The sequence below is a fragment of the Pezoporus wallicus genome, unplaced genomic scaffold (genome assembly GCF_028554395.1).
Source record: "Pezoporus wallicus isolate ANWC-B61680 ecotype Strahan unplaced genomic scaffold, APGP_CSIRO_Pwel_v1 contig_14547, whole genome shotgun sequence".
Classification (NCBI taxonomy): Eukaryota; Metazoa; Chordata; class Aves; order Psittaciformes; family Psittacidae; genus Pezoporus; species Pezoporus wallicus.
This window is the reverse complement of record NW_026639781.1, coordinates 144,810-215,037: the sequence shown is the minus strand read 5'-3', so window position 1 is coordinate 215,037 and position 70,228 is coordinate 144,810. Positions and strand designations below refer to the sequence as shown.

The following is a 70,228-nucleotide window of genomic DNA, read 5'->3' as shown; positions in this document are numbered from 1 at the left end:
GAGAGATCAGTGTGAATGGATATCAAGCTGGGTAACACGAGGAGGGGGGAGAAAAATAAGGTGCAGACATCAGAAACAGGCACTGTCACACTGTCTGCTTGTTTGATGCAGAAGGCTTGGAGCTGCTCCATAGCAGCTTCGGAATGCTCCACGCTGGGCTGCTGTTTGGGTTTTTATTCAGCATGATTTAGTGTAAGGGTCACTTGCAGGGAGGAAGCAGCATCGCTGCGTGAGGATGAGGGTCTCCTGCCAAACATGAGTGCTCCAGCAAGGTGATGAGCTGCTGGGGAGCAATAGTCCTTGTATTCACCCAGTCTGGCCAGGAAGGGTGAACTTCAGGGCTGGCTGAACAGGGGAAATGGAGCTAAACAGGGACCATTTGCATTGGAAGTGAGAGGTGGAAAGGGCTTGGGGTGTTGGTGCCTCATGAGATGGAGCATCCCCCACTTGCAGCCCCACAGCTTGGGTCTGAGTGGGTTTATTTGCATGTCCTTTATGCTTTGAGGTTGACCATCAAGGTTTTACCTCTCTAACCCCCAGCAAGCAACCAGGGCAGGTGCATTTGTGATCTGAGTAGCATCTTTGGCTGTTGGCTATGGAGGCAGCTGGAGGTGGGCAGACCACCTATAGTGGGGGGGGGACACAGATGGCATTGTGGGGGTTCTTAAGTTGAGAAACCCAAACCCTCAATAAGAAATACTCCAATTCCCTTTGGGTTGAACAGTGATCATTCTTTAGCTGCCACTGGTGGCTTAAGCAAGGGAAGGATAAAAACCCCTTCATTTCCTTCTTGCTGTTCCTGCTTTTGGTGTTCTGCTTCGCTCCGTTCCTGCTCAGTGCTCCCCTTCATGGGCTCTGGGCAGATGGAGCATGTCTAAACCTGTGTAAGCACCAACTGCAGGGTCCGGGGAGCAGCTGCCTCCTCCTGTCAGCAGAATCACCTCCTGAACAGCTCCAGCAAGCAGAGCAAATCCATCGCGTGTCTACCAAGTGGACTGAAATCCTGTTAAGAGGCAGGATACAGGCTGAAGGGAAGGTGGTGCCAGGGATGCTATGGTACCACCTCCTCTAACCACCACCCTGGGGGTGATGAGGTGTAGGGAGGAAGATGTTCTGAACTAAGAAGGCGAGCTTTGGAGAAGGGGGGAGTGAGCAGAGGGCTGGTTTTGTGGCTCTGAGTCTCCTGAAGTGCAAGGCTTGGCATCTTTTATGAAGCTGTTCTACAATCAATTACCCCTAAACTGGAGTCTAGCCCAAAGGATTGTCATCAGTCTTGTACATGCAGCACGGAGCAGCCTCTGCTGGCACAGGAGGGAAGGTTTATGTCCTGCCCTGAGGAGCTGAGTCTCAGTTTGATGGAGCCAGAGGTTTGAACAGCCTTGAGGCGCTGCAGTGAGAGCATCAAACATTGGCTCAAAGCATCTTGGATAGGAAACCAGCTGGAGCTGGGCTGGGGCAGGCAAACTGTGGTATCCAAAGGTCACACCTGTGGCTCTCTTCCACCCTCTGGTCTGCTGCTGGACCACAAAAGCCTCCAAGAAGTTTGCCCCTTGTTAGCCCATTGAACAAGCAGGCATTGAGCCCATTGAGCCCACTGGCTCGTGTTGTGCCGCCGCTGGCTAAGGGCTGTGGGAGACAAACATCCATCATACGAAGTGATTTCTGTTCCAGTCCCGGAGGTAGCTGTGATCAACTCCAAGTCATGGCCAGGGATGCTTGGCAAGCACTGAAATCATAGAACCTCAGAATGGTTTGTGTTGGAAGGGACCTTAAAGCTCATCCGGCTCCAACCCCCTGCTATAGGCAGGGACACCTTAACCATCGTGGTTAAGCATTGTGGGTGTTGTGTTGCCACTTGAAACGCTATTGATTCCCCTGGACTCGACAGCAAAAGCTGTCAACAAGGGTCTCTCTGTATTTCACACCCATGAGCACTAATGGCACAAAGAGCAGAAGCAGTAACCTCATTCATATCTGGTCTGCAGGTGCTCCGTTGAAATAAGCTGATTTCTCTGTTAGAAGTTGTTATATATGTAAATAAGAATAACCTGAGTCATTGTCTGGCTCTCATTTCTTCAAGCCGTACTTCAGTAACTAAGTACATGTGCTTAGCTCTAAGTAAGCAGCACTATTTGTGGGCTTAGTGAAGTATTTGCAGGATTGGGGCAGAAAAACCTGTGTTAACACTGCTGCAGTGTGTGACAGCACTGATTTGGGCTCAGGCGCTGCATCACTTGTTAAAGAAAAACACAACACCAACACCCAAAGTCTGTGGTGTGGGCATTTATCATACAGAATCCCAGCCTGGTTTGGGTTGGAAGGGACCCTAAAGCCCATCCAGCTCCAACCCCTGCCACGGGCAGGGACCCCTTCCACTGGAGCAGCTTGCTCCAAGCCCCTGTGTCCAACCTGGCCTTGAACACTGCCAGGGATGGGGCAGCCACAGCTTCTCTGGGCACCCTCATAGGGAAGGGTTTATATTTATATCCAGGTAGTCTTATGAATGCCCCAGGACCTGCTCTTTGCATGAGCACTTGTTGCTGTGTGAGTGCTTCAGCAGTCAGTTTCTGAAGGTCCTGTGTTGCTTCTTGTCCTATGGGACAGACTTGTATGGGCCAGTTGGTGATAAAAGCTTCGTGCCAGGGACTGGGTTATAGATCGTGCATGTCATGAGGGGATGCCATGTGATGATGAGGAATGGCTCCATAGGGAAAGGTTGTCCCCCCGCTCATTACTCAAGGCTATAAGAAGTTGCCCTGACCCAGGTTTTGTTTTGTGTGTAGCCTCTGGTGTGGTGTCTGGCTTGGCTAAATGGAGCTTGCATATACACCAGGGTAAGGAAGAGGAGTAATTAATGATCTGAAGATATATATAATGACTTTGCTCTTCATCTCCTCTCCCTGCAGCCATGCATGTGACCCAACCTCTGCACTGGATAGACTTGTTATTGTAGTGCCTTGGTCACGGTGGATGCTGCTGACACATGATAGAAAGATGTCAGGGACACCATCAAAGCTGGCTTTTCACAGGGAGCCCTTGTCTGCACGGAGGCCTTTGGACTGACATGAAATGAGTTTGGGTCAGCAGGGGGGACGCCTTAAACGGGGAAGATAAATTAGAAAGCTTCTGGTCATTGGATTAAATAGCATAGTATTAAAACCCCCATGAACACAGGGGCCTTTGGGTTGTTAGACTGACACGTGCATAGGGATGCACATGATGGGGCAGAGAGGGATAACAGAGGCTGTGTCTGGCAGGTGCTTGGGGCATGGGCAGAAGGGGTGAAGCTCCCCTCCCTGCCTGTGTGGTTTTAAGCAAATCCCTCTCCTTGAAGAGAAAACACTGTTTGTGGACAGCTGTGTTAAACCCCTGTGATGCCAGCATGTCTCTGTGTGGTTTTGTGGCTCCAGGAAACCTCATTTTGTGATTTATGATTCCACATGGGTGCTGGAATCTCTGCTTTTTCCTCCTGCTCTCGGCTCCTTTCCTCAGCCCAGCACCAGTCACTGAAGTCCATCTCGGGTCCACCTAAATAAGCAGAAAGAATTATTTCTATATAGAATCATAGAATGGTTTGGGTTGGAAAGGACTTTGAGATCATCCAGTTCCACCCCCCCCTACTTCTCAGCACATTAGAGCTTTCTATCCTATTTCTGACTCCTATTTCTATCCTATTTCTGACCCCAGGTCACTTTGTGCGTTGCTTAAGGTTCATGTCCAGGCAATAAGATAACTTTTGCTGTAAAAAGGGCAAAAAACCAGAGAAAGATGTCTCTATTCCTTCAGTTCAGTTGGAGACCATGAGATGCCCCTGCCCCCTGGGTACCTGTGTGAGGGTCTTGCTCAGAGCACGCTGCTGTATGTACAGCTGGAGATCAGTGGCTGCAGGGAGGAGGAGCTGAGGCTGTAAATCATGGCTGTGCTTGAAGCAGTACACTCATATGTGAACTGGAGCCAGGCAGGTTTACGCCATGGGCTGAGGGTGCCAGATCTTCCTGGTTTTGCTCCTGTGCCACCACCACATGCCTGGAGAACTGCTCTTCAACAGCTCCCTGGCCTTTACATTGCCGTGTGCTGCCACCCTTGCTTGAGTTGTGCTTTCACTTGGTTAGTGGTAAATGGCAAGGGAAGAAGCTGCCAACTGTGTTTATGGGCAGGAGCTTTGTCCTTCCTAATGGTGCACAACGATAGAGGGTACAGTCATCCTTGTACCTTTCCTTTGGTTAAGAGCAGAGCTGCATTGCTTTATAGGGAAAAGGGTGGGCAAAAGCTCATGCAGGTTAACCCTGACCTTTAAATCAGTGCTTTGCTGCTGTAGCTCCCTTGTGGGTACCTCTGCTTGGAGGAAGACATCAGTAAAGAAAGTGGAAGTCAAACAGGGACACTGATGGATCACTTGGGAAGAACTAGCTGGATAAGATGTGCTCCAAGCGAGTTCTTCCTTGCAGGCAGGAATTGTGAGGCAATGCAGCTGCTGGTTTCCATATGGATGCAACTCCTCTTTTGGAATATGTAGCTTAGTTACTAGAATACTGCCTGCATCACTTTCCCAGCTTCTAACGGGCTTTTTCATCTCTTCAAACAATGTCACATTAAAGGCACACCAGGAGGCAAGCGTCCTCTCTGGGGGAGGATGTGACGTGCTCAGAGCTATCTCAGATGCCAGTGTTAGAAGCCTATAAATAGATGTTTTGGATCATCCTAAAGTACATCCTATATATAAGCAGTGCTGGGCCGTATCTGATTGTATTCTCCAGATGGGTCCTGTCACCGCTGGGGGCTTGCAGTTGATGCTACAGGAGAAGCTGCTCACCTCAAGACTTCATGGATGTCGACTTGGGTCTCAATAATCCTCAGGAAGAGAAGCTTCCCTCTTAAAAGCTTTGGGTTGGTAATAAAGGTAGATGTTGGCTTAAGACCTACTGTGGAGTAGAAGGGTTTAGAGGTCTGGGAGACTAGATCTGCACTGGAGTTGCTCACACAATGGTTTGGAGCCTGGTAGCCAAGGGTAGGTGGGACACTACAGAGGACTATTGGAACAGGATGAGGTGACTCTCTCAAGGTACCCAGTCTGTTGAGCTCAGGAACAGCACAACAGTTGTGTGACCACGTACCCCTGAATGATCTTCTGACCTAGGGGAGGGGATTTCTTTGCTTTCAAAAGCATTGGCTTGGTTCCTAAAGCCTGTGTTCAGGCACCTTGGTGCAAATGTATCCCTACCCCACTTTGTGCCATCCTGCTTGAGCTCTTGTGTCACAGCAAGTCAGGATGAAGGCAGAAGCTGCAATGATTGTCTCCATTGCTCTCTTCCCCATCTGTGTGCCCTTGTCTTGAAGGAAACCTGAGCTGACCTAAGCTTCCTCCCTAGGCTTGATTTAAAACCACTTCATTGCAGTGGTGAGAAGAGCTGTTGCCTTCAGGGTTTCTCTTGGAATCAGGAGTGAAGTCTTGCATAGACACCTATAAGAGCATCTCTTCTCTCTTTAGGCTACAGTCACTTTCCTCCTGTCTTGCTGGAGCAGAACAAGATGCTCTTTCCACCACTGCATCCTAGCTGGGGTCAACGTGTCTACCTGGCCTTGGCTAGGGCAATCTTGTCTCGAGCAGCTTATCCGAGCTCTCTTTTCCAGGCTTTCCTGGAGAGCCTTTTGCTTCTGTTCCCACAGTGACCTCTTCTTCACTGGGAAACCACAGAGGAACGTCACAAAACACCAGGTACTTGCCCTGACCTGCTGCTGGGCCGGAGGCTTGATTGCCACTGGAGATTCCCATCAAGCCAGGAAAGAGCTGCCAATGTGAGCATGGCTTTCAAGATGACTGATTCCTTTAGTTGGGTCAGTTCCTAGCCCTGGGAAGTAGGAAGGATGTGGGCAGAGATGGCCTTTAGAAACTTCCAGACAAGATTGGCTGAAGCTTTCCCCCCCCCTTGCCTTCCCCAGCATCCTATTGTGTGATTTCCCCCTTGTCCCGACTATCCCAGGCGATACCATCTCTCCTTTCATGTTGCACAGAGATGGCCTTTGATTCTCCTCTATCTGACTGCACCTCATCAATTTGCTAAGCTGCGTTTTTCTCCAAGCTTCTCATTCCTTGTGTGTATTTTGGTGCTTGTTTTCCTTCTAGAGAATATCTATGGTGAAATCCAGGTTCCCCCCCCCATAAAACAGCTGTGGAAGATGGGTATAAGGGGTTAACTGCTTAAAAATGAAAATAGGGAGAAAAAAATTAGCAGTGAGATATATCACACCAAGGAGGAGGAGTATTCCTGCATGCTCACTTAGCAGCAGCAAGTGTTATCTTGTTCCTAACCATGGGTTTGAGTGGGTTGATAGGAAGAATACGCCACTGAGTAAGCACTGAGCCTTGTCAAACAGTGATTTGATTTTTCAGCACGGGCTACATGATGGCAGACTGAGGCAAGTTATTGCCTGTGATATTATTAGGATTATTAGGATGCTGTGAAGGCTTCTTGCTGGCAACTTCTGGCTTGAACGGGGCTCTTGAGAGGGTTGAAATCACAACACACCATGCATGGGTCCTCTAAATCAGCCTTACCCTTCTAGAGCCAGGGGTCAGACCATAAATTGGTCAAAATCCACTGAAATCATAGGTTGGGGTTGTTTTTTAGGGCTTTCCTCTGCCCTTTCCTTTGTATCTGGGGTCAATAGCATTAAGAAATGGGGGTCCTCTATTGTAGAGTGGAAGAGGGAATAAGGGTCTTGGCGTGACCAAGGCTTTGGGAGCTGTGATGGGCACACAAATGACTGTGTGGCTTGCATGATTTTTGGCAATGCAGTTTTATGGCCCAAGCTGAGCCTCAGGGGTGTCCTTCTGTAGCTCCAAGGTTTTCCTGCAGAAACACGTGATCCTTTGCTGCAGCAGTGATAAACCTCAGGAAAACACCGACTGTGGCAGGAGTGAAAGAAGAAAAGCTCTGAAGGGTCCAAGCTGCAAGTAAAGTAAGAGAAAATCAGAGCATCAGACTGGTTTGGGTTGAAGGAACCTTAAAGCTCATCCAGCTCCAACCCCTGCCACGGGCAGGGACCCCTTCCACTAGAGCAGCTTGCTCCAAGCCCCTGTGTCCAACCTGGCCTTGAACACTGCCAGGGATGGGGCAGCCACAGCTTCTTTGGGTAGCCCTTCAAAACATCACACCCTTGGGAAGATGCCAGGATTTCTTAGACTCACCAGCAGACACAGACTGAGTCAGGAGAGTCCTTGGCACTTCAGGGTTACATTTCCTTATCACATAGTCGGGTTGTTCATATAATATGCATGCAGAAGTAATTTGGTGACTAAAATACAGATGAAGAGCAAAACTGATGTCGTGAATCCTCTGCTTGAAGGTGGAAATAGTGGATGGGGAGGGGAGCAAACCATTCCACTTTGCACTCAAGCGAGGAGCCACTAGATGGCAAGAACACCCTGCCGGCAGCTGGGCTGCAGCGTGAAGATGCTCAGAATGGTGAATTTCGGGGACATGCTGAGCTACGTTTGATGCCTGGATGTTCTCTCCCCTCCAGCACTGCCATTGAATGCATCCAGCACATGGCTGCGATGCTCAGTTTATGGCTGTTGCAATTTAGCATCTTTAACGTGTGCGTGGAAGGGCTGGGGCAAAGCAGTGTTGGAACTTCTCCACTCCATCAAATACTTACCTGGGCAGGGAGAAATCTTCACCTGATGCTGCACTTTGCCACCGTTAGTGATAGAAAAGCCACTTGGAAGAAGATGCTGAGATCAGCTCTCACTGATGCAGCGGGAAACATGGTCCATGACTTAGTGGTCCTGGCAAACCTTAAAACCAAACCTCTTTTCATGCTTGTCCTTGGGCTGCCTGATTATTTCTCCTTTCCTCCTCTCCCTGTTTTGAATGTCTTGGGGAAGATCCTCTTATTAATCCCGAATAATGCAAATGAAGCTGGCCCTGAAAAGGTCTTTGGAAGCATCTGGGGCAAGATGCAGGTGATGAGGGTCCCCCTGCTCTGCTGCAGGGTCCCGGCCATCTGCAGGACACCTCCTGACTGAGGTGGGCTGGCTTCATCTAGTTATACACCCTCTTTATAAAGCCTAGTTCCCCTGAGGGAGGAAAAGAGCATCATTCCATGTCTTCCAGCCTTGTCTCTGAAATCTCCATGGCCGAGTGGTACAAAACCACCTGGAGCTTGGTTAAAAGATCCCTTGACCGTGGTAGCTTATCTAGGAGCTGTGTTCTGTGGGGACAGGATCTTGGGCACTTCTGCCTGCAGTGAACCGATGCTGATACCTGTTTTCTCCCTGGAAGGGGTACTTGTGGCTTCATTCTTCCCGATGTGCCCTGCAGGATGGCACTCTGAGGGCACTCCCCAGGCTGTGTTGTTCTGCACCACCCCATATCCCTGCGGAAACACAGGGATATGCTCAGTTCGCTCTCGGATTTTCAGGCATCTCCTCTTCCAGAGCACCCTGAAGGCTTTGTTGGGCTTTGCATGAGCCCATAAGGGCCCCTGCTGCCTTCCAGACTGTCCAGCAAGCTTTGGTGGGCTTTCACAAGCACATAAAGCACATTAATTTTTCACCAAGGAGAAGCACTGATGTGTGGAAGGGGATGGAAGGGGTTTATGTGTTTATAAACTGCTGAAGACATCTCCGATCAGTGCTTTGTGCTTTTTATGGGCCATAAATCCTCACTACTGCAACACTTTATTGCAACTTAAGCAGAGTGGTGGTTGTCCCTCTTATAACCCTCAAAACGCTGTTTCCCACCAGCTTTTTGTCTTTGTCGTTTTATGCACATCCAAGGAATAGAAAGGTTTTGCCATCCTTCATATCAGCTGTGGGAGAGAGAGATGAGGGCATTGCAAGGGCATTGATGGGGAAAGAGGGCTGGGAGGAGGGAAGCAAAGCAACTGTGTTATAGAGGGCTCTAGGGTTGAGAAGGGGGTCGTGGTACCCATGGGGAGCAACCTGGAGGTTTGGGCTTCCCTGTGCTATGTGCAAGAGGTCTGCCCTCAATTGACACTTGCCTGTAAGTGCTCTCCATGTGGCTGCTGAGCATCCAGCTGATGCTCCATTATCTCTGGAAGCAGCAGTTCACTGGTGAGTGCAGCGAGGCTGCAGGTATGGATTTAGACTTCTTCTGCCACTGATCTCTGAAGTCCGGTACTTGCTTTTAATGATTCCTCGAGCAGAAGCTGTTAGAGCTGTCGCTTGAGTGCTGTGCTCAGGAGTTCATTATCTCACTGAGGGTGATGACTGCGGGGAGGGAGTCACTGATAGGGGGTCTTGAGAGCTGGAAACTGCCTGTTAATGTCTACATCCTTGTAGCATCCTTCTGCTTCATGCTGTCGAGGCCACAGTCCCCCTTAAACTGATGCTCTTCCAGGAGTATGCAGCATCTGAGGGTGGTTTCTGCAGGACGTGGTCCAGGGCTGTTATCAGTGGATGCTGTTCTATTTATCCTCATATTATTGCTTTGGGAAGGGGAGTTAGGAAACCAGTTGAACATCTCACCTGTTCCATGGTCTTTCCAATGTCTTTTGGTGGGCAAAAGGCTCTTCAGCTACCCCTGGGATGCGGCAGCAGGTTAGGAGCATCGAGGCTGGGCAGTGCGTGTGTGCTTTGGCCCGAAGGCAGCCCCCGGATGCCTTTAGGATAGTAGGGAAGCAGGTTGGGATTCATTCTCCGGTTTCTAGTAGCGGTAAGGAAGGAGAGGCGGCTGCTTGTGCAGGCTGCAGCCCAGGAGGGGTCAGCACAGCCCAAGGATTGCGAGGGGAGCAGGCAGGGGAATGCCCGGGCAAGGAACCGGCAGAAGGGAGGACCACAGAGCACTCTGCTCCACACCACCATCACTCAGAGCATCGCCTGTACCAACCACCGTAGCAGTGGCCTTGGGGACCACATCGGTCCTTGTTAGGATGGTGAAGACTACCAGCTACCCCTGTGGATCTTCCACATCCCTTCTGCCCTGCAAGGAAACCATTCAGTGATGGGTGAAGATGTCCATTACTAGCAGAGGTGATGTGGGGTAGATTGGTAACAGGGGTGCTCGGCTTCTGGCTGATATTCTGCCAAATTACTCAGTGTATAGCTTTCAAAATGCCACTGCCTTCCAGTGTTGACACTGGTGCTGTTAATTACCAGCACTAGAGGAACCCTCAGCTGCCCAGGAAGGATCCTGTTCTCATGGTGCTGCCTGCCCCAGCCAGTGCCGCTTCCTCTGCCAAGCTCCAGTAAAGCTTCCAAAGCTTGAGGATGCAAATCTCCATCGCTGAAGCATCCTGCAGCTGGAGAGGTGAAGGGCCGGGAGGGAGACATCTCCCATCTGTCCGCAGCCTGTCTGTCCTCCTGCGGCACGGAGGGGTTTGAGCACAAAGGTGGCTCCTCCTCCCCTGCAGCGATGGGAGGTGGTGGTGCGGAGTTCACGGCCCGAACAGATGGCTTGGACCACGCCAGACCTTCGCACCAGCGCTGTCTGGCGAGGGCAGGGAAGTGACACAAACCAGTTGCTCATTAGTCATTAATCAGTGAAGTGTGCTGAGAGCAGGAGGCTGCAGCAGATGACGGGGATGGGGGGGGTAGGCGAACGGATGGTGCCCCCGGGGAAGGTGCAGATCAGGTGTTTGCAGCCTCTGCTGATGAACCAGAGCTGGGATTTGCTGCTCCACATCTTCCTCCTGTCCCTGCTGGGTGTTTGGCCAAGCTCAGTCCGGGCCCTTCACATGGGGCTGGAGGCTGATTTGGGGCAAGCATCCTCCTGCTATGGCATCCGTCCTTCCTCTGGGGACATGTGTGAGCACTGTCAGCAGCACAGAAGGAGTTTTCCTTCTTTTTGCCAAAGCAAAACCCTGAAGGTCACATCTGAGAACAAGAAATGAGTAATTATCTCCAGACCTGACCAGTCAGAGGCAGGGCCATTCCACAGTGCATTGGTGGTGGAAGAAACAGCCAGAGGCAGCTTTGCCCAGGTCCAGTTTCTGCTGTAGAGCTCTTCCAGCGCTTGGTAGATCCCCATGTTAGGTGTCAGGATGGAGATGGAAGTTTCGACCTTCTTCACGTTCAGGTGTAATGCTTTCGGATACATCTCACTCATTCATTTTACCTCTGTGATTCCAGTGTCTTATTTGCAAAGAAGGCTAATGACCCTTCAAGGCTGCAAGCCCATAGCTTGGCTACTTAGGGATGGAGACAGAAATGCACGAAAAGGGTCACCCAAAGGGATGCAGCAGTAACTGAGTACCCCGATACCCCTCTGAGCATCCATCCTGACCCTTTATCCTGAGCAATGGGGCTACAAAGCCGCATCCTTCCCCTGCAAAACTCTTCAGGTTAACCTGGAGCCAGCTCAGCTTTTCTTCCGCTCCTTGGGTTTCGGTTCTGCTGATGCTCCCCGAGAGGCAACTTTGCGCCTTCCATGCAGCAGAGCAAGGAAAAACAACGCGGAAGGGTTGGTGCCGAGAAAGCAAAATGGCAAAGAGGCTGTAAAGCAGAAGTGACTGGAATGCTGAGGTGGCTCTGAGTGTGCCTTGCTGCCATGTAAGGGGCAAAGTGCCTAATGCGTTCAGACAGGGCTGGTGATGCTTGTGCCACTGGTGACTGTGGGGGCCCCTTCCTACAGCTCTGCCCCAGCCAACATGAACGTCTCTTGGTCCAGCAGGAGCTTTGGGAATGGTGTGTCTGCATCTTCTGCCTCAGGAAAATGAAGCCCTGCAGATACAAGCACCAGCCCTGAGCAAGCAGCCCGTCTGTTGTGACCAGTTTTGGTACCTAGAGGTAGGAGGATGCAGCTTTCCCAGCACAGGAGCATCACTGGTACCCAGCTCATCATCCTGCTTATCCATTACTACTATCCTCACCCATGCAGGATGCAATCCCACTGCTCCCTGCAGGAAAAGGGAGATTGATCTGAGTGGGATCAACCACCCAGGGAGCACAGGCAGCTCCTGGTATTGATGTCTTTTGGAAGTCATAGCAGCTCCCCCAACCCAGCAGGCAAGGGGGCAGGGAGCAGTCCATGAGCCCCCAAGGGATGAGATGAGATTTCCAGGTCCTATTTACTTGCACCAAGTCAAACTCTCCATCTTTTGGGGCTCCTGAAGTGCCCCAACCCATCACCCTCCTGCATCTCAGAGGCTGTTTCTGGCTCACCCTGAATCATCCCCTATCTCCTCTCCCTGCATATGCTTCCCCCAAACCTTGGCCCAGACCTTGTGTTTATTGAAGCTGCTGCAGGTTTCTCCCTGCCCATCCTGGCTGGGAATTGCCCATCTGCTGCTATTCTTTACCCATCCAAATGACCTGTGCAAGCAGCTGGGTGCTGCAGTGTGCCATGTTGGGCTCACTGACCCTTTTTCCACGATGGATGCTCTGGGAAAAAAGGTGGGGAAAGGGGAAAACTTCCCCTGCTCCATAGGGAACCAAATGCCTGGTAGCTCAAAGGACTTGGGATGGTCGCACACACATTGGATTGCAGGGAATTGGGTTGTTAAGGAGCCATTCCCACATTATTCCTGTTTATTATCTTTAAACCCAATGCTCCAGAGAGCTGCGTTTCTTGCCTGATGCGGATTAAGGTATTTGTAGTGCTTGGTGATGATGATAGACTGGCTTAAACAGCCTGGTGCCCTTGTGCTGCTGATGGAAACATCAAGGCAGACAGGCCCTTGCTAATGAGGCACCCTGCCCTAATGAGCTCTTGTTTACAGGCTGGGGAACGGGAAAGAAACCCAACAAAGAAGAAAGTCAGAAAGTACAACCCTGCAGCAGCAAGACCTGATTCTCTTTTATTAAGGGCTGGGTTTATTATAGGAGCTATTCCCAGCCATTCCAACCTGCTACTTCAGCCCTCGTCTATCATCCCAAACAAGGAAGGGAGGAGGGGGGAAAGAAAACAATTAGGAAACTAAATACTTGTGATGGCTGCATTTTAATTACAAATAAAAAGCTCTCCAATAGGCCTATCATGCAGAAATAAAGAATTCGGATGCTTGGCTTGGTGCAGATGCTTTTCTTTGTGCAAATGGTTGATGTGGCTTCATCTCTGTTTATCTGTTTGCAAAGGAAAGGGGGGAGAGCAGCTGCGTAGCAACCCAGGAGATCTCTTCGCAGCACATCTGGTGTCAGCACGGCCGTGTCCTCGCCCCAGCTGGATGTCAGGCTGGGAGCCCCAGGCTGGGCATGCAAACTGAGGGGGTTAAAGCTGATGTGGGGAGTGGGAGTTGGGTATCCAACCACCCAGATCAATCTCCCTTGCTCCTGCAGGGAAGCAGTGGGATTGCATCCTGCATGGGTGAGGAGGGTAGTAATGGATAAGCAAGGGTGATGGTCTGGGTACCAGTGATGTTGCCAGTGCTAGGAAAGCTGCATCTTCCTGGACACAACAGGCAGGATGCTTGCCCAGGGCTGGTGATTGTGTCTATAGGGCATCATTTCCAGAGGCAAAGGATGCAGATGCACCGTTCCTAATCCAAGCAAGCCCAGGTTTTGAAGCCCACAGAAGATTATTACAACCTGCAGCAGCTTGGAGTCAATCCCCTTTAAATTTAACTCTTACTTGTAGGGATCCAGTTTCTAGATGAAGCTGGCAGCACTGGTTTGGCTCTTTGGGTGTCTGTGAATCCATGTGTGCTTCTCTCCCATGTCTGTGGAATTACTTTTAATGAAGAAGTGCCAGTTAGTGGGTTTGTGGTGCAGATGTGACATTTCCAGGCTGGAAGGGAGCAAAGGGTGAGCCAGATCGCTGATGGGGATGCCTGAGTCTTGCATCCACATCAATGTGAAGCAGTGCAAGGAGTAGGGATACAGGGTACCACAATAGCAGGGATGGAGGGGGTTGTGTTGGCATTGGTCACTCAAAGTGTCCTCCATCCTGGTGAGATGTCTGGAGGGAAATCCATGTGCAATAAATCCTCTAGGATGCTCCCCGTGAAGATGATGTTTTGGTGAAGTTTCTTCAGTTTTGGAGAGGCAAAAGAAAGGAAAGAGGATTTATTGTCACCAAACCAATGTCACCAAGCTGTTCTCAGCCTCAGGTTTGTAATGCTCCCTGTGAATATTTTGCCTGTTTCTCTGCTGCATCCTGTTAAAAACCCTTTTGCTGGTATTTCATCCTGCTTTTAGGGAGGGAGGCATAAACCTGGATGCCTCCCACTGGAACCGAAGGGGTGGCAGTGGTATGAAACTGATGTAAACCTTTTTATGGCAGGTTTAAACATCAAGCAACCCCCAAAGCAGCGGAGTTGGGAAGCTTCAGCTGGGAGCGAAATGATGGATGGAGTTTGCGTGTCGCTGAGATTTAGTGAACTATTGTGTTGATTTTTATTAAGGATCTGCAGCCATCAGAGAAATGCAACATAATTACTGCCCTGTTTATCGACCTCAGGCACTGCAAATCCATCACAGCAGCAAATTAACCCCCTTGCTGCTACAATGCAGCTGAGCTGAAGCCCTCCTGCCTGCACCTCCAATGGCTAAAAGCTCTCAAGCTGCCTGGGATGTTGTTCTGGGCAGCATCCAGTTACTCGGCTCCTTCCCAATGTGGAAGCATTTCCACTGATTCCTTACTGTATTATTTTTCTCTCTTATTGGCTTTCCAGCTGCTTTCTTGGTAGTTGTTGTGCATCAGTGAGTACCGTGATAAATGCAATCCTCCCGCCCCCTACTCTTCCTCTCTTGGGAAGGTACTGGAAGAGGTCCCTGTTGGGGAAGGGAAATACAGGACCTGGCTGAGCTGCTGCAGGCTTGGGTTTTCCATAGGGTGGCTGGGATGGAGCTGGTGTCCCTCCTCCCAAACCCTTTCTGGAGCCTCGCTGGCTCTTGGCATCAACCCTAAGCCCTTTATCGGCTGTGGCCAGTCTGGGCGCCTTCAAGCTTGGCAAAAAGGCAATTTCTGGGAGGTGTGAAGTGAACAAATGATGTTGACTTGAAGCAACTTGAGCATCAGCCCGAATCCTCCCCTTTGGAAAGCAGTGATGAGCTAAAGGGTTATTTACCCCGGTGGGAATGTAGGTAACTTTAGGGCAGCGACCCCACATGGAATCCGTTGTCCACAAACCGCATGCTCAATGCTTCTCCATGCCCAGAGCATGTTGTAGGAGAGTGATGAACCAAACTAGCTGATATAATAATAGATGTGGTTTTATCTGCTAGATGGTAGCTTCTTGGGAGAGAACATCTCCTCAGCTTGTCTTAGGGTGCAGGTTTTCACCCCAGGGTTGAAACCTCTAAAGACCATGGGGTTGTTTTTAGTAAGGTCTATGAAAGGCATCTGAGAAGAGCCCAACTGCTGCTTTTCACCTTGAAATGATTGCCCAGTGCCTTGTGGGTGAAACCCAAGTGAAACCCATAAACACCCCTGTCCCCTTCCTACTGCTTGAGGAGTTTTTCCTTCTCCCCTCTTTGGCTCTTCTGTAAATAAAAATGAGCTTTATTGATTTTATTCCAGTAACAGAGAAGTGCCTTTGGCCTGCGCTCTCAGGATGCTAAACTCCAGCCAGGTTTGGCTTTTTTCCCCTCCTTCTATAGCGTTTCTGATCTGTGTTTACGACACATCCTAAACTACAGCGTGGCTATAACCCGCCGGGGTTGAAATAGTGGCTGGCAAACGTTCCCTCCTCGCTGGAGCTTGTGAATCAAAACCCCATCAACAGTTGAAGCAAAAGCTTGTGCCGGGGAGGGAGAACTTCTGCTGGAGTCGATGCATATTTTATCACCGCGCTTATTCACACGCAGCCCTTCTCCCTTTGAACGCCGCCCGCATTTTAATTAAAGAGTTGCTGGCGAGGCTGTTGTTCTGTCTTGGAAGGCCTCCAAATGGCCGTGTTTTCTCCCCAAAATGATCACAAGGGGATGTGCTCCCTCCCTCCCTGTCCCCGCCAAGGTTTGTCTTCTGCAAATACCGCTAATTACGTTTGTCTGGCCACACGCCGGCTCTGCGATAGCATCTTTCATTAGCGCTGACCTCTCCGCGCTCGCAAGGAGCTGGCGGACATTCCCAGAGTGGTGCCTTGTGGATGCTGCCAGGAAATGTCCCTTTGGCACCGGGCAAGCACGGCTGGGGCTTAGAAGTGGTGGGGTTGTGTTGAGCTCCGGTTCATTAACATCTGCTTGTAGGTTCTGCAGCTTGGGTGCAGCTCCCTGTTTACACAAGTGGGTTGCTCCCCGGTGTGTACCAGAGCAGAGAGGATCTGCTCTGCTGAAGGGCTGCTGGTGGTCAGCTTGGTTGGGATTGGTGCCTCCAGGTGGTCCGTGCTGGTGGTCAGCTGGGATTAGGTGCAGGAGGGGTGAAGAAACGCATGGGAGAGGACAAGACACCTCTCCTTGGTTTTAAAACTCTCACGGAGGCTTTCCTAATGGCACCACAACCCATAGCAGTGCTCATAGTGCTGTAGGCAGCACTCCAGAGAGTCTAGGGGAAACCATGGCCAGGGGCTGAGCGATGCTACCTCCCTTCCTGGCACCTAGAGATGCTCTGATGGGTCTTTCCCTTCCCCCTGGCTTGAAATTCCTCCTTGGCTCCTCAACCACTGCCACGAGTTTGCTCCTGTTTGTCAGGAACAAGAGACTTAATTTGTCAGTTCACTACGTTTAATATTTCTTTCATGTATCACGTTGGCTTTAAATGCAAAACATGTCTGGAGAAGCTCGCTTTTTCTGGTTGAGGTTTTTTTCCTTTCCCACCCTGCTGTAGCCGACACATTGGAGGAAACCGTGTTGAACTAATAAAGAAAGAGTTTAAAATGCTGCTTTTGCACTTCTTTAATTGACTTCCAATTTCCATTCGCAGCCAGCATGGCACGTTGCAAAGGGGAAAAAGAGCACTGAGCAAATAAGAACTGCGTCACTCCCTGGTTTCTCCTCATCATCAGAAATGTCAAAATGAAGAATCAGAATCAATGTACATTAAACTATGTAATTGCCTAAATATACATGGGAGGGGAGATAATGGGTCTTCCTGATTAGAAGAAGTTAGTGTAAAGGTTCTATGTGGCTGCAAAGCAGCACTGTTTAGTGCTTGCACCCTTATCTGGGGGATGCACCAGAGTGGGGGCTCAGAGGGCAGCAATGGGTCCAGGTGCTGGTGATGAAGGAGCTCGGTGCTGGAGAGAGTATCCTTGAGGGAGTTATAGGGATGGAAGAATTGCTGGTGGATGGTGGAAATGGGTTTTCCCGGCTCTCGTGAGCCTGGTGGTCGTTGTGTTCTCTTTCAGCATCTAATCCTGATGGTTCCTGCCCCAGTGAGGGGCCTGGCTTTCAGTGACTGGTCTTGCAGCAAGGAAAGAAGCTGCCAAGAGCAGGAGCTCAACCCCCAGCCTGGCTGAGCTTATTGTGACCTCTAAGTACTCATTAATTGAGCTTGCTCGGGGTGGTTTGCAGCTCCATGGGGCAGGCAGTGAAGCTTTATTAGGATGCACCACGTGCTTCCCAAGCCTTTTCCCTGTAATTCCTGGCAGCTTCACCAGCCCAATCAGTGTAAATAAATAATATCCCGAAGATCACAAGCTGCACTGAAGCTGCTCAATGGTCATATGGCTCTCCTGAGAGCTGCGAGCCTGTGGTTTAAAGCTGCTGCTCATCAGAAACACAGAGCTGGGGGTCTGGCAGAACTGGAAATCAGTGGCCAGCATCTGGCATGGTGGCAGGAGCTGGTATTTGGTGACACTATGCTGGTATTTGGGGGCAAACCCCAGTCATCCAGGCCTGAGTATCTGTTTGCATTTGTCCTTTGCCCTTTGCTTTCACTCACCTGCAGCCAAAAGCCATTTTACCACCAGTCACGGGATCCCTGCATGCTGTTGCTCCAAACCTGCTTGTCCTTCCCTGCAGAGCAAGCAGTGCCCCAGCACAGGATGTCCCCAGTGCTTTTAATCTGTTAAATGCCTCCCCAGGAGAATCAGGGTAATACTGGATAGTGCAGGAGCAGGGGGAGAGCTGCCCATGGCCTGTTATTGCTCATTGCTCACTGTCACACTGGGGAAGGAGGAAAAGCTGCTGGGTTTTGAGGTTGCAGCCTGGCAGCAAGGAGTTAAAGGAGAGGTGAAATATTAAGCGGAAGCTAAGGGGCATGGTGAGAGGGGCAGGATCCCAGGAAGGCTTTTCTGGGGATGGAAACAAAAGCTGTCACCTGGAAGGGCTCCAACTGCCCCGCTCCCATCCAGCCAACATGTCCTCTGTCCCCCAGCACGCAGCCTACTGTGGCAGGGATGATGAAGGGCATGGAGCTGGGATGCTGATGGGGACAAGAGTTTTTTGCAGGTTGCAAAGGGGCTGGGGTGCTCTGGCGAAGCAGCCATGACTTGGGTTTTGCTGGGGGAGCAGAAATGTGTTGGGGTATGTCTGAACCCATCTTGTTGAGCTTGCTGCTCTTGATTGCTGGCTGTGGAGGTAGCTAAATAACAGGGAGGTAATAGTGAAGAGGTTTTTGACTCACAAGGTTTACCAGCCCAAACATCCCAGCATATAGAGATGCTGAGATACAGGAGTCCCTGGGACATCTTAGATGGGTGTAGGAAGAGGTGGGTGAAAGAGGCTGGACCACGGCAGTTTGAAGCACAGGGAGAGGCTGCATCGCCCACATGCTGCAGCTACTGAGCAAACCTCAGAGGCTGGGTTCATTAACCAGCCCCCCAAGCTTTCCTGATATGGGTGGATGCCACTGACCTCCATAGGAAGCCCTGAAGGCAGAAACGTGGGGCCTCCACACAGTGATGCGAGAAGTAATATTTTGGGGAGCACTATACAAGAACATTAACCTAACCTCTCCTAAATCACTGTGGGCAGCAGGGTGTAAATGGTGATACCATGGGCTGCTCCAGCACCATCTCTTATCTCCAGGTGCTTCAAGCGCATCCATGACTTCATGCTCCTGAAACACTGCCACCAAGGAAGCAGGTTCAGGAGGGTTTTATCCATCTGGGAGCTGGTTTATACCTGTCTGGGGCTGAAAGACGATGGATGACAAACCTTCTGAGGGGAAGAAAATGCAATTACCTGAAGTAGGCTTTAGGCAGGACATGGAGACAGCAGAGCGACATTGGTGAAACCCAGGGAAAAGGGGATAAAAGACCAGCTGCTCACATCCAGGGCCTTGGTTTGCTTTTGGTTGCCTCCTCAGAGATGTTGTTCGTGCAGTAATTAGCGATGTAAAACATGCGTCAGCCTCTTTGTTCCCATTAGACTTGGCTACGGTTTGAAACGATGCACAACAGTAGCCGTGGTTAATTTTACCCAATGTTCCCTTTAATTTCATTTAAGACCAGCTGTCTATAAATCTATAGTGCCTATTTACATCACGTACAAATAAATATATATAGAATTCTGCGCTGAGAAGATAAATCTGTGCCTGGAGAAGAGAAGCTGCATGCATCAGAGCAGGTTCCAGTGTCTGAAGGGGGCTGCAAGGATGCTGGAGAGGGGCTCTTCATCAGGGACTGGAGTGATAGGACAAGGGGTGATGGGTTCAGACTGAAACAGGGGAAGTTCAGGTTGGAGATAAGGCAGAAGCTCTTCCCTGTGAGGGTGCTGAGGCGCTGGCACAGGGTGCCCAGAGAAGCTGTGGCTGCCCCATCCCTGGCAGTGTTCAAGGCCAGGTTGGACACAGGGGCTTGGAGCAAGCTGCTCTATGGAAGGTGTCCCTGCCCGTGGCAGGGGCTGGAGCTGGATGAGCTTTGAGGTCCCTTCCAACCCAAACCAGGCTGGGATTCTACATAACAGGTAACAAGGCATTGATAGGAGCAGGGCACCCCAGCCGCCAGCCTTGGGGTGATGTGTACAGTCAAGCCTAAAGGCTCAGTGGTGGCTCGGTGCTAATGGTGTGATACCTCCTTAGCGATCAAACCTCCCTCTACGTTCCTCCACCCTAAAATCCCCTGTGTGTTGTGTGTCCAGGTCAATATTAACCCCGCAGGCAGTGCAGAGTTGTGAGCCTGCAGCAAGCCATGTCTTATTTGCATCCAAGCAAGCACACCTATGTTTAAATACCTCTAAGCAAACAAGTCCACCCAGCTCCGGCTTTGTTCTTCTTTGTGTCTTCAAGGCTGGGTTTACTGGCAGTATCCAAGGGCAGTTTGTCTGCTTGCTTACAGGGCCTGGAAGGATGCCTGCTTGGTGGTATGTGTGGGTGATGTTGCCCTGGTAGTGTTGGTCCCATGCTACATGGTCCAGTGTGGGCTGGTGGCTTCTACCATCTTTCACCATCACAACATGCCTAAGCCACCACCGCTGCTGCATGGATCCCTCAAACCTGCGTTTGTGGCATCCCTCCTTCTGGCAGCATCAGGACGGCTGGGAGGAGGCTGCCGTGGGGCGATGGGAAGGGCTGCAGCTCCTTGGTCCCAAAGCGTGGAGAGATATGGTCGGCTAAGAAGCGTATATGGAAGTGCCGGCCAACACAGTGGACCAAGCTGCCCACTACAGCGCACTGGAAGCCACCGGGGTTGGCCATGGTGTAGGTGGCACATTCATACCATAGCTTGGCCTTGGCGCTGCAGCGGTAGACACCAATGCCTGTGCCACGGTGGAGGTCGAAGCGGTAGATGAAGCCGTTGGTGCTCACCATCTCGGCTGTCCTGTTCTTGCCACCGCTGGCCGGGCTGACCCTCCAGCTGTCCGAGCGGGCCGTGTATCGCAGCAGCACGTAGCGCAAGGTGCCTCCTGTCACATAGATCTCCCCGTCACACACTGTGGCCGTGTGGGCCACAGCAAAGGTATCATGGGGAAGGGGTGCGGCGAAGGTCCAGCGGTCCTGCCGGGGGTCATAACGCTCTACTGTGTAGAGACATTCACCACCGATGGCATAGAGGTGGCCATCCAAGGCCACGAGCTTGCAGTGCGGCCGTGCTTGGTTCAAGGGGCAGATCTCCCTCCAGATGTTGGTCAGGGGGTCATAGCAGAAGACACGGTTGGAAGGTCTCTGCCTCCGGCCCGTGCCCTTGCAGCCGGCCACCACGAAGAGGTAGTTGAACATGCTGCACATAGCACACCCCTGGGAGACCACCTCTGGTGGCACGTGGCAGAGGTGATGCCAGCAGTCCCCTCCTTCATCATAGCAGCAGAGACGGCTGGTGTGGAGGCCGGGCTCCTGCAGGCTGACGTCTGCCACGACCACGCGCATCTTGCCCTTCATCCTCCGCCGCAGGATGAGGTCCCGCTCGCCGGCGTTGAGACGGCCGTAGATGGATGGTGTCCTCAACACCTGCAGGTAGTTGTCGCTCATCACCTTGTAGGCAGCCTCCTGGAGGTGGTGGAGCTTCTGCACCTTGGCTGTGCACAGAACCTCGTAGCAGTTCCCCAGGTCCAGGTGGGTGGATGGCGGCATTTGGTCAGCACTGGCCACCAGCCCCGGGCAGGGGCTTGCAGACCGTGTGTCAACTGGTGCTGTGACCGCAAACCCCTCCATGGGCAGCTGGAGGTGGGGGCTCTCTGCTATGTGGAGGATGCTGTTCTTGCGGCCAGGAGACGGGGGCTCAGGATGGGGCTCCAAGCTCCCCGTAGATGCTGGAACTATGGAAGAGGTGGTAGGATCCCGCATTGCCAAAGTTGGGTCTGGCTGCTGTATCTCTTCCTTGACTCGCTCTGAGCTGTGGCACTGGGATGTTCCCAGGGGGATATAGGGGGGAGACCTCCTCTTTGACACCGACTGGGAGATGGACTGGGCGTAGTAGTCATAGACTTTGCCTTTTAGGCCAGGGACTGGCTGCCCGGCCCCGTCCTTCGCCCGCTGCTCGGTGATGAACCCCTCCTCTACCTGGATCTTCGCAACCGAGGAGAAAGAATAGGAGGTGTCTGACCCTATGCTGCTCGTCGTCATCGTTAGCGCCAGGTCTGAGGTGACACTGAGGGTCTGGATCATCCCCCCGTGCTCCTCAACCTCCTGGCTCACGCCTCTGCCGGCCAAATCCTGCTCCATGCTTTGGGCAAGGCTGTCATCATCATCAGCAGTCCTGGGGGAGAGCCCTGCGCTGGGAGCAAGCGCGTCCTTCTCCCCAGAGCTGCTCAGGGTTTCAGCTGCATCCCCAGACTCATAACAACTCAGCTCACTTCCCAGCTCACTTCCTGACTCACTTCCTGGCTCTTTTCCCACCTCACTTCCCAGCTTGCTTCCCACCTCACTTCCCAGTTTGTTTCCTGCCTCACTTCCTCGTTTTCTTGCCAGCTCCATTCCGAGATCACTTCCAGGCTCAGTTCCTGCCTCACCTCCCAGCTCACTTGCCCTCCTGCCCATCCCCACTTTCTTGCCAGCCAGCCCCAGTTCAGAAACCACCTCCTCTTCCTCCTCACCCTTCGGCAGACCCCAGTCCCACTGGGAGGGGGTGCTCAGTGTCCCAGTGCCACTCACTTGTGCATCCCCACCACCCCTCCTCGCCTCCTCCCCAAACACCCTCCTCCTCCGCAGCCCCACCGCATCATCCCCATCCCCATCCCCATCGCGGGCAGCATTTTCCCTGTGCTCCTCACTGGCCCGTGGGATGTTACCCCCAGCAATCAAACGGGACTTATAGAACCTGTACGCCAGCGTCAGGAGGAGCAGAGCGGAGAGGACCAGCTTGCCGGCCAGCGGCATGTCGAAATGCCAGGACGGGGCTACCCGCTGGGGCATTTTTCCATGCCGGGAATGCGGAGGAGCCGATTAATGATTGTCGAGCGAGCCCGGAGCGTGGAGCTGAAGGTTTGGGGCAAGGTGACTTTGAGCGGACAGAGCTGGCAGGAGGCTTCTGGACAAGCTTTGCATGTTTGGGATGGGCTGGGCTCCGGGGAGAAGGTGCAGCCCGGAGCTGGTGGCACAGAGCCGGCTTTATTAGGCACGTAAACAGAGAGGCTCAGACGGAAGCAAAGGGAGGAAACGTATCTCCTGTGAGCAGCCCGGTGGTGCTGCCTGCTCGGTTCTTTGGCTGTTCAGAAGCAAACATGCAATGAAAGGAGAAAATAAGCCGTTTTGTCTGGGAAAGGTCCCTCATCCCTGAGTGCAGGTGTGGGAAAGGGAGGGAGAAGCAGCCCGGTGCTGGGTAGACCTTTGCTCTGACACCCAGCAGCTGCGGGTGACTAATTCAGTAGCCTTTGTTTGCGGCATGTTAGCTAATGAAGGGTGACAGGAAATAGCCTGAAAGCTTCTGGGGTCTCTCCGAGGCCAGCGTGGAAGTGGCAGGAGAATTAAGAGCTGGTGAAAAAGGACCTGGGGGTTTTGGGAGGGGGGGATCCATCACTGGAGAAGAAATCAAAGCAGGAGTTAAACTGCAGCTGGTAGCTGCCACATTTAAAGACCTGCATCTGTGTGCATGGGGAGAGGGATGAACTAAGGAAAGTAAATGAAAGCTTTGGGACCAGGAAGAAATCTGGGATGGGAGGGATGGGAGTTGTCATTTTGAAGTGATGTGTTGCTGCATGAGGGGTGTCCGTAGGGATTGGAGTCACTGTGGGGAAACTGAGGCACAGAGAGTGCCAGACGGTGCCACATCGGCTTCTCTCTCCCCCTGGAAGGATGTCAGTGATGTGTCTGGTCCTGTTCTGATTTCCAAGACGCAGGGGAATTATTGTCCCCATCGTCCCTGGGGCAGCCAGGTCCCAATGCTTGGTTTGCAGCGGGGGAAGGAGAGAGGAGGGAGCCTTGGGAATGGCATCCTGCTGTAACTGCTGCCAAGTGAGCTGAATTCGAAGGGATAGAATGAATTTCCTTTTCCCTGAGGGCAATGTCTTACATGCTGAGAGATGCAGGAAGCAATGAGGCCCTGCGAGGCCCAAATGTAGCTGAGGGTGGGCAGCTGCTCCTGTTTGTATGCAGGGACTCACTAGCTTGGCCTTAATCCAGTGGGATTTGCCAGAGAAATGAATCCAGGTGATGCTAAAACAGCTCATTGTACGTGGTGTAGGTGTGGTGGGTCCCTGCTGCATGGGTCATGGGTATATGTGGTAGGAGGTCTTGCCATGGGTCTTTAATAGGGGGTCTTTAGGGTTTTTATGCATGATCTTTAATGGGCTCATGAGCTCATACCTGGTGTCCACAGCCTCCCAGACCACCTCCCGGGCAGCAGCTCATCTCCATCAGCCACTGCATGAGGTCAGGCACTGCCTTTTGCGATGGGGGGAGCATCTGAACCTCCTTGGGGCACATTTCCCACCATCACCAGCACCTGCAAGGGCTGAGATGCTGAATTTCACCTCATGGCTTTGCACAGGGTGCCCAAGGGATGGGAGTGGTTGTATACCTGCTGCTAGACTTGTTGAGGTGGAGGACCATGTGCTATCCATGTCATATCTCTCTCTATGTATTTATATATGTATATAGAAAGGATGGAAAGGGAGCAGAGGGGTACCTCCTCATGCTGACCCCCTGTGCTCATCCCTGCTGTGAATGGGGGGAGCCCACCAGTGGCTTTTAGGGGGACGTTGGGGAAGTTTCCACCTTGTATGGGTGCAGTGTGGGGAAACGCAGCATTGGAGATGTTGGGGGAATGAAGATATTTAGATTAAGAACTGGACTTTGGAGCAGGGTATGCACTGGTGGGATGCATCCTTTGCATGAGCTTGCTCCAGGGGCCAAAGCAGCACCAGCCAAAACCCACTCGCCTGCTTCCCTCCATTGACTTTGGGATGGGGACCCAAAATCTATCTCTGGCACGGCCAAAACCTCATGGAAAGTGGTATCCTGTCATCCTGCAAAACCAGAGGAGCCTGAAGCCGGGCTGAAGCTGAGGTAACCGGCATGTGCATCAAGGCTGGGCATGTGTTTGGGGCTCAGTGAATTGGTGAAGGGTCTGGGCACCCGAGTGGGGCTGTGACCCCCGGGTGTCTTCATCTCACTGCTGCAGGTGCCTGCTTTAACCTGCAGGTAGATCTGCAAAGATCCCTGCATTCCTAAGCTGGGAGGGGTGAATTTTGCATGTACTGGGTGGTCCTATGAACATGGCCATAGCAGTAACTGTGCCCAGTAATGAGGCAGGGGAGGCAGGGAATGCACTGCTGCTCCCATCAGTATTCCCAGCCCCACTGAGTGGGAGCATCCCTGATTTTGTGTCCCCCACATCCCAAAGGCTTGGGGACTTGGATGAGCCTTGAGAGAAGCAGGGCTGGGTTACCAAAACCCCGAGTCTGGTGCATGCCAGGCTTATCAATGTCATCTTATGGACCTTGGGAGGATGACACATGGAGCACAGGGAGGGATGAGGGTGTATCCAGCAGGCAGCTTGCTATGGTTGCTGTTGCCTTCACATATGGCAGGAGGGGGGGACCAAAGCCTGTCTGCTGAGCTTGAGCTGTGGGAGTTGATGTCAGGAAGGAGGATCCCCATGTCTGACGTATAAACGTGTGCCTTGAGGTGAGGAGCATGAGCAGCCACGTAGGGAGCAGGGGCTGCATCTCAGAGCAGCAGTGATGCCTCGTCACTTGTGACTCTAATTGAATGTAATTGCCTCTTCCAAATCTTGCTAAACCCTGTTCAAAGTCCCCTGAAATGAGGGACCATCGACAACGCTGCTCCTTGGGGCTTTCCACTGGCGTCATCCCCAAGAAGCACCATTAATATTTCACAAGCTAATCATATCTCATAGGCAGGTTGTCAGCCGTGGATCTGTCATCTCTCATCAATAATGAACCAACCTGAGCAGCTCTTTCCCCCTCCAGCCTCCTGCATTATTCACTGCCAGGTTCCCAAACAACGGGGTGTGTGGTAGGGGGGAGCCAGGGATTTAACTGATGTCTTCCATAATTACCTGTAGGAAGGCGGATGGGGATGGAGAGTGAGGTGGTGGGTGAAGGTTGAGAGAGGGCAGGAGGTGAAGGCAGGGTCCAGCACAGTGTGCATGGTTTTCTTTGGATCACTGCTGGATGGGACGGCATCTCTTTGTGTCCATCGCCCTGGGGGGACTCTAGGAAAGCAAATAGCCTCACTGCCCAAAATGAGAGGCTCCCATGTCCCCTCCCTCATTGCTTTAGCTGTGCTGGTGCTGAGAAGGTCCCAGACTATAGCTTGATCCATCACCGTGCCAGCATCCCTGGGGAAAGAGCTAAGCATCCTGCATGCCCATGGAGGGGTGGATTTCGGATGCAGGACCACAGTGCCCACTGATCTCCTCCCAGCTGCTGGATGTGAAGGTCATGTTGTTCCCAAGATATCACCAAGTATAGCTGGATGATGGTGGTACTGCCACTGTAATGCTCCTCATTTCCACGGTTCCAGGCTAAAGCCACCACATTTGCATTTAAATGGAGGTCTGGGTGTCTGTAAATCCTCATTTTTCGAAGCGAGAGGGACTAATGGTTGTTTAATCATGTTGGGATGAAGCTCACGGAGTATCTCCAATGCAGTGAAGAGGGCGAGAAGCATCCGTGCTGTGGTGGGGCTCTCCTGTCTGCTCGGTAGTGCTGGGGGGAACAGCATCATGCAGATTTCCCTAAAGAATGCAGATTTCCCTAAAGAATGAAGGTTCCCCAAAAAAATGAAGGTTTCCTTCTCACCCAGGGAGGTGCAATGGATTGGAGCAATGAAAGCAGTCAGAGGGGGAGCAGGCTTTTGGGCAGCTGGTCCAAAGGGATGCGGATGCTGGGATGCTGTTGCTTTGGGACGAAAGCAGAGCCGCTGAACCTCCTACACCCCAGCCAGCTCCAATCTGTCCCTGCATTGTTTCCAACCCAAACTGTAAACCCGTGTGCTTTTATGTATGGGAAGAAACGTGTCTGTTCTGCTCCTTTGAGGCTGGGAAATCGCTCGCAGCGAGGTTGGCAACAGAGCATGGTGGGGACTGAATCTGCTTAATAATAATTAATCATAATAGTAATAATAATGCTTAGCACTTGTACGGGGCTTTGCAAAGATGAAGCGCCACATGGCTGCTGACTAATCCTATAGGATTAAGAGTTCCCAGTAGAAAAGACAAGGGAGCACCCTCTCCTCAGGTTCCTCCCAATCACCATCCACTCCCCAGGGATCCTGGCCTGGGACTGGATGCTCTCGAAGCATCATGGGGATGGAAAGCAGCCAGGAAAACTGGGCAGGATTAGGGCAAAGCCACCTGGTTTTTGCAAAGAGCCATCCCAAAGCAGGATGAATGTTGTACTGGGATGTGCCTGGTGATACAGGGCACCATGAGAATGGCCAGGATCTGGCCGTACTGGACTGTTACGTGTTTCCATGGTGACAATTAGCCAAGAGGGATGGAGAGGGTGGAACAGACCAAACGTGGGTGCTTTAAATTCAGCTGGTGCCTGTGCTGCCCAATGGGGCCCATGCTGCCCACTCATGTGTGAGTGCTGACATTTTGGGCTGGGAGCTGCCTGTCACTAGAGATTGACTGTCCAGGCCGGGACAAGTGATGTGCGTGATGCCTGTCTTCCAGCAAAGCTGATTTGACCTGAACAAGGCCTGGATTAAGCCAGTGATCCAAGCTTTTGAGCTCCCAGCACCACCGTCTGTGTGCATGAGGGCTGAGTGGGGCTCATCTCCAACACAGAATCATAGAATAGTTTGGGTTGAAGGCACCTTCAAAGCTCACCCAGTTCCAAATCCCTGCAATGAGCAGGGACATCATCTAGGTCAGGTTGTCCAGAACCACATCCAGCCTGGCCTGGAATGTCTCCAGGGATGGGGCATCCACCACCTCCCTGGGCAACCTGTGTCAGTGCTTCACCACCCTCAGTGTAAAGGATTTCTTCCTCACATCCAGCCTGAATCTCCCTCCTTTAGTTTAAATCCATCACCTCTTGTCATGTCACAACAAGCCCTGCTAAAAACCTCTCTCCATCTTTCTTATAGGCTCCTTTTAAGAACTGAAAGGCCTCAACAAGGTCTCCTGAAGTCTTCTCCAGGCTGAACAACCCAATTCCCTCAGCCTTTCCTCACAGGAAAGGTGCTCCATCCCCCTGATCATTTCTGTGGCAGTGCAGTGGGAATGGTAAAAATGGCTTTTCTACGGGAAATCTGGTCCTTGTCTCACAGAGGACACCCCTTGCAAAGCCTCTGGGTACCCCAAGAAGGTGCTGGATACCCCAGCACAAGGCAAAACATGAAGCACAGCCTTCTACCAGGGGGAAGATTTCTCTTTTTCCTTTTAATTAAATTGTCTGAGGAAGCCAAGACACAGACAGAAAGAGACCGAGACTGTAAAGAGTATAGAAAACCAAAAAGAGAGCATAGAACCGATTGATGGAGGTGTCAATGCTGGGTGGAGCCGTACGGAGGAAGAGGAGGAGGAGGAAGAGGCAGGCAAAGCTTCACGTTAGCTCCAGGATCACTGTTAGGGTGAGCGCCAAAACTAGTCTGAAGCCGCAGTGGCTGGTAAGTGAACCTAGGCAGGAGGAGAAAAGGGATGGGAGATTAGGGAGCCACATCTCAGTGCTTGGGTTTGAAGCAGGATGGGGTGACCACGTTTTCTGGGTGGGGGGGATCACCCTCCTAAACCTGCTTTGGAGCTTGTGTGGGGTGTGCAGCAGGTCAGGGATGCTGCAGGGAGCATCTGTGGGACCCTTTTTGGTGCTAGGACATCCCTGCTGCCAAAGGCAAGGGCTTGGGTGATGCAAAGAGGGATGGCCAAGGGCTTGGGGCCATGCAAGGACAGATGCTCTGCACGGTCCTTCACTCCCCGGGGTGTTTTGGGTCAAAATACCAATGTCCCCGCCACTCACCATTGGAGTCCTCTGTTCCTCTGGGAATATTTGGGTTTTCTAATGGAAAAGAAATAGCGGAGAGACAAGTTTATTGTGTGTGTGAGGGGAAATGAGTGAGGATTCGGGGGGGGGGGGGGGGGGGTGACCCCGTTTGCTGCCCTACCAAAAACGATGAGCCGGGTGTGGGTGTCGGTGGAGCCCAGGGGGTTCTGGGCAGTGCAGCGGTACATGGAGCCATTGAGCTCAGCTGGGACCCGCTCCAACACCAGCTCCTTGCCATCGTGCTCGGTGCTGCCATCGAGGAGCCGGCTTCCCACCCGTGTCCAGGTGAAGAGGGGCTCAGGGAAGACTTCATTCTGCAGGGAAATGGGTGTAAGGAGTGAGCAAACCCCGTCGTGTGCCTGGAGCAAGGATGGGGTCCTGCTGAAATGCAGCCCAAGACCACCAAGCCGACCCCATAAAGTGCTGGTGTGGATGCAAAGCTGTTCATTGGCATGGCATTGTCCCCATGGCAATGGGGATGGATGTATGGATGTGTGGATGGAGATGCTGACCTGGAAGCCCTGCACCAAGATCCTCACGGTGTCTCCGACACGGGCTCTCGTTGGGGTCATGGTGATCTTTGGGCCCTTCGGAGCAACTGCAAGGGAAGGGGACAAGAAGGGATGTCAGCTGAGCACAGCATTCCCCATGCTGGTGGGTGCTCTTGGCTGGGGTTAACGATGGTTTGATGAATGACTGTGGTGAGGGGTGGCATGGCCTATGCCAGCCCAGGGCGGGCTGGTGGCTTGGTGATTGATGGACAGGCTGGTGGATGTCCAAATGACTGATAGACAGGTAGTCAAGGACTCTGCAGGAGGATGAATGGGAAGACTGAGATTGATAGATGACTGTAAGGGGACACATTGATGGTGAAGGACACATTTCCTAACCGTGCCTTTCTCTTCTCAGAAACAGGAGTTAAGAGGGGTCAGGTTGGGTTGAAGCCATGGAGATGGACACCTCAGGAAAGCATCCTCAAGACAAGGTGGCCTTGGTGAGTCCTGAACGAGTGCTGTTAGCATGGGAGATGGCCACAAAGCCTTGCTGGCACCAAACGCCAAGCACAGCCCTGCACAAAGGAGGGGATCCCACCTGTGTCAGGGTGGGATGGGGCAGCACCAGGAGCTGCCTGGTCTTTGAATGGAAGGAGCCTTTTGGAGGCTCAAAGGGGAAAAAGGGCAGGAAGGAGTCTGTGGTTTGCTAACAGTGCGTATCTCATCCTTTGTATCTTCAAGCACTGCTGTGGATGGGACAGGCTGAGCCTGAGCATCACCCCAGCAGCACACAAAGGGACAAACAGCCACCAGAAAACACATCAGTCTGTGGTGGTGGACTTTGTTCTCTTGGAAAGGGCATCCATGGCCCAGAATGCCCTGCATGGACACACACCAGGGACCATGGTTGTGCACCTGGGCTGCAACACCCATGCAAATCCATTCTTCCAGTGTTGGAGCAGGGCGGATGGCCTGCAGGTGCTGCACCATGCTATGGTTTGCACCAAAAGATAGCTTTCTGTACCAAAGCGAGTGGCTTGTCTTGGTTTCAATGTGGCTTTTATTGAGAATACATATAGTGTTTATATACTATTTATATAGAGGGGTTTAATGGGAGATCTGCTGGGACGTTGCCCAAAGTCTGGGTGTAGATGGTGGCAGTGGGGTGCCCAGTAAGTCGTCCAGGCTGCAGGCATCGTAGGGCATGAGGAGGGCTGTGGATCTTGGGGGGCAGTTTGGGGTGAACTTTGCTATTACAGGTATTTGAGCTACTGGGGAAGAAGTAGCAAGCCATCAAGGTCTTGGTGTCATGGGGAGCCCCCGAGAGTGGACACCTAAGCCTGATGAGCAGAAGAAGGTGTGAAAATGCAGGACTTGGGCTGGTTTTTGGCCGGTTGTATGCTGGGAGATAGCTTTAAAGCTCTGTGGGGAGGAACAGATAATGCAAGGCCCTCTATTACCAAGGGAGCTGCTGCTCCTCCCTGCTGACTGCCAGCGTCTTGCTGACCTCCTCATTGGCACCAAGCTCACACTAATTGTGGTGGTTGATGAGCTGAAGAGACAGAGCACCAGAACGGAGAGGCTTGTGCACACTGAAGCCTGTGCCAAGGATGGGTGGGGAGCCAACAGGGTGAAGCTCTCCAGGAGATGGTGCATCACTGCTCACGCAGTGAGCCAAGTGCCCCACTTGGCCAGGACAAAGCCCAGTCTTCCTCACCCAGCTCAAGGGGAGGAAGGCTGGAGCAGCCTGTTTGGGAGGGTACCCTGGAGTGTGGCAACCCCACTGGAGAGCACTCCCAACAGGGAGGTCCTGGCATCAACCCCACTGCCCTATCACAGATGGGGCCTCACCAGCCCCACAGGCTCCCTACATGCAGGGGCCAAGCCTGGCTCATCCCCAGCAATCCCCATGGGATGAGTTTGGTGGTGATGGCCAATAAGGGTCATGGCATGTCCTCAGGTCTCTTGGGACTGGGTATTGGTGGATGGAGGTGACATCACTATGGGATAAAGGTGCTCCCCCCACAACATGACCCCAGTCCGGAGGAGCTCCTCCATCCCATCCCCTCCCATAGGAGGTAACACTAAGGAGCTCCCACCTCCCCACATCCCCTGCAGGCACCCAAGGCAATGACCCACCAAACACCAGGGACCCCCAGCACAGCCCCCAGGTCTAACACCCCCCTCCCTGCTCATCCCTACACCCAGCAGAGCCCTGGCTCCCCTCAAAACCAGCCCCTCCTGGTCCCCCCCCTGCCCTGGTCCTATGCCTCCCCTTTACATGCAAACACCCATTCCCTTCTCACCAAGGGGGCTTCATGCATCACAGACCACCCCCGTCCAAAACCTAGGGCTGTGCCCACATTACCCCTTGCTGTTGACACCACTGCCTTGCTCTGATACCCCAGGAAATTCTATTCCCCACTACCAGCCCCACACATCCCCCCAGACCCCCACTACCTGCATCTAGAGCCCCTTCCCCAGCCCTATGTCAACACAGCAAACCCACCCTATAGAATCCAGGCCTTGCTCCTTTGTATGGGGCACCCTGAGGCTATGAGGACTTGGGGAGGCAGCATCCACACAGCCTCTTTCTTTCCCTCCCCATTCACAAGGGTCTCTGCACCCCATAGACCCCAGGCCACCCCCTTACTCATCCGTAACAGGAAGGGGGACGAGCCCTTCTCATGCCTGACGGACCCACACTCCTACTCTGACACCCTGGCATCACCACCTTCGACCATCATGCAGCCCTATGTAGCACCTTGTTTTGGCCTGCGGGTGCACGAAGACGCCCAAAAGAAAACAGAAAGAGCAATAAAAAGAGGAGGAAAAAGTACAAAAAAGGTTCAAAAAGTGCAAAAACCCCAAGAAACAACCCCACGAAGCCACCACGGGCTGCATGGACCTTACCAAGCGTCACCTCGGACTGCATGGGCATGGAGAGCGCTGGGTGCTTCACCTCGCAGCTGAAGAGCGCCTCATTGTCGATTTGGGGGTTGAGGGTCCAGGTGAGGGTGGCCCGCGCCTCCACCGTCCCATCGCTGACGGGTGCATGCGTGTGGCGGAAGTAGTAGATGGGCTCTGCCACGTGCACCCACCGAGGGAATTCCCGGCTCACCACCGTCTCGGGAATGGTTTCGGTGACGGGATCCCGCTCGGCCGCCAGCCCCCTTGGGGGGTCCAATGTGGCCGGGGCTTGCCCAGCTCCCACCTCGCCTTCATCCGTCAGGGATTTTGGCACCTTGGTGTCATCCAAGTCGCGGTGAAGGAGGTTACGCGGTGCCCAGTTCCCGGTGCCGACCGGCGGCTCCGGCAGCGGCGTGGCCTCGATGGGCTCCCCGTCCCTCTTGAAGTACACCTGCGAGGGGACAAAAGGGGCAGTGAGACCAGTGGGGACGGTCACCACCCCGGACATCCCCACATCCCACCCCTTGGGTGGCTTTTCTTGGAGCTGCTTCCCAAGGTCCCCATGGAAAGATGCTGAGGGGTGAGATTGGGGTAGCAGGCAGCTATTTGACTTATTTTGCCTTCAAAATCAGCACACAGATGTGATATATTTTTAGCATATATATGTATATATTTGTGTTTGCTTCACAGATACGTATGGAAGATAAACCCCTGGGGGCTCACCAGCGGGGCGGGTTTGCCACCAGACACCACACACACCAGGGTGAAGTTCTGCGCCTGGTAGCGGCTGAAGGGTGCTGGTGTGTCAGCGGCGAGCACCGAGATGGACGTTGGAGGAGCTGCCAGGGAGCAGAGCAGGGGCATTAGTGTGATGTCCTCAACACCCACCCATCTCCATCCTCATCCCCGTCCTAGTCCTTATCTCCATCGAATCATGGAATGGTTTGGATTGGAAGGGACCTTAAAGCTCATCCAGCTCCAACCCCTGCCACAGGCAGGGACCCCTTCCACTAGAGCAGCTTGCTCCAAGCCCCTGTGTCCAACCTGGCCTTGAACACTGCCAGGGATGGGGCAGCCACAGCTTCTCTGGGCACCCTGTGCCAGCGCCTCAGCACCCTCACAGGGAAGAGCTTCTGCCTTATCTCCAACCTGAACTTCCCCTGTTTCAGTTTGAACCCATCACCCCTTGTCCTGTCTCTACAGTCCCTGATGAGGAGTCCCTCTCCTGCGTCCTTGCAGCCCCCTTCAGACACTGGAAGCTGCTCTGAGGTCTCCATGCAGTTTCTCTTCTCCAGACTGAACAGCCCCAATGTTCTCAGCCTGTCTCCATACGGGAGCTCTCCAGCCCCTGATCATCCTTGTGGCATCCTCTGGACTTGCTCCAACAGCTCCATGTCCTTCTTATGCTGAGGACCCCAGAACTGCACACAGTGCTCCAAATGGGGTGTCACAAGAGCAGAGCAGAGGGGCAGGATCACCTCCTTTGACCTGTTGTCCCCATCCTCATCCTCACCCCCATCCTTGGGGATGGAAAAATGAACCAAATCCCTGCTGTCTCCCAGCCCTGAGACCCTGCAGTTGCTTCCCCTCTATTCCTACCCATGCAGGGCTGCACTCACCCATCACGTTCAGGAACACATTCCCGGAGGCCAGGACCACCTTCTCCCGCGTGGCTCGGTCGTAAATCCCCACATGACACTCGTAGGGACCGTTGTCCGAAATGCGCACCTCAGGGAGGCTGGGGAGGAGAGATAGAGCTCACCACCTGCTCCCCCTTCATCCTGACCCCATTTCCCCGGGGGATGCAGTGGTCAGCATCCGGATCTCAAGGTGTCGGGGTTGCTTTTTACTGGTGACAGGGATCAATACACTATTAATAACTGCAGCGGCTGCAGGAGAGAGCTGTGTAATGTGGTTCAGCAGCTGGAGTTCAGCGGCACTGACAGCTCCTCAGGAGGGGAAGTAATTGTATTATAGAAAGAGGAAGCATATGGGAGCTAAAAGCACCACCAAGAGCAGAAGCCCACGAAGCCTGGACATCAAACACCTGCAGAACGCCAATGTTAAAGGCTCAACACTGAACATTACAGACCGCTCAGGCGATGCAATGGCTGCAGCAAAGCGTGGCAGATGAAAAGCATCAAATGCTCCAAGCAAACCCAGAGTACACATGGATCGATAGATTATCTAGGGTCTTTATAGAGATATAAAGAAAACCAGGAGAGGAAGAGATGTGCAAAAGGCTCAGTGCTGCTGGAGGTGGAGATGATCACACCAGCTGCAAAGGAGTCACTTTGCTGACTAGCAGCATCCCACCCCATCAGTCAGCATCATCATCCCACCTTGCTGGCTGGCAGCATCCCACCTCACCAAACAGTAGCATCCCACCTTGCCGGTTGGCAGCACCATCCTGCCTTGCCAGCCAGCATTATCCCACCTCAGTGGTCAGCAGAATCCCACCACAGCAACAAGGATAGGATCAGTTCCTACATGGAGCACCCTTCAAGCCACTCCCTGCTTAATCCCCTCCGCTTTTCTGGAGAAACTGAGGCATGCACCTCACAGGGCTTCTCTGTCCTGGGGTAAATCTGGCTCTGGTTTGATGGATCCTTTCTGGAAGCCTCTGGCTGCCTTCCCATGCCTCATCCTTGCTACACGAGCCCCCCACCAGCACGAACAAGGCCCTGTCGAAGCGAACAGTCACTTGGCAACTCCTTTTAATGGCCTTGATGCTTTCAACTAAGCCTCCTCCATCTGTTTCAGTCTCTAATTACCCAAGCATCAAGTGGGAAATCATCCGCACCCTTCGTTAGTGGCTTGCAGGAGCAGTTTTGGTCCCCACCAAGCTGGGGACACCGTGTCCCAGTGGCTGCCAAGGACAAGCCCTTTGGGTTTGCACGTCGATTTGGGTGTAAAATGGTCCTAATTGGGTCGGTTCGATGCTTCTGCTATGGGTAAGGACCGGAGGGAGGGGCTGCCCAGCCCTGCGAAACCAAAACGCTGACCGTTATGTCCTTTGTGTCCTCTAAGCATGCTGGAAATAAGGGGAAAAAAACCCTATATAGATATTCATAAAGCAGTGCCTTCCTCGACAAGGGTGGGTTTTTAATCAAAGGAGGGGAAAGGAAATAATCCAGGGTTGGATATCTCTCAGCTTTGCTCTTCACATCTGAGCGGGCGGCGTTCAAAGCTGCTATGAAAAGAGGCAGCCCCGGCAGCCCTCTGTGCCGTGCAGATAAGAGCCGCGCCGCTCGGGATAACGCTCCGTGGGACGGCACCGACGTGCCCGTGCCATTGCAAAGATGAAAAGAAGAGATGAAAATCCAGAAGGGTAAAATGAAAGGGGGAGAAAAACTGAGTGGAAACGGCTGGGAAGCACCTGACCCATCACTAAACCCTTCCTAATAGTGCTCCATTTCTTCACCAGAGCCCAAAATGAGGCAGGAGACCCCCCCCTCCAAATAGAGCATCAAGCCAATGATTCAGAAAACAAGTCTTTTCAGAGCCTCCAAGAAATATCTCCTTTCTCTCCAGGCAACTTGCTGTTTTCCTCTGTAAAAAGGCGACTGTGTGAAAAGACTTTTACCATGAACATCCCTGGCTCCACGGATGATTTGCCGGCGCCGTGCCGATGATTACCGATGCTTTTAAGTTCTTGGTCCTAGGGCGGTGAAATTTTCTGCTTGCAAATGCTATTAGTTCTACAATATGTGGTGAAAGGGAGGAAAATGGAGGGTTCTGAGCCAAAAAAAGCAGCTGGGGGTTGGTGCAGTGTGCCATAACCGGGTGAACATGGCGTGTCCTTGTCCCTTGATCAAGGGATGCTTGTGTTGTCTCGCTCCGTGCACAGGGGATGTTTTAGTCTGGTTTAATACCCCAACTTTCCTGCTGCTTCCCTATTTGAGGAGAGCAATGGCCAAATCCAGCATTGAGTGAAACCACTGGGTTTATGGCAGGAAGCAAGGCTGGTGAGTTAGGGAATGTGTAATCCCTTTGTGAAGCCGCCAACACAAGCTCTAAACAACAATTAGTTGTGTCAGAAATGTGTACAACATCAGAGCGAGCTGCTGAGCAGAGCCTGTGCTCCAAGGGGAAACAAAATAAAAGAGTGGAGCAGCCTCTGAGCATCTCCTGAACATCCTCTTGGGCAACCTATTGCCTGAGCATCCCCTGAGCAAGCCCCTGAGCACCCTCTGACCAGCTCCATAGCATCTGAGCAAGCATCTGAGCCACCTTTGTTTATTGCCTGAGCATCCTCTGACCAACTCCACAGCATTTCCTCAACAAGCCTCTGAGCAACCTTTGATCATTGCCTGATCATCCTCTGACCAAGATCCTGAGCATCCTCTGACCCCCACAGCATCTTCTAAGCAAGCCCCTGATCATCTCCTGAATATCCCTTTGGCAACCTATTGCCTGAGCATCCTCTAAGCAAGCCCCTGACCATCCTCTGCCCACCCCCATAGCATCTTCTAAGCAAGCCCCTGACCATCTCCTGAACGTTCCTTTGGCAACCTATTGCCTGAGCATCCTCTAAGCAAGCCCCTGAGCACCCTCTGACCAACCCCACAGCATCTCCTGATCATCCCCTGACCTTCCTCAGCAATCCTTGAGCATCCTCTGGGCAAGCCTATGGTACCTCTAAGCATCCTCTGAGAATCCCTGAGCATCTCCTGAGCAAGACCCTGGGTATCCTGAATATTCCCTGAACAACCCCTGAGTAACCTCTGAACATCCCAAGCTTCTCCTGAGCTTCCCATGAGCAACCCCTGTGAGTCCCCCTGAGCAACCCTTGAGCACCCTGAGACTCCCCTGAGCATCATCTAAGCAACCCCATACCATGTCCTCTCCAGCCCTGCTTTCCTGCTTGTTTTCCGCTCCATAGTCACTTTATTCCCATGCAGCCACCCAACACACTTGCTCTTCCTTGTACTAAAAACCCACCTCTGAGTGTAACAGAAAAAAACAGCAAAAAAAAACCCCTAAAACTCAAATTCTAAGAAATTAGAAGGGATTTCCACTTGCGCACACACTCATCCGATGGGACCAGCCCTGCCCAAGCCCTTTCCAACCACACACAGACATTTGGAGTTGGAAACATCACATCACCTTGGTGAAACAACTGTATTTTCCCCATCAGCCACAGAATTCTTATTACGACGTTGGGAAACATGAGCTATGGAATGCGATTGGCAACTTCTCATTTAAAAAGGACACAAAGAGGTAAAAAGTAATAATTGTGGAAAATAAATACTTCACCCTGGCTTTTTTCACCTTGAATTAAGTCTCCCCCTGGCAGTTTTTACCAGGTTTGGTTTTCCTTTTATACCATTGGCAATAAAGCAAGTGTGTAATTAGTAATAAAGCTGACACCCCTGCAAGTGATTTTGCACTTGGAAAAGAAGCAAAGACTAACTTCCATGCTGCCTGCTTTAAATATAGATAGCGATTTTGTTGTTTTCCCAAGCCTTGCTTTTCTCTGTCCTTTTTCACCCCTGGAAATCGCCACCAATGTCACCTATTCCCTAGGGACAAGAAGGAACATTTGGACAACCCTAGGATATGTGGTGATGGAGCATTAAGGCGTGGTAATTTCTTTGCAATGCAATGAATCCCTGAGACAGACAAAGACAATCAAAGAGTCAAGTGTTGCCCAAATCATAGAATGCTTTGGGTTAAGAAGGACCTTAAAGCTCACCCAGCTCCAACCCCTGCCACGGGCAGGGACCCCTTCCACTAGAGCAGCTTGCTCCAAGCCCCTGTGTCCAACCTGGCCTTGAACACTGCCAGGGATGGGGCAGCCACAACTTCCTTGGACAGGCTGTCCCAGTACCTCAACATTCTCATAGCGAAGGATTTCTTCTTGTATCCAACCTGAACTTCCCCTGTTTCAGTTTGAACCCATCACCCCTTGTCCTATCGCTACAGTCCCTGATGAGGAGTCCCTCTCCAGCATCCTTGCAGCCCCCTTCAGACACTGGAAGCTGCTCTGAGGTCTCCACGCAGCTTCTCTTCTCCAGGCTGAACAGCACCAATGTTCTCAGCCTGTCTCCATACAGGAGCTGCTCCAGCCCCTGAGCATCCTCATGGCCTCCTCTGGCCTTGCTCCAACAGCTCCATGTCCTTCAATACCTTCAACTACCCCAAAATAGGGCCAGGTTTGTAAAAATAGGCATTAGGAAGCAGCCAGCATGCTGGAGAAGGGGATGTCAAGGTGACTTACCGCACGGTGGACTGGTAGACCAAATCCTCCCTCTTCCGATAGTTCTCCATGTGGGAGAAATTGGTGGAGAACATGGCATCGAAGGTGAAGATCTTCTGCTTGATGGTGCCACCGTCGGTGACCTGCAAAAGTAAAACCAGGATATGAGATGCCCAAGGTCATGTTTGCAAATGCACGAGCATCTTCACACCCACTTTTTCATTTGTAATATGTTTTTATTATATTTATCTTTAATTTCTTCACTATTTTTCTTAAGCATCAATAACTATTATGTATCTAGTATGAGCTTGCTGAATCCAAATGCAAATCCAGTGCATTTCCATCCCGTTATCATGTTGCCAACTCCCATCTCTGTCTGCTCTAAGCAGAAAAAGGCTCTTTTTAGGAGCAGGGAGGGCTCATTTCTTCCCTGTGCCCCTCAGTGTCCTCAGATTTATCTTCATCCCTTCTGAGGAGCAAAGTTTAGCACAAAATTAGGAGGAAAAGGCAGAGGAAAGCAATGTGTGTGTGTGTGTGTGTTTATGCACGTTTTGGGGCTGTAACAGCTCAGATCGGTCCATCAGAGGGTTAGAATAGTTATTTTTTAACACAAGCCAGGTGCAGACGAAAGGGATTTGGGGGATTATCCCCCAAAACCAGCATGTCTCAGGGAGGAAACCAGTTTTGCCACCCAGCATTTCTCTCCCCACTTGGACAAAGCTCGTCTTTGGTTCCAGATTTGATCTTTTTCCCCTTTTTTATGGCTAAAAGAAAGGGGAAAAAAACCCAAACTGCTGACACTAAAACCACCTCTTCACATTTATTTGTCAAGGCTGAGGCTTTTATTGCAAAGAAAATACATGCTGGCACGGATGTGGGATAAAGAACTGCAAGAAGAATTATCAGTGTTGTAAATCTTCGGCCTTGGGAATGAGGGGAAGTTTTCAAGGACGTGTCTGATTTTCCCTGGCTTTTATTGATGCCGTGGGGTAGGTGTGGGGAGAAACCTTGGAGCTGCTCCCAGGCTGAGAAGCTCTTCATGGATCATCTCAAAGGGATTATGTTGGGGATGCAACAGAGTGGTTGGTTCAAGGAGGGATGCTCAAGGAATGGGGATGGGGAGCAGTGGAGGTGATGCTCGTAGACCAGGAGTTTGCAGCCACAGGAGTTCCCCAGCACATCTGGACAGATGTGGGCAAAGCCAGGGAGCATGAAGCTATATCCAAGGATGGGAGTGGAAAATGAAGCTCAAAGCATCACTCAAGCCACCCATGGGACCCCTTGTATCCCCCTGAGGATGCACAGTGAGGCAAGATGCTGCAGCCTGGTTGTATCCTTAGGGAATTACAGGCAGTTAATAAGCTCCTGTGGAAAGGCACATATAGAATAGACTCTCTCCAGGGATTAGACCTACTTTCAGCCTTTTATGTGCGCCCTGGGGTCAATTATTTTGGAGAGGAGCTGCATATGAAGTTGGTGAAGCCACAGGGGTGCAGAAACAGCCAAGCCACTTCTTGCTGGGTTAAAAAAGAATGACAATTCAGCAGCATGCAACAGTGATTGCCCCACATTATGTGCCCACACTGAGGAGTAGGAATAAAGGGTCACAGGACAAGGAAAAGGCAGGTTTAGGGCAGCAGAGCTGAGCTCAGGCAGCCCAAGGCTGCCTGCTGCATTATGTATAAGCCCTAGTAAAAACCTTATTCCTGACATAACACCAGCAATTGCCACTGTACAGGGAGACATTAACCTCCTGCTCCTTCCTGCTGTCACAGAGGCAGCCCCATCCTGCCTCTTTCCTCTCACCGGTGATCTGGCCCTTTGCTGTCCCCAAAATACACTGGTACCATTAATATTGCTGGAGCATCTCGCTGGGACGCTCACGGGTTAGAAAAGCATCAGGGAGAGATGGGTGGGAGACCAAGGGGATCGGTGGGGAGGGATTGTGGAGGACAAAGTGATTATAAAGGGACAGGGCCTCTCCATAGCACTCTGGGACATGAAGCATCACTGGGCTCCAGTCTTAGGGCTGAATTTACACCCTTTCCCCAAGGAGCTGCAACAAGCACTTGCTACGGCAAGAGGGAAAATAACCTGAAGGGGCTGTAGGGCGTGAGCGCAATGCTTAGTGTGCTTCCAGGGGTTTGCAGCATCCCTACATCCAAAACCATGTCACAGCCTCTGGGAGAAACACATCGTGCTGGGAAACCTCTCTTCTAGCTGATATCCTTCCTCCTGCCCTGAGCTTGCCGGACCACTCAGTCCTTCCTTGCTCAGAACCATCCAGAACACCACCAGCAGCACGCTTGTCTTCCAAAAATACAGAGTAGTTGATTTATTTGCCCAAATCCGGATGGTTTGATCCCAAAATGAGCACTACAACCCATCTTTATCTCCCAAAGGGCAGCACCCATGCTGGTGCCCCCCTCTGGCATCACTAAATCACATGCTTGATCAAACAGGTACTGGGAAGCGCAGCCCAGGCTCCCCACTGCATCCCTGGAGCCGGAGTGATGCCCATACCCAGACGTAATAAAGAACTCAATAAACTGTGCTGCTGCTTGTGACCTCTGCTCCCTGCCTGAGCATGAGGAATTAAAAGAGTTCCCCACACTGACATGTAAATGATCATCTCCCAGGCAGATGAATGGCACGAATCAAACCTCTCGCAGTTACCAGCCCAAGATCTCTCCATCAGCAGCTTTGCTCAGATCTTACAGAGCATCCCTGCAGCCTTAGAACTCGAGTTTTTTACCCTATAGAAGAGCAGGTTTATAAATCAGAGGCACGACCCACCATAAATGGGGTTGGCTTGAAAATAAGGAGGGGGCTGTGAGTTTCAAGGGGTGAGAAGTAGAAAACAGCATCCCGATGAGTCCCATCTGGACCATCCCCAGCATCCCCAAACCAACACCCCCAAATCTGGGCTGTCCCAGCAGCATTGTATGGTATAGGAAGGGCTTGCAACAGCCTCAGGACATTGGGTGTCCTTCACTTGGCTCCTCCATCCTGTCTTCCCCCTCCCCTGGAGCTGATGCCGCTGCAAGTAGTGACTTTATCACTGTCACCAGCAACACTTCCCGCTTGGAGCCACCGAGGGAGACGCCGGCCGGAGCTGTAACGTCTCATTGCTCCTAATGGGCAACGACAGAGGCAGCCCCCGCAGGGACTGAGCTTTGTCACCATTGATCAGGCAGCTCCGAGAAGTACCACCAACATCTGTAATGCATCGGCTCCTACCTGCCTTGGCCTCTGGTTTCTGAGCCCCCCCCCGCCCCAGCCTTTGCCAGGCAGGGCTCCATCGTGCAGAGCGAGCGGAGCTACGTGGACTCCTTGAAACGCATCCTGCAGGTGGGAGACCCCCTTGTTTGGGATGGGGAGCACAGGGGCTCAGGGATGCTGATGCACCGGCATCTCCCACAGGATTACAGGAACCCGCTGATGGAGATGGAGCCGAAGGTGCTGAGTGCTAGGAAGTGCCAGGTGGTGTTTTGTATCCTGAAGGAGATCCTGCAGTGCCACTCCATGTTCCAGATCGCCCTCGCCTCCCGTGTGGCCCGTGTAAATCATGAAATGGTTTGGGTTGAAGGGACCTCAAAGTTCCTCCAGCTCCAACCCCTGCCACGGGCAGGGACCCCTTCCACTAGAGCAGCTTGCTCCAAGCCCCTGTGTCCAACCTGGCCTTGAACACTGCCAGGGATGGGGCAGCCACAGCTTCTCTGGGCACCCTGTGCCAGCGCCTCAGCACCCTCACAGGGTTCCTTAGGCTTCTGCCTAAGAGCTCATCTCAGTCTCCCCTCAGGCAGGTTAAAGCCATTCCCCTTGGCCTCTCCCTACATCCCTTGTCCCAAGCCCCTCTCCAGCTTTCCTGCAGCCCCTTCAGGCACTGGAGCTGCTCTCAGGTCTCCCCTTCAGGAGCCTTCTCTTCTCCAGGCTGCCCCAGCCCAGCTCTCTCAGCCTGGCTCCAGAGCAGAGCTGCTCCAGCCCTCGCAGCATCTCCATGGCCTCCTCTGGCCTCGCTCCAGCAGCTCCAGGTCCCTCTTGTGCTGCTGCCCCAGAGCTGGATCAGGGCTGCAGGGGGGGTCTCCCCAGAGCACAGCAGAGGAGTAGATAAGTCCTCACGCATGGGTGCTATGGAGAGCAATGCCTGCCTAGGGTGCTGCAGACAACAACACCATCCCCGTCTCTCTGTTCTTTTCCTTATTGCTAATTAGACTGAGCACCAAACTCTAATTAATTGAGGCAGAGCAACCCCAGACCCAAGGGCTCCCCTCCACCCCCCGGCTCTTCCAGCTGTACATCCCTAAGCCAAACCCCTGGCCCCACTGGGCAGAGGGATGCTGAGCACAGGATCACTGCCCTCCTGCAGGGAATCCTGCCCAGCCCTCGCCTGCCACCAGAGCTGTGCAAAAGACTTTATTGCGATTGCCATCATCCGAGCCCCCGGCTGTGTGTACAGGCTGCTGCCAGATGTCTGTGCAGAGCCACAACAGACACCCTGAGGATTTTCCCTCCCTCTCCCGCTTCCTATTATTTTCCTTTAGAGCTCTGCACTGCTGCAAAAAGTCATTTCCTCCCTCCCCATCCCTTGCTGCAGCGTGGCACTGACCATACTAATCAGGTCTCAGTGTGACCCCCAAGACACCAGAGAACAGCTTGACAGCTCCGTGTCTTCCTTGGACTCATTACAAGGATGCCACCTCCCTTGTCCTCTGCACAAGGGGTTTTCGGTGCTCGCCTGACGCACAAGGGGTCCAGACCCATGTTTGCACATGTTCTCAGGCACATCGCGCCTTCTGGAGATGACTTCAGCACGGAGGGGGTGGGTGAATATTAATTATCACCTCTGCAGATGGTGCATGTTCCTGTTTGGGCTGTGAAAAAGCCCCCTTTGCTCATCCCAGGTCTCCTTCAGTCCTTGCATGAAGCAACCTAAAGCAGCGGCTCATGCCGAGAACTGAGGGAGAAGTTGTCTGCTGCTGCCACCCCTGTTTGCTGCCCCTCAGCAATGGGGCTCCCATGTTGCAGAGGGGGTTTGGGGGTGCTGGTTTGCAGCAACGGTGCTTCTCAGTGGGGTTTTACCTGCCTTACCCATGGTAAGAATCTGGTTTACACCTCACAGCCTTGGTGTGCACGCACCTCAATGGGTTATGCACCCACCCCATGGGTTATGAATACATCCCATGGCTTATAGACACACCCCATGGGTTATGCACCCATCCCATGGGTTATGCATCCACCCTGAAAGGTTATATGCACCCACCCCATCAGTTATGCACCCACCCCATGGGTTATGCAGCCATTCCATGGGTTATACACCCACCTTGATGGGTTATGTACACACCCCATTGGCTACGGATGCATCCCATGGATTATACATGCACCCCATGGGTTATACATGCACCCCATGGGTTATAAACCCACCCTGACAGGCTATGCATGCTCTCAACAAGCTATGCATGCACACCGATGGGTTGGAGATACGTGTGTCACCTAACCTGATGGGTTATGCATGCACCCTGATGGGTTATGCATGCATCCCAATGGGCCATGCATGCATCCCAATGGGATGTGCATGCTCCCAGCAGGTTAAGCATGCTCCTGACAGGTTACACACAACGCTTCATGGGTTATGCATGCTTCCTAGTGGGTTAAGCATTTACCCCATGGTTCTGCATGCTCCCAACTCGTTATTATGCATGCACCCCAATGGGTTATGAATGTACCCCATGAGTTATGGATGCACCTCATAAGTCATGGGGTTATGGATGCACCCCATGGCTTATGCACCCACCCTATGGCCTACACCAAACTGCTGCCACTGTGCTTGCTGCTGTGCTGCCCCTTCTGCTTTCCCTCCCTCCCCAACCCAGTGTGTGCCTCTGGAGCCACTCTGCATCCTTAAACTCACGGAGCTCACTCTGCCCTCTGTAAAACGAGACATGGGAAAGGGAAAGGGGAGCCCCAGAGGGACCCCCCAAACCCCGCTCCAGTGCTTCAGTGCGCTCACAGAGATGCTGTGAGGATGGTTTACAAATGGTAGGAACAGAACTGCACAGCCCCAGCATCTCCACCTGGCCCACAGGAGACCATCCATGACCTCTTGCTTGGGCTGCAAGAGTCCATGAGCAAGACAAGATGGGAGGAAAAAAGGGGAAAAAACCCTAAAATCAGAAGGGAATTTGGAAAATCCTAAGATGCTCTATGAGAAAAATCAGTTCCCGAATGCAGGAAGATCCCTGGGAAAGGAGAAAAAGGGAAGGGGAGGTAAAAAAAAGGGAAGAAAAGGGGATTTGTGATGATAAAAATAAAAGCTGGGTTATTTTTTCCCTTCTCACTCTCTCTGTGGTTACTCAGAGTGTAATTTGCTCGGCCACCCCAGCACATCGTCCTCTCACCAAGGGCTCCTACATCCCTCCACGCAGGGGGATTAAACAAATCCATCCCCAGCTCGCGGGAAAGTGGGTTAATCCAATCTTACCGAGTGGGAAAGGGAAGGAAAAACCTGGTGGAGATGGTGGAAGAAGCACTGCACAAAAATCCTCTTCCCCAAAATAAGGGGGAGACGAAGCCGACTGCAAGGTGCCATTTAAGGTACAGGACAGGTTTTGGGTTGTATTTTGCTGTTTCTCTGCTTGCATTCCCTACACACCTAAACACAAACAGCCAGGACATGATGGAAATATTCCTCTGCATGCACCACGCTTCAGCAATTCAATATATATCAGTCCAGAGAGCACCTTTCCCTATAGATAAACCTGCCAGGAGGCAAATAACAGCTTGAAGGCAGAAGATGCTCCTTGTTTGGGGAGCAGAAACAAGATGGTAAACCAAAACATATCCTCGGATGAAGGGCAGTGATTTCACCCAATGCCACCAGCCCCCTTGGCTCTTTCTTTGCCTCCTCTGTGAGCAAACATCCAGGCAAAGAGCTGATTTTTTTCCCATCCTGGAAATTTGAGTTTCCTCCAGTCAAACCATCATAGGGGGTTTAGTTGTGTTTGACAGCTTATGCTGAAATTCCCCAGAGAAAGGCAAGAATACTGCTCTGGACTGTTATACCTGAGGCTGGAACCAGGCTTGGTGCAGATGGGAGTGATGGTGGAAGGGGGGAACAGCCACAGCCTCCAAATCCCCCTTTCCCCAGATAAAACCAGTCTTGCTTTGCTCCAGATCAGCACCCCGCATCCATGAGTATTTTAGGGACAGGGACAGGAAGGGGAAAGGTTTTCCTTCAGGAGCCCAGCGTGAAGAGCCCAGCACTGCTGCCCAAGCCCTGAACACCCTCAATTTTGCCTGATTTTGCATGAAAACCACTCTCTTTTTTTGCATCATTCCACACCCAACATGCAAATCCTCTTCCCACAGCGGTGCCAACTTGAGCCCCCGCTCCTAAACCCCTCAGTGCAAAGCACCCCAGAACCAATCCTGCCAACCCCAAATCCACCTGGAAAACAGAACAAAATGCCTGGAAGAAGCCTCGTGGAGCCCTCAGGATACTACAAATCCCCTTTACATCTCTCCCTGCTCAGCTTTTCAAAGGCCAGGCTGCCTGCCCGCTTCACCGAATCGATATTCCCATCGGCAAGAGCACCGTCTGCCTTTCTCTCCACCATCCAGCCTTGACCTTCTGTTGGACAGGAGCAAAGCAGCCGGGTGGCTTCATGTCCCTGTCCCCAAGGGCAAGGAAGAGGCACTGGCACTGCTTACCCGGTACCAGACGATCTCCCGCATCTTCCCATCTGTCTTGAAGTTGCATTTCAGAGTGACGGCATCTCCCACCACCACGGGCGGCAGCGGCTCGATGCTCACTGTCAGGTAGGCTGGAAAAGGTACAAAAAAGGGAGAAAATGAGGCTTGAGCTGCTGGGGAAGGATGGGGAAGGGGGTTAAATACTGTTCTCAAGTGGTTTTGTAGTATTAATAGCTCTGGCTGCATCCCACACAGGGATAACGCATAGGGAAGCCCCTCAGAGCGGAATCTTGCCCCATTGCTGCAATGAATTTTGGCTGCTCCCAATACAACAAAGAAGTAGAAAATGGGAGAAAAATCCTTCTTGACCTTATTTACCAGCTTATAGCACCAAAACGCAAGGAACAAGCATTCAGCTGCTTCTCCCCTGCCCAGCTTTGCAAAACTGAGCACTTTTGCCCAAATAAACCCTGGGCACACAGATTTTGAGGCTCACGCTGTTTCACACATAAAGCCCTGGTCCCACTGGCCACCTCCCCCACCTGCAAACCCAAACCCACCCTTCCTATGAAGATCATGGAATGGTTTTGGTTAGAAGGGACCTTAAAGCCCATCCAGCTCCAACCCCTGCCATGGGCAGGGACCCCTTCCACTAGAGCTGCTTGCTCCAAGCCCCTGTGTCCAACCTGGCCTTGAACACTGCCAGGGATGGGGCAGCCACAGCTTCTCTGGGCACCCTGTGCCAGCGCCTCAGCACCCTCACAGTAAAGAACTTTTTCCTTAAATCCAACCTGAACTTCCCTTGTTCAAGTTTAAACCCAGCTTCTACTTCACCTCCCCCATTGCTTCTCTCCCCATTGCAGGACAAATTCCTTGCTTTGCTTGAAAACCCTCTAAATTACTCATTTCTTACAGGAAGAAATCAATCAGAGGATGTGCAAAGCCCAACCTGTGGTTTTACAGCCTGTCTTTGGCTGACAGCCTGCTGCTTCCCCATCTCCCTATAGCTGGATGCAGGAGCTGTGCTTGTAGCAGACGGGAAGTCAGAGCACGGCGGCTCCGTCTGGCCCTTTTCTCCTTGTTTCCCCTCGATTTGCTGCAGAAGGATTGCAGGAGCACGGAGCAGCAGGGTCAGGAGGGCAGGCATTCACATTTCTGTTTTACTCTCCTCTATTTCCTCTGGCTGCTGGGAGATGTCAGATTGACAGCCGGGCAGATCCAAACCCTCCTTTAGCATCCTTGCCCTGACTGTATCCGTGTCTGCAACCAGGACACCCCAAACCAGCACTTAACCTACCACAAAAAGCCGTTATTTGCTTGCATCAGGTGGAAAAACAATGGGGAAAAGAAACCCCAGAGCACCTGGATAACGGGAGCAGGGTTGGAAATGGGGCTGCACAAACTGAGACTCCTCTACAGAAGATCCCTTGGAATAGGGGAAGGTGGTTTCCTATGTCCCACAGGCAGCGATTTGAGGCTCCCATCCCTTGTAAACCAAGTTGCTGGTGTTTTTGCAATGATCTCAACCACGACCTGCGGGAGAGCATGCTGCACGCACACGTGCCTGCTGCAACAGCAGAGCAGCGTGGCCTGGCATATTGAGGGCTCTAAAACTCAAGAAACCCTCTTTGTGCTGCTTTCCGGGGGGAGCTACGGGAGCAGGTTTGCTGGATGCAAGGAAATGGGATAAACCATGGTTTTTGTTAGTGGTGGTGAGCATTTGCAGCATTACGCTGCAGGAGACAGCAGCACTGGGCAGGGATGGGGGCTGAATGAAAGGTTGTTTTAGCCCTGAAACAGTGCACAGCACGATGGGGTTTAACACTGCACCTTTGCACCCCCAGCCTGATGCCTCCCTCCTTGCTGACAGCAACCCCGATCCTCACATTCATTCCGGGCCAGCTTCTTTCCAGCCTCTCTCCTTGCCTGGACAGGGTTTATTTTAGCACGCTAAAGCAGGGATTAATTCCTTGCGGCTGCCAACAGAGCACACAACCCCCTCGGACTCTGCAGATACAGAGAGGCAGCAATGGGAGAGGGAGGAGGAGGAGGGATGCGAGGAAGGTCAGGCGAGGTCTCGTGGCGGGTGCCCCAGTTCCCCTTGCTTTTCTTTTGACATTTCCAATAGGGAGGTGAGCAACAGGCAGGAGAGCAAAGGGAAAGGGATGAGCAAACATTCTGCAGCCACCCAGAGGAAAGCAGGGATGGATTCAAGCCAGGGATGGAGCCTCCATGTGTCTGGAAAGGCTCTGCCTCTTCATTAGGCAGGCAAGATTCCACCTTCCTTCTGCCCCGGTGCAGATCAACAGGGTGATAAAACAAAGCCAATGGGTGACAACGACAGAGTTAAGATTGCATTTTCCCTTGTGTCCACGGATTATTGAGAGATGGGAGATCCTGGTTCATAACTGCATCATCTCCAGGTGGTTTTCCATCCCTCTTCCCATGTCATTGGGCTTCACACCCTATGCACAACAATGGGAAGCTAAAGCATCCTCATTCCAGCCCAGCCAAGTGTTTTGGTGGTGCTTAGGCCATCTCCTGATGGTTGGTGCCTTTTAAATTCAAAACCAGCCAAGTTGGGGATGGTTGCAATAAATCACCTCCACTCACGTGAAACAAATGCATTGACCCAAGTAAATCCCTGCAAACACATTCCCAACCTGCACCTTCTAGATGGCTCCAAATACAGCCCAAATATGCCCTGCTCCCTCCGTGAGCCACAAAACCCTCTTTGAGATGGCCACCAGGCCATCAGCTCCCATTTCCATGCCCAGTAATTTGGGCTCAGCTGTGCTGGGAGGATATCTGGTCCTTAAAAACACCAGAGTGTAACCAGAGGATGCTCTGGCTTTCCTGAGCAGATCCTGCATGGCAAAGACAAAGCTCTGGAGCTCTGTGATTTGTTGCACCAGTGCTAGGGGGATAGGGACTCCACAACGGCTGATGCTGGAGCCCCAGCAGCACCTGGAAGGGGAAGGAAGGTGAAAATCCACCTGCTTGAAGAGCATCAGCTGCCCAGATTCAGAGCAAAATCACCCTAGAAAGTGGGAAAAAGAAGGAGATGAAGGAGAGAAACAGATGCATGATCCCTGGAGGAGCCAGCCCCATAAATGCTAAGGATGTGTGTAAGGGAGAGGGAAAAGCAGTGAAAATAAAGCCAGGTACTGAAAAATAACACAGGAATCCAGATGGAGCTGTCCCAAACCTGCTGTTTTGCTGTGGCTGATGTGCGTATCTCATCCCTCATACCCTGAATCTCATCCCTCATCCCCTCCCTTCCCTTTGTTTTCCTACAGCAGAGGATGGCAAAGTGTCACCAGTCCTCAAAACCCCTACTTTGGTCCCTTTTTGGATTTACTGTGAAGAAGAAACCAGCAGTGACAATTATTACTGACTTTTAAGTCCTATTTAAACAGGGCTGAGCGTCAGATTTGCACCTCCAATGGAAGAGCCCAACCCACCGTCTCCATCATCCTCTGTGTTATCAGCATCCCAAAAGCAGCTTTGAACCCCGAGGCTCCTCTCCTTCCCCTTTGCTCTTTTGAAATGAGACATATTCCTTAGTGCAAGCTATGCCAGGCCACCCTCGGATTAGATTCAGCCCTATGGAAATCCAGCCCTCTGATTAGATCTCATCCCTGGGGAAAGAAGAGTATTTTTGCTAGTGAGCGGTGGGAATTCTTGCGACATCCACTTTAAAGGGGGGTGGAAATAAAGGAGGGGAGGGGGAAGGGAGAGATAAATGAAATGTCCTTTTAAATCAGGAGTGACACATTAATAAAAAGAGCACATTGAAACATGCTCAGTGCTTTCAATCACAGAATAGCTGCGAAGGAGGGGGCAGGTTTCACCCCGGCCACGCAAGCGGAGGATGCAAACGGATGCTTCCACCAAGGCACTGGCAGAAAGCCCTGTTTCTGCCCCATGGGAGCATCCCAAATAGGCTGAGGTCCCCCCTGTCCTGTTAAGGAAGGGGAATGAGAGAGTGGCTGAGTGGGTGGGTTGCAAGCACTCAAGCACAAGCCACTACAGCACGCGTGGGTGCCCTTGGAAACCTCGGGGTGAAGGAGCCTTTGGGTGTCTCCCAGCACCACAAAGCAACCCCTCTGCATCTTCCCCATGTGCCTGGTATTTTTTAACCTACATAGAATCATGGAATGGTTTGGGTTGGAAGGGACCTTAAAGCTCACCCAGCTCCTGTCCATGGGCAGAGACACCTTCCACTAGAGCAGCTTGCTCCAAGCCCCTGTGTCCAACCTGGCCTTGAACACTGCCAGGGATGGGGCAGCCACAGCTTCTCTGGGCACCCTGTGCCAGCGCCTCAGCACCCTCACAGGGAAGAGCTTCTGCCTAAGAGCTCATCTCAGTCTCCCCTCTGGCAGGTTAAAGCCATTCCCCTTGGCCTGTCCCTACATCCCTTGTCCCAAGCCCCTCTCCAGCTTTCCTGCAGCCCCTTCAGGCACTGGAGCTGCTCTCAGGTCTCCCCTTCAGGAGTCTTCTCCAGGCTGCCCCAGCCCAGCTCTCTCAGCCTGGCTCCAGAGCAGAGCTGCTCCAGCCCTCGCAGCATCTCCATGGCCTCCTCTGGCCTCGCTCCAGCAGCTCCAGGTCCCTCTTGTGCTGCTGCCCCAGAGCTGGATCAGGGCTGCAGGGGGGGTCTCCCCAGAGCACAGCAGAGGGGCAGGATCCCCTCCCTGAGCTGCTGCTCACGCTCCTTTGGATTTTCAGAATCTCTCCTGTTCCCTGATTTCTCACCTCCCAGCACTTCCCAAAAAGCCAACCTCAAACCACCGATGGACTGTAGCCACTTGGGACATATCCCCAGCCTTTAACCCATCCCCATCCTTGCATTTGGTGCTGGTCATTTGGAGCAGAAAAGGTGTTTCCAGGGATCAGAGCAGAGCAACACCTTGGGATGGAGCCAGAGAAGAGGACACGTGGGGATGCAGCTGCCCCATCTGCCCCCACCGTGTCCCCCCCATCCATCAGGTGCCAACACATCCCTCTCGGCAGAGGCGACAGGGAGAGATAATATTAACACATCATCATTTTAATCAGCCTGTGATTAGCAGGGCTCATACATAATTCACACCAATTTCTCCCCAGCCTTCCGGCAGTCACTTTGCCAAGCCCACAATGGTATTTTGGGGTGCAAATACAAGGAGGGAGGGGGGAAAAAGGGACCAGGAGCTCCCTAATTAGTGCAGAGTTGATTGTTCTCTAGGATTTAAGGCATTTGCTGCTTGAAGAGGCACTTTGCCCCTTGCAAAAGAGCCAGCTGTGATGCTCACAAATCACACCCCAAAACAGCAGGGAGTGATCCAGCTCCCCATCCATAACCACAGGAAGGCGATGGCCAGCACAAGGGGAAGCCACCAGTGTGCAAGGGCTCATGGCCACGAGTGGAGCCTTGCAAACAGGGATGTCACCCGCTGCACGAGGCGTGAGGAGCATTAAGCAAACGCGCTTTGACTCGCAGCACTTTGCAACATCTTGTTCATTAAAGATTAAACACCAGCAGTTGCTCCCGTTCCTGGGAGCACCACAAATGCCTTCTCCCTCCCTGCCAAGCTCCGCCGATGCCTTATTTATGATATTCCACGTCGATTTACAATGATAATGTGCTGCTGTCTGTCCTTGCTAACCCAGGAGGCCTGCAAGGGGTAAGAACCAGTGAAGGATTCGCATCTGCCCCAGTTTGGAGTGGCCAAATTTTGCTGAATCTGGAGCTTTTCCTCCTAGAAAGCTGCCGCACTGATTTATTTATGTTTTTTGTAAATGATGGAGTAAGTGTTTTAACACAGGTTTAACAACAGCGAGTGGAATAGGATGTGACAGATGGACTCAGCATCGTGCTTCCAAAGGGCACAGTCCTTTTGCAAAGGGGATCAAAAATGGGTTGCGGGGAGCCTGTTCGTGTTTGTAAAGGCATAAACTGCTTCAGTTTTCTTTGGATTTTTAGCTTTTCCTTCAAGCAATCCAAAAGCTGAGCTCCAGCAGAGCTGAGCATCCTGCAGCCCATCACTGCCCATCCCAAAATCACATTGGCTTTTGCATAATGGAGCTGGTCCGTGAAGTAAACCCACTGAAACAACATCACCCGCTGTGAGGAAGAGCCCTGCTGGCAGAGAGCAAATTGTATTAATACTGTGTAAATAGGATATTAACAGGCCGACCAAACAATTAAGAGCCCATAATTAAAATTCATCTTCCTTCACATGGTGGTGTATTAAAGTACAAACATTTCATTAGATGCCTCTTACCTCAGCCATTTGCATAAGTGGGAGGAAACACTTCACAGCTGTAGCTCTGATTGTGCTTGATGGGGGGTTGCTGGACCAAACCAGCCCCTAGGTCCTTAGGTAATGCAGAGAAGATGTATAGAATATAAAGGGAATATGTATAGGATATGCTTTAGTCCATTTTTCTTTGCCTAAGTAGGATGCAATAGGTGCACTGAGCCTGACAGGTCCTACGGATGCATCTCATGTCATGTTAGCTCCTTGTAATGTAAGTCAATAATTCTAATCAATGCATTGATTGAGCAGGGCTGGTTTGGCCTTTTGACCCCCTTTAAATCAAGATGAACTGAGAAAACCACTTCATAGGGGCTCCTGGGGACAGACAGGCCATAAGGGGTCTGCTTCAGTTAGGATTTCATAATCAAAATGGGTCAAAACAACAAAACAATAAAGATCTACTCATCAGATTTTATCACCAATGCAAAAACCAAACCCAAATCCCAATTATTTCAGTGCTGGTGCCAAAACCCAATTGATATTGGACTTTTGGACACTGTCCACAGCTTTCCTTTCCTCCTTAAATCCCAGATTTCTCCTAGAAAAAGTATCCTAGTCGGAAAGAGAAAGAAATGATGCCTGATTTTGCGCCGTGCCATGGTACTCAACACCACTTGTATGCAGCAGTCTTAGTATCACAGAGAGCATCTTCAACACCGAGCAATCAAGTAAGGGCTTCCCAAAGAGATCTGTCAATACACCTTCAGAAAAATCAATTCTTACACTAGTTTTGTCCTCATTATGAACACTAGAGTCAGCTTGATATTCTTAAGGGCAGAGATTGGCTCTTATATACCAGTGCCTCTAGCTAAGCACTGGTATGGTGCAGTAACATCGTAAGCTGCAGAGAAACAAAGACCCAGGCTCAAAATGGATCATGCTGGGCTAAAACCATGTTTCAAATGCTTCAGCTCGGTAGGGTTTTCCGGCACATCAGCACAACCTTGGCATGGTAAATGACCTCAGACACAGAAAGGGAGAGTTTGGACCACTTTGGGCATGCAAACGCAATGCATCCTTTGGGTTGTGGGAGCCTTGGGGTGCTGCAGTGTCTCCTTCTCTCTCTCCATTGCTCATCTCCATCTCCCCCTTCCCCTCTCTTATTTGTTTCTATCAACTACTCAAGCCCCAGCTCTATCCATCACCAAGGGCTGGCTAATAAAATAGATGGAAACACCAGCTTTCTACAAGCTTGTTGCCACCTTTGGTGCACGTCTCATGACAAACAAATCCATGGTGGATAGAGCCATCTGTATGAGGTACGTGGCTTGGGCACGGACTGGAACAAAACCCTGCTTTAACATCTTCATCACGCCTTTCCTAAGTGAAGGCTCATCGGCAAGGCTGTTCCAGCTCACCGGAGCACAGGATGAGAAAGCCCATTTCTAGCTTGGATTCTTTTACTCACAGCACCAAGTTAGTGCTTGTACTACATTTCCGTCAAGGCATTTGCCTGATAGCCTTGGGAAATCGGTTGTTCCAGTAAAAAGATGGAAGTTCTGAGGCAAAACAGTTGAAGCATTCATCTGGAGCAAGCCCCTGCCCTGCTACAAACACTCCGGATGACCTTGGATGCATCATTTTGATTCTCAATGGATCCCTCAACCTAAAAGTCAGGTGGTGTCCCAGAGGCAAACTCTGAGGCACAATGTTGGTGGTGTAAGACATGAAGCCAAGGTCCACATGCTGCCCACCCTAGAGACGCAAGCCACTGCAAAGCCAAACCCACCGACTACAACATGAGAGATGGTGAAGTGCCATTTTGGGGGCAAATGCAAGAATAAGGACATCTGAAGGGAAGCAGAGGCAGTGGATAACAGGGAGCAGGAGGATTTTGAGGGTACCTTACTGGGATGAATGGGAAATATTTTCCATTTGGGTAATACTTCAGCACCCCCAAGGGTGAAGAGCGTTAGATGAGCATTTCTCTACATACACATACAATCATGGAATGGTTTGGGTTGGAAGGGACCTTGAAGCTCATCCAGCTCCAACCCCTGCCACAGGCAGGGACCCCTTCCACTAGAGCAGCTTGCTCCAAGCCCCTGTGTCCAACCTGGCCTTGAACACTGCCAGGGATGGGGCAGCCACAGCTTCTCTGGGCACCCTGTGCCAGCGCCTCAGCACCCTCACAGGGAAGAGCTTCTGCCTTGTCTCCAACCTGAACTTCCCCTGTTTCAGTTTGAACCCAGCACCCCTTGTCCTATCACTACAGTCCCTGATGAAGAGTCCCTGCAGAAAAACCAGAGACCCAACCATGAAAACACCCATGAAGAAAGCCCAGAGACCCAACCAAACCCAAGAGCCACTTGGGAAACATCCATCCAAGCCCTATAAATCAACTCCAGAAGAAGCAGCCAACATGAAGAAGATGGGTCTTGCAACCCCACGCAGATTATCAGCAGGGTTGCACTTGCTGCATCGAGAAGTCTTCTTGATATATTGCATTTTATTAGCTGCTCCCAAACCCTGCACAGGCTGGGAAGCCATGTACATAAATTATAGATTGAATATTTATCTCCCACCACCACGCAGACGTGAAGTATGTTTAGCAGCATTTACTCTAGCACAGTAAAACTTTATTTATACTATCTCCTCCCCACTCAGCTGGCGTGCTCAGCGCATCCCCAACAGCTTACAACACACACCTCCACCTCCTAATGATGCTTAAGGGGGGGGAGTGAGTCTATTTTACTACCACATCTTCACCCTACTGATACAGCCATTAAAATGTAGTGCTTTAGTGCAGCACTGAAGCACCCAGCTGTGGTTTATGGCTGATAAAATGGGTGGCCACGACCTGTGATGGGTCATTGGGTTTGGGTTTTGGAAGGGGAGGATGTTTGTCATCGTTATGGTGCTCATCGCTCTTGTTCCTTTATCCCCATTTCCAGGTTATTTAAGGATTTGGCCATCCTGGGTGCCTAGTTTGGGCGGGTTTTAGGGTCCTAAATGATGTCTTGTTCCAGGAGAGGAAGGAAGCTGGGTGCAGCAGAGCCAAATTACCTTGAAAACCCAATGGCATCACTGATTCAATGCCTTTGCCAGCACCTCTTGGCCTCTCCTCAGCTGTGTGAGCAGCTGCTGGTGCCAAAATGAAGCTCAAATCGTGCCCGGGTCAACCTGGGCCTCAGATGCCCCATTTTTTAAATGGAGACGGTGCTCTTCATTTGCATGTATGCAAATAGGGGCTGACTGCCTGCAATGCTGCTTGAAAAGCCCACAGCTATTCAAGGCAGAGTCTTTTAAACAAATTGCGCCCCAATTTTTCTTCCAACCCATGAACTAAAGACAACAGATTTTGGCTAAACAAGGAGCAAAGGAGATGCCACCCGTGCAGGCTGTGTTGCACCAGCTCTAAGTACACATCCCTTCCTTTTCACCCCCTCTTTTCCCTTCCCTAATGAAGCAAACCCAGCTCCCGCAGGATTTCTCACTCTCCTGCAGATTTCCTCTGTGGCAAATGGATTTTCCTTAAAGTTTTTCCACCCAAAACTGCTGCCACCCCCCGGCCTCGAGTACAGAGCAATAATTCCCCCCTGTGTGCCACTTCTGCTAATAACTCCCAGGAGAGATTTGCTTTCTCCTTTGCCTACTAATGCCTCATTGCAGATCCCACTTAACCTCAGGACCTGCTAAAACCCCCCCAAGTCATCCTTATTTCACCCCATTGACCAGCTCTCCCCCATGCTGCACTCTGAACCACTCCTCCAAGCTCGGCAATTACAAGTATTCCCACAAAGTCTTGCAGCAGGATTTTCTCTTTCTCCAGCAAATCCCAAGCTCACCAGACAAGGAATTTTCCTACAATCCCCCTTTTGCTGAGCAGCAACAATCACCTGCCACCAAGTTCAATGCAATGCCTCTGGGATGATGCAGAATCTCCCTACAAACCTTGCAATAGATGCCTCCCTGATGCCTGGCTACGATGTGGAATAATGCTCAGGACCGGGATGTCCGGGTTCCTTGCAATCTGGTTCATCAATTCATATCCCTTTGCTTTTCCAGTACTTTTAAGCAAGCAGCATCACAGTGAGGGCAGTGGGATCTGCTCAGCTCCACTTACTGCCCAGGAAAATCCTCCCCACGCAGATGCAGCGTTTAATCCAGAATTAAGTGTGGCAGGAGAAGGAGATACCACATCATAATCCTCCGCTGCAAAGGACTGGAAATGTGCTTCTTACCCACACCACACTTCCAGCAGCAGGCTCAGCTTTCTATCCTGACACAGGAGAGATTCCCCATTAGCTGGGTCCCTTCTGGCATGTCTACCCATGTTGGCATCAGGAAGATCACAGAAGGGTCAGGGTTGGAAGATGCAACATCTGGATGCTTCCCCCAGGCACAGGGGATTACGGAAAACCTCACCTGGGATCAAGGATCTTGTGTCCAGCCAGAGCTGAAAGCACCAGTGAGCAAAACCCATCCCTTAGATGTAATTCAGGAGTGAAAAGGCAATTACGTGTAGGCAGCCTGGTTTGTCAGAGCCCCACACTGGAGCAGATGGGTTAGATACAGATGTTAGAACCTGCGATAAAAGATGCCTGAACCCCTGGCAGAGCCGGATCCACTTCTTGGAGGACCTGGGAATGGTTTTGCCGGCAGCAGCCGATGGTTTTGCTGCTGCTTTGAGCCCTCAGGGTGAGGATTACAACCGCAGCAGCTCATTGTATGAAACCAGGCTTGTGGTGTTAATCTAGAGTATAATCCAAGGCAGGGGTAATTAGCAATGCTGGAAGCAGCAGGAAGCTGCTCAAAGGATGCTTTTGGAGCAAGTCCTGCTCCGTGCCTCCATTTCCCCACTTGCAAAGAGGAAAGTGAGCCCCTTTCCAAACCCATCTGAGATGCAAAATGCCATCCTGGAGTAAGAGCAAGGGGTTCTTAGGGATGCTACTCCAACAAATAAGCATAGTTCTGAATTTTCCCACCTGAAACACCACAATCCTCCCTAAACCTCCTCTCTTCCAGCTTTTGTTGCTGATACAACAGCTCAGAAAGGGCAGAAGAGGGAAAACTGATTTCACCAATGAGGGTTTAGGTTTAGATGCCACCATCAGGTTTCCCACTAAGTTAAGAGTCCCAGCAAGGCCCCAGCAGGGTTTGGCTGTGCCAATGTGGTCGAGGCAGCTGTTGACCATGACCCAGATGATGAATTCTCTTACTTATTTCTCTAGTTGCAGGAAATTCAATTATCCCTCATTTCTGATGGGTGACAAATGAGGCAGCCATCGATCCTTCCCCTCCCTCCCTGGGTGTCTGCCATGAGCCAGCTCTTCCCACACCATCGATTCCGTGTAACTGGAAAAGGATTAGTATTAGTATTAACATCCTCCTTCTGCACAACTTCTCCAAAGGCACAACCTCAGGCAGAGGAAGGCAGAAGATAAAGCCTGGTGCTGGGCAGAAGTCCCAAATGCCACAAAATCCACTCTTTTTTTTGCGATTTAAGGTGTGAAACACAGCTTTTTACCCCCAAAAACCCTGGGGGAGCCTGGGGTAGCCAGACTGGCACCGTCCTTAGCTAAGTGCTAAAAAGCAGCAAAGCCACAGTGCTTCTTTGCTCCAGTGCTGCAAAACCCACTGTGTTCCCATCGGGAGCTCTCCAGAGGCAGCTGGTGTCTTCTGCTCGTCGTACATGGGGTAAAGGATGTAAGGAGTGACAGAAGGAGGGATGGAAAAAGGGAGGGATAGAGGAATAGAGAGAGGGATTAAGGGAGGGAGGGATGGGTGGGGAGAAGGATGGAGGGAGAGAGATGGAAGGAGCAACAGAGGGAGGGATGGCAAAATAGAGGGAGGGATTAAGGGAGGAATGAAGGGATGAAGGAAAGGATGGAGAGAGGAAGAGAGAGGGACAGAGAAGGACTCTGAGGAATGCAAGAAGGATGGAGAGAGGGATGAAGAGAGGGAGGAATGGGGGGGGTTAAGATAGGGGTGGATGGAGGACAGAGAGGGAGAGAGGGAGGGAGAGATGGAAGAAGTGATGGATGGATGGGGATGAAAGGATGGATGGATGGACGATTGGATGGATGGATGGATGAAGAAAGGGAGGGATGGAGAAAGAGGATAGAGGAAAGAATAGAGGGATGGGGGTAGCAACAGAGGGATGGGTGGAGGGAAGGGTGAAGGAATGAGAGGACAGGATGGAGGGACAGACACACAGTCGGGTTGATAAAACAGACACCTGCATACCCTGTAACGGACACAATTTACAGCGATTTTCCAGCTCTGGGCTTTGGCACTGGGCACCAATTTGGCCAAGGTAAGGGGCAGCCACATCCCAACCTCACCCTCATCCCCTGGCATGGGCTTTTTTCCCTTTCCCTTGGTACCTGACTCAGCCTTCACCCCACTGCCTTTTCTCCTCCATCCCTGCTACCCCTCTCGCTGTCCAGAGCAGGATTGCTAATTTGAAGCTACCCTCTTTACCCCGATTTACACTCTGTGATTAATAATCCCTTTGGTGTCCCAGTAATGCCGTGCTGCTAATAAGATTAAAGAATATCTCCCTCTTACAGCCCTGATTCATGACGCTGATTTACCACTACTCCTCCGCTCTCACGGAGAGGATGCACATGGCTCTTACCTTAATCCCTATCCATCTCTGCACCATTGAGAAATCACTGCTAATTAATACCTTTCTGTCTCCCAATTGCTTCCAGATCTGCCCAGCTATCAATATTTGTCTGGCTTTTTGTTGCTGATCTCAAAGGTTATATATATATATATATATATATATATAATTTCTATATATGGTTATATAGCAAACTCCAAACCCTCTGCAGAGAGGTTCTTGGCTTTTTTGGGGGGTCTTTCCCCCAAAATGGAGCCATTCCATGCCAGGCTTGATCACCCTGAGATGGAGCAAAGAAGAAAAACAGGGGGAGGCTTTTCTGAGCATCTTTTCATGGGGATGTGCTCAGCTCCATCCGTGACTCAAACACCTCCATGGGGTGATACCTCCCCGTGACTCCACTTTCCTGCATCCATCCCTTTTCCCGCAGCATTTCACATCCCCGAGCCTGTTCAGATACGGAGCATCCTTAGATAAAACCAACAGCCACATTTTTCACCCCACTGCTTATTATCCTCCTGCGCCGGGAGACCCTGGACCAGCCCTACAACCAACCCAAGCAGTCAGATGCTTTGGGAGCAACAGCGACAGCAGAAAGAGCTTAGGAGGGAGGGAAAAAAAAGGCCAACAGAGCCTCTGCTCTGATGAATGTGGCAGGGGAGGCCGATGCTCTGCTTTTAATAAAACATAATGAAGCATGGGATCATAAAATATTTCCTTTAATTCAGTGCTCCCGTGAGGGTGGGTAATAGAGGCTGGGTAATGCAGTAGGCTTTCCTCACGGCTTGCTGTGGGGAGAGCACTGCTGGGTTGTTAAACAGCCCATTTGCAAGCCTTTAAGTGCTCTCTTTCCCATCCCCATCCCATTTTGGGGGGCAGAAGGGACAACGGGCTGTGCACATCCCCGTAGACCAAGTCACATCCCTTCAAGGGGCCCCCAGCTCCCAGAGCTGCATCACTTTGCCCTGCCAGGATGGGCTTTCCAGGGTGAAAAAAGGTCAACAAGCAAATCAGGAAGGGCTGTTCAGCTCCCATCCTCACCCTCAGTGAGTAGTACACGGGTGTCTGAGCAAGTGTGTGTTGCATATATAAATATATATATATACACACACATCTCCGGGGCGGTGTGGCGTGATTAACATCCCCGCGTTAAAAATCTCTCTGCATCTGCTTTGTCCTACACCCGGCACTAAATATAACCATTCAATATGCTCTCTCCCTTCACCAGAGAGATAACATTGTTTAAATAAGCCCTTTCCATTTTAAAGAGTTGGCTTGTTTTCTCGCGGCAGGGAGCTTTTAGCAGATCAGGAGGCAGAGGAGGGGGGTCCATGCAAACAAACACAGAGGCACAAGCATCCTTTAACATCCAAGTGCCCAACTCCTGCTCCCTCCAAATCATTTCCCACCAGGAAGTCACCCAGATACGGTTTTCCTGCCCCAAAACCAAGCGACAACAGAACTAAAAGACACATTTCTAAGAGCAGAAGGGTTTAATTTGGAAATGGGGCTCGCCTGCGCTTCCTCGAGCATCACTCCACTCCCACGCCGCTGCTATAATTACAGCGGTGTAAATTCACTCCCCGTCAGGAGGAAACCCAACTATCTCCAGCCAGTTTGCACACATCAACTGCTTGCAAAGGGCTTCCCTCCTCTAATAGCATAATAATGCAGGAAGACACAAATCGAGACGAGAAAGAGGCACCTCAGAAAGCACTTACAGAAAACATCTCATTATCAAGTTGCAAGGGGAGGATGATGCGAGCAGAGAGGGTTTTCCTCCATGAACGATGGTCTGTCTGGAAACCAAACCAGCAGCGTTATCACCCAACCTTCCTCCTGGTGGTGATACATCTTCTGCACCCTTTCTGGAGCAGCATCTACCCGCTACATGGTGCTTCTCCATCAGCAGACCTAGTCCGTTATCCGTCCTCCATGGAAAAACCCCTGCTCCCCAGCAGCTGGCTGTATGTATTTTGGGGTGCCAAAATCCTCCCACCCTGCTCTGAGTCACCACATCCTTCTGCAATACAACTTGGCAGGTATATCTTTAGGAGAAAAAGCAAGGAAACCAGACAGATTCAACCACAAGCTCTTGGGACGCTTTCGGTGCTGAAAGCAGGGCATAGGAGTGGGATGGCAAAGCCTGTGCATGTGGTTCCCCCCTCCTGACAGCTTGTGCAGAAGCTAAATCTGCAGGGAAAAGGGCTTTCCTGGGCTTAAAACTACAAGAAAGATGCTTGATGGAGCAGGAGAGGTACCTCAGATCACAGTACATAGAGGACTGCCTGATTTCTGGATGGAAATCTTCCTAAGCATGACTTAGAGCCAAGCTCTGAAACTCACTCTCTAGAGTTGTAGAGCTGGGATGGAAATCTAAACCACTTGGCCACCAAAATGCCCTTCCAGACTAGTTTGTAGAAGTAAAGACATAGCCAACAGCTCACTCGTGATGAAGAAGGTGCTCCTGCTGTTATGGTCCATCTCAGTCCCCCAGCAAGGAGCCAGCGGTTCCTAAACCCATCACTTGGCACCCGTGATGATGACAACCAGCAGCCAAAATTGCCCCTTTCTTCATCTTCCTCTTTTCAAGTATGATCAGCAACAAGAGAAAAACCCTGGGGATGCACAAGCACCATCAAAAGCAATGTTGCTATCAGCAAACCCAGGGTTACCCATGAAACCCATCCCTCCCAAAAGCATTTCCATGGGTGATAGACCGCCTAGAGGTGAACCCAAGTGCCACCCACCATGTCCCCCCTGTCACCCTGCATCTCACCCATCATTTTGTTCCCCTGGGGAGAACAAAACCCCATCACAGAGCATCTCTGCATCACTCCAGCCCATCCCCGTGGCTGCAGATTCCTTGGCAAAGAAACCAATAGGTACAAATACACATGCAAAGCAGGTGAGTCCCTACGGAGAGCTCTCCAGCTCTCATTTTCCCCTGTCCTGGCCCGATAGGATGCAGCATCAGGATTTATCTACAAGCCCAGGAAGGAGGAGCAGGGCTGAAATAACCACTGCTAATCCCCTTCACCCTCCCCTCCAAAGTATATTGTTGAAGGCATTATATAAATGGGAAATTAGACAGAGGTTTGGGCAGGAGATGAGCTAAATCCCTGCCTCCCCTGCTCCATTTTGCAGTGCCTCTGAGACATCCACTCTTCCAGCCAAGAAGGATTTTGCAGATGGGGATGTGCTTCCAGCACCAGAAGGGACAAAATGTGTGGTCTGGAGACTGGGAAGGGCTTGGCAATGCCACATTTCCACCCCCACAGCCCCTTCCCATTGGGTTGCAGCATCCCTCTGCTGGGCAATGTGGGTTTTCCTGATGTTCCCCAAACCTCTTTGGAGGCCTCAGGCAGAGCGTTGCTGTGGATTCAACCCAGTGCTGGAAAAAACCTCCTTCCCCGCTTCAAACCTCCCTTGCTGGGGCTGGCAAGACCCTATTAATGATAGTTTTGCTTCTAGCTAATACAAGCACTAATTGCATTTCAAAGAACCAGTTCCAGCGCTGGCTTCTGCCGCAAACACACACATACCCCCATTGACAACCCTGTAAGATCACAGGGACACAGCAAGGAGTCATCCCAAAAGGACTTGAAGTCCCCCCACCAGACAAGCACATCAGGAGGGCTCTGATGCAGTGTTTAGAGGGGATGAACCCCATTTCTCAGCCAGCTGAGAGTGGAAACAAGCAGCACCCGCACCTTCTCTCCTCCCAAATGGCTTTGCAGACCCTAAAAACCTAATTTGACGTGGTAAATCCATAGGGGCATTCACAGCGGTGGATTATTGTCCCCGCACTTTGCTATGAGCCTGCCTGCCCTTGGCACTTACGGTAAACCCAGTCCCCAAAGCGCTGAAAACAAGTCTGTGATTGACGGCTTATTTTAGGAAGGAGAGGGGAAAAGTGGGAAGGAGATAATGCTGCGGAGAGATAATGTGAGCACCAGTCATTAGTTATAAACAAGCCCATCAGTACTCCAAGTGCCTCGGCAGAAAGCAAACAAAAGGGCAAAGAGAGCAGTTTGGCAAGGGAACAAAACCAGCCACATCAGCTGCATCCTCCCCGCTCGGCTCTTTGCAGCAGGATTTATGAGCAGAGAAGTTCGCAAGGCGAGAGCTGCACCTCCTGCCTCCGACAAATAGGGATCTGGGGGCTCCTTCCCTGCCTTTCCCTCTCTGCTGATGTCTGAGCAAAGAGCCTGGCTTGGTGGCACTGAAATCAAGGTTTTCTCTTAGAAGATAGGGGAGAAAAGCCAAAGCACTGAGGAAATCTCATCACCATTGGGTCCCAAAGGGCTGATGCTTTGTCCTCCCTGTACATGGCCCCAGACAGGTCCTGGCCATCTCCATCCTTGCCAGGGTGAGGCACTGGCTCCATCACCACCTCACTGGAAGGCGTTTCCCCTAGCATGATCCTTGCCCCTGTCTCAGCCTAATTCTGAAGCCATCCGTGCATCTGGATTCAATAAAACCTGCTCTTATCCCAACACGGTGGAGAGCTTTTCCTTGGCAGATCCTGAAGCACTTGGGGAAAAGAGCAAAGCGACAGCGGGTCAAACAGTCCCAGTCCAGGCTTTTCAGACAGAAAAGACCATTTCTACCAAGACAACCAGAAAAGAGAAAGCAGATGGAGCATGTGAAGCCCCAAAACACCTCCATGGGAAGGGGAGGCTGGTGAGAACATGGTTAGCATCATGTCTGGATGCTCCACAAAACCCACCCATGAAAGGAGCTGAGCTGCATTTCCACATTGCTCAAGCCTGGATGCAACGCTAAGGGCGGACCTTGCCTGGGAGTGCTTGGAGGCATCAGAGAAGCTCCAGGGCATATAGGAGGGCTGTGATCTGTTTAGCATATTGCATACAGCACCTTGCATTTAGCAAGTATCACACTGCATTTAGCACGTTGCATTTAGCATATAGCACATTGTATAGAGCACTTAGCACACTGCATATAGCAGAAGCTGTTTAGCTTAAGGCTCCTAAAACCAAATCTTCCATATTTTAGGACCAACATCCCAAACCCTACAGTATCCCTACGCTTATTTTTTTAGCGGGGGTGTTAATAATACCAAATACTTGCTGCAGCAAGTGAATCTGGGGGGTAAATACCCCAAATCTGAGCTCTGACACATGAAGGAGCTTCAGGAGTGCTCAGGGGCAGCCAAGGACCTGCCATGAATTCATGTGTGAGGGTTTCCATGGAGAAATGAAGCCTGGAGTATCTCCCAGTGATGCTTATTAATAAGCCCCCGATGATGCATGTTACCAGGTGAAGGGAAGATCCTGCACTGAAGTGCAGAACTCATGGAAAGAGTGGGAAAGAGCTTGACCCTAAAGCTGAATGTAAGATTTGCCAGGGAAAAGCACGAGTAGGGAGGGATGGAGGGAGCGTGGGATGGGTTTTCAGGTCAGTGCCGTGCATCTGCAGGTGAATTAAGCAGGGTTTGCTTCCATGGCAAAGAGGGTGCTCCTCCTTTCCCCTCACTGCCCCCAAACACACGAATTCCCACCAAATCCCTCTTTTCTCCAGCTGAGCTCAACAGAGACACAAGCAAGTGGCTCCCATCACCCTGGTAAAAGCCACACACCATTATTTTCCTATGGAAAGGAGGAAAATGAGCTTTTCCAGGCTTGCGAGGAGCAGCCTTGCATGTAAGCTGGGAAAATCCCTGTAAGGAAAAGCTTTGGGGGATTTCTGGGAATGAAGAGGGGGTAAAAATCCAGCTTGCTGATAAAAGCAATGACTGCAAAGGGATTTTTCCAAGCCGGTTTTTGGAGAAGGAGCTGGCTTGGAGAAGCAGCACAAGGATATCCCCATGGGCACATCCCTGCAAAGCCCAGCCCCAGCCAAGCTGCCCTTTTGGGGCGAAGCCCAGCAAACCCCAAAGCAGCTTCAAATAAGGAGCTACACTTGAATATTCCCATCGTAGGAGGTGCCGTGGGGGGGGAATACAGAAGCTAAAGCAAAGCCCTCGGAGGACGAGGACAGGAATATCTCATTGAGATCAAAACACAGCACATTTAGCCCTCCCTTCCACGCTTGCAGAACACGGCTCTGATTTTACACTGCTGTAAAACAAACCCCGACGAACCCTTTATGGGAAGCATATTTCAGGTGACAAGCTGAGCGCCGGCTCATCAGCCAGCCCTGGTTTCAGCCATGCCAACAAACCATCGCTCTGCTTGCAGATGGGGCTTCCCAGCTTTCCAAACCCAGGGAAGGGGGGGCCCCGAGGCTACAGCTCCATCATTATCCATGGTCCAGCCACTTGCCTCCTCCACATGCCCTGATTTTCTCATCTTGATGGTTCCTTAACCCACTTAGCCCTGCCTTAGGCAACGTTTTCTGGCCAAGGGAAGAGATTGAGCTTGTTATAAGGAAAAGCAAAAAGCTGTATTACAAGGGGTGATGCTCCCCGGGGGGATGTATAACACGTCCGTAAGGATCCAGCCGACCTACTGCGCACTGAGGAAGCAAGCAGCTCCCTTCGGGTAAAGAAAAGGGTTTTTCATTATGGGGAGATGGATGGAAAGCCCCAAAAGGCTCCCACATGAAGGTACAGATGCTTTGCAGGATGGGAAGCACTTGTAATGCTTTCCCCTGTGCTGTAAGCAGGTCTTCGGGATGCAGCAGCGTTGGGGCAGCTTCCGGACAAGCAATATATATGGTGACAGTAAAACCAGGCAAGATTCCCCCTTAAAAATGCTTTTGGAGACATAGGGAAGATGCTGAGGGCAAATGCTCTTGCAGGGAAGAGCACATCTTCCGGCTGCGTCTTCCCACCCGGATCCTGCTCCATCCCTTGAAAGGAAGGTGCTGGGATAAGGAATGGAAGGACCTCCTTGGGCACATCCTCCCTTGCTGCTACAACACTGCAGCTCCAGCCAAAGATGCTGTCAGCCACAGAAAAGCCATCTGCCCACTGAATATCGGGAGCAGCGCTCGGCTTCCGCAGCCTCCTGCTGCCCCGAGCAAAGGGAGGTGTCGGGGTGGGAGCACCCACCCCAAACCCAGGCTCTAACAAGGGTTTTTTAGATGTTTCCTGGAAAAGCAGAGCACAAATCGGCTCTTTTTCGGGACAGCATTTCTCTGCCCAGCACTGGGAGACACTTAACGCAGCTGATCCTCAGGATACGGGAAAGCAGCAAAGTTCCAGCACAATTTTAAGAGCCAAAACTTGGCTCGTGGATGTCCAAACACAAGCGCTGCCCATTGAACCTGCCCATGAGACCCTCCTCCCACATCACTTCATAACCCACGACCCCCCCAGGGCCACCGGTTTCCTCTAGATCCAGCACAAAGCAACTTTTATCTCTTATTTCCCCCCTATATACACATTGCATGCACAGATTTAGCCGTGCCCGCCCTCACAAACCAGCAGCAGAAGAGCAATCACCCAGTTTACAGTGATAAAAAGGGGAGAAAATGAGGAAAAATGATCCATGCACCAGTGATGGATGGGGAGAAGCCGGAGGGACGCCTTGCTCCATGACAATCGTCTACCTGAGACCATAAAAGCATGGTGGAGGTGGAGCGGAGATCCAGGAGGGAGGCAGGACTGGATTTGCTGTTCCCCCCACCCCAAGCCACACAGGTTTTATTATGGACCGTGTGTTCGGCAGCACGATGCCAGTGGGATGCTCAGGATGCACGGAAGAGGAAAAAGAGCATCAGCCGCAGCCTGGCAGCACATAAAACCCATCAAAGAGGGATGCAGAGGATGCAGGGTGCCTTCCCACCCCTGATTCAGCCAAATCTAAGTGGGGATCTGGCTAACTCAATGGTCCGTGGTCCTTGAGGGATGGGTTTGGAGATGCTGGGAAAGAATTGGGTCCATTGTGTGACCCTCTCCCTGCTCAGCCCTGCAGAGCGTGGCTGCTGCTCCCCCTCCCTGTGCTCTGCAGCAGCTGACGGCGGCTTTCCGGAGAGGAAAAAGTATATTATTAACCCAAAACAGAGGGGATACCGAGCAGGTCCTGCTCATCCCTCCGGCACCCGGAGCCTCTCCGCCCCCGGAGAGCAGCCGGGCTCGCTGTGCTCATTACAGAGCAGCCACCTGAGACCCAACAGCAAGTGATGCTGCGGGGGGGGGGGGGGGGGGGGCACATGCAGGGGATAAGTGGAAAGAGCAGGGAAATTGCCTTCAATGCACAAGAAATTCAGTTGCTGCCACACCACAGCCTGCGGGATGCGAGGAAGGGAAAGTTTCCTGCCCTGTTAATTTCTGCCTCCTGGGGCCCCCATTTTTGGGGATGGGGAGGTGGGGGGGCTCTTATTAAAACCTTTGTGGGGCAACCTGGGGACACAAGATGTTCATTTAGGTGCTCAGCCAGCTGTAAACCCCTCGGACAGTGGGAATTCGAGGACTGCTTTTCCCTCCATCCTACCTATGGGGTTTGGGGCACGGCCAAGAGGTTGGGGTGCCCCTGAGTGCTGCAATCCCTCCCTTTCCGTCCCCCAAATTAAAGCTGTATCTCATGGGGGTCCCCAGGACACAGAACCCTTCCTGTATGGAGTGATCAGTAGCAGAGCTGGGACTCAGAGCCGCGGTATGGAGCAGCAGGGAAGGGTGATACCGATGCCCCCCCACTATGACGCTGGCTCAAGGTACGAGGGATGAGCATCCCCTTATCTCCTCACCCTGTCCCCCAGCACCCCTTCCCAAAGCAGGTGCCCTATTAAGGGGTCCTCTATTAACCACTGCCTCATTAGCAGGTCCAACACCAGCGTCCTTAGAGGGGGGGTGCCCCATTAACAGGTCCAAAAGGGGCGCCCCATTAACAAGTGCCCCACCAGCTGCTCCAAACCCAGTGCCCTATTAACGGGTGCGCTATTACCTCCAAACGGGGTGGCTGCCCACCCTCCCTATAGCCTCTATAGCCCCCCATCACCCCCCGACCCTCGGGGGGTGCAGACCCCACGCGTTTATCGGGGTGCAGCTGAGCACCCCTTTACTTCAGCGGCCGAAGGGGGTCTCCCTGTGCGCGGCGAGGGGGGGGGGTGACACTCACCCAGCGCCACGTCGAGGATGTCCCAGAGCAGCAGGCACAAGGGGCTCATGGTCCGCATGATGCCCGCGGGGGGGGCAGCCCCATGGGGCTCACCGGCCCCCCAGCCCCCTGCCCGGGGGGCAGGCGGGCATCGCGGCGGGGGCTCGGCGCGGCTCGGGCCGGCTCCGTGTGTGCGCGTCTCGGCCGCGCTGCCGCCCTTAAGCCGATTTATTGGAGCGGGAGCGGAGCGAGCTGCGGCCGGCCCCGTCCCCCCCCCACCCCGCCCCGGCGGCTGAGCCCGCCCCGGCCCGGCCCCCGGGAGGTGCTGGAGGGGCGGGAGCGATGGAAGGGAGCGCGGGGTAAGGGGGGAGAGGGTCGTAAAGAGGGGGGGTACAAGGGGGAGAATGCAAAGGGGGGGGGAAGGGGAGGAGGATGGGGGGAGTGAAGTGGAGGGGTCGCAAAAGGGGGAGGAAGCAAGGAAGTGGGGGGGGGGGGAGCGAGGAGGAGGGAGGGAAGTGGGGGAAGCAAAGGGGGTAATGCAAGGGGAGAAGATAGGAATGGAGCGGTCTCTGGAGAGTGTCCAAGGAGAGAAGGATGAAAGGAGGGGTTCGCAAAGTGGGGGGGTCAAAGGAGAAGGGGATGCGAGGGGGGATGAGGGGTGGAGAAAGGGATGCACGGTAGGGGGAGGAGGCAGAACGGTGTCGGGGAGGTTAAGGCAGTGAATGGAGGGGGTGTGGGGTGTACGGGGGTGCGAGGCGGAGAATGCGGTGCACGGCTCGGAAGGGGGTGCAGGAGGAGCTGTGCAGTGTATGTGGGGGGTGCGTGGTGTATTGGGGGTGACGGGGTGGGGGGGGTACTGTATGGGGGGCGTGGGGTGCAGGAGGATGTGTGCAGTTTAGGGAGGGGGTGCAGGAACGGGGGGGGGGGGGGGCACTGTCCGGGGGATGGGGCTTAGGAAGGATGCTGGATGCAGGCAGGAATGTGGGGTGAAGGCAGGGAGAGGGATACAGGAATGGGGACAGGATGCAGGCAGGGATGTGTTCAGGATGGGAAGAGATGCAGGCAGGGTTGTGGGGTGCAGGCAGGGATGTGTGGTCCAGCATGGGGAGGGATGAGGGCTACAGGCACCAGTAGCCCTGGGGCAGCAGTTTCCACTTGTCTCTTTTCCTTCAGCAATCCCCCTCTCTCTGCAGCCCCACAGCAGCAGGATCCAGCCCTGGAGCCATTCAGACCCCCAGACCAACACACTGGCCAGGGATGCGCATCCCTCCATTGTCCTGCTGCTCAGACGACCTTGTTTTCAAGCAACTCCCCAGATCCAATTAGTTCCTGGACATAGGGGGAGATGTGACTATTATTTATGAAGAGCCCAGGTAGGGAGGGAGAGGGATAGGACTTGCAAGCAGCCACGGCAGAAGGGATTAGGGGGCTGGAGGAAGCTTTTCCTCGAGGATGGATGCCCCTTTCTGTTCCTATTCCACCTTAGAAGCAGCACTTCCTAAAGAACACAACTCTTTTCTTTGTTAATCAACTTTTTTTTTGCAATTTGCTTTTGATTTTCCCATGTCCCATATGGTCACTCTGTCTCCCCAACACCTTTTCTTACAGTCCTCAAGCCCAGCTTAACCCTACTGCTTCCCAAAATCACACAAAGCCTCCGCATCTCCAGCCGCACAAAGCCAGCCCCATGCAAAATAATCCATCCCAAAGAAGCCAGAATCATCTTTTGGGGCTTAGATATGCCCAAAAGAAGCACCGGAGCAAAAGGTTTCCTTGGGATGAGGATGGGGAACAGTCCCTGTGCTGTGATTGAAGCACAACCGGAGACACCAATCTGCTAAAACTGGTGGGTTAAGCTTGTTTCTTAAATAACCACCCTGCAAGCAGTCGGGTTCTGCACAGATCAGTCCATCAAATATTAAATAAAACCAATTAGGTGCTGAATTTCCTTCGAGTGAGCTGGATTTTCTCTCCCTTCTCTCCCTGCCTTTTATCCGCTGGGAAAAGCCGCAGTTCATTCTTGCACGGAGATGTCTGGAAATCAAATCTCACTTTATCTGAGCGTGGATTTGATGGACCCCCTGAGAGACGGTGCCTTTTCTTTACTCTCCTGGGAATGCAATGAACAGGGGTAGGCGGAACATATCCCCACACATCCTAAGAGAGCTTCAGCCTAAATAGGTGGCCCCGAGGTAAAACCGAGTTCAGCCAAGCCAAGCGTGCTGCTGTTTTAGGGCCGGTCTGTGGGTTAACAGCCCGCGCATGACCCAAATGGTGCTGTCAGCTCCTGTAAGAGCCTCTGCTGCGAGATGTCTCCACTGAGATGGGGGTTTTATTCCCCGTGCTGAGCTGCAAACCCTGGCTCCATCGCTCATCCCCTTTTCTATTCCCATCCCCAGCAAGCTGGAATCATAGAATCACAGAATCCCAGCCTGGTTTGGGT

At 52.0% G+C, this 70,228-nt stretch overlaps 2 protein-coding genes across 2 annotated transcripts; both read right to left on the bottom strand.

The window, feature by feature from the left end:
- Positions 1 to 19,802: 19,802 nt before the first annotated feature.
- Positions 19,803 to 22,811, bottom strand: KLHDC7A (kelch domain containing 7A). Its single transcript, XM_057416265.1, has 2 exons — positions 22,083 to 22,811; positions 19,803 to 22,010 (listed from the first exon to the last, which is right to left on the bottom strand). Exons 1-2 carry the CDS (start codon positions 22,572 to 22,574, stop codon positions 20,214 to 20,216), a joined length of 2,289 nt encoding a protein of 762 aa, XP_057272248.1. The 5' UTR covers positions 22,575 to 22,811; the 3' UTR covers positions 19,803 to 20,213.
- Positions 22,812 to 27,995: 5,184 nt separating this feature from the next.
- IGSF21 (immunoglobin superfamily member 21) lies at positions 27,996 to 67,955 on the bottom strand. Its single transcript, XM_057416264.1, has 10 exons — positions 67,807 to 67,955; positions 45,929 to 46,041; positions 38,240 to 38,361; positions 33,636 to 33,754; positions 32,740 to 32,855; positions 32,020 to 32,467; positions 29,125 to 29,210; positions 28,734 to 28,926; positions 28,589 to 28,627; positions 27,996 to 28,251 (listed from the first exon to the last, which is right to left on the bottom strand). Exons 1-10 carry the CDS (start codon positions 67,862 to 67,864, stop codon positions 28,178 to 28,180), a joined length of 1,368 nt encoding a protein of 455 aa, XP_057272247.1. The 5' UTR covers positions 67,865 to 67,955; the 3' UTR covers positions 27,996 to 28,177.
- Positions 67,956 to 70,228: the final 2,273 nt, after the last annotated feature.

Coding starts and splice junctions, on each gene's coding strand:
- KLHDC7A (XM_057416265.1), bottom strand. CDS start 22,574: ATGCCCCAGCGGGTAGCCCCGTCCTGGCATTTCGACATGCCGCTGGCC. Junction 22,011..22,082: donor GAAACAAACTGGGAAGTGAG/GTGGGAAGCAAG, acceptor CTGGGAAGTGAG/CTGAGTTGTTATGAGTCTGG.
- IGSF21 (XM_057416264.1), bottom strand. CDS start 67,864: ATGCGGACCATGAGCCCCTTGTGCCTGCTGCTCTGGGACATCCTCGAC. Junction 29,211..32,019: donor GCAGTCCGAGGTGACGCTTG/GTAAGGTCCATG, acceptor CTTCCCTTGCAG/TTGCTCCGAAGGGCCCAAAG. Junction 28,252..28,588: donor AGGAACAGAGGACTCCAATG/GTGAGTGGCGGG, acceptor CCTCCTGCCTAG/GTTCACTTACCAGCCACTGC.